The sequence below is a fragment of the Ursus arctos genome, unplaced genomic scaffold (genome assembly GCF_023065955.2).
Source record: "Ursus arctos isolate Adak ecotype North America unplaced genomic scaffold, UrsArc2.0 scaffold_14, whole genome shotgun sequence".
Taxonomy (NCBI): domain Eukaryota; kingdom Metazoa; phylum Chordata; class Mammalia; order Carnivora; family Ursidae; genus Ursus; species Ursus arctos.
In genome coordinates this window covers 3741368-3813456 of record NW_026622808.1, presented here as the reverse complement: position 1 = coordinate 3813456, position 72089 = coordinate 3741368, and the positions used below count along the sequence as shown (strand labels likewise).

At 42.0% G+C, this 72089-nt stretch overlaps 1 protein-coding gene, 1 long non-coding RNA gene and 1 pseudogene across 2 annotated transcripts in view; 1 reads left to right on the top strand and 2 right to left on the bottom strand.

Moving 5' to 3' along the window:
• The window catches only part of LOC130543664 (uncharacterized), a 3966-nt gene extending 2474 nt beyond the window's left edge, over window positions 1-1492 (top strand). Inside the window, exon 2 of the long non-coding RNA XR_008959164.1 lies at window positions 1-1492. This exon is cut by the window's left edge and continues 715 nt beyond it. This is a non-coding gene — a long non-coding RNA (uncharacterized LOC130543664).
• Window positions 1493-25915: 24423 nt separating this feature from the next.
• Window positions 25916-54984, bottom strand: TEKT3 (tektin 3). Its single transcript, XM_026521035.4, has 7 exons — window positions 54406-54984; window positions 51622-51705; window positions 43985-44055; window positions 40170-40313; window positions 37429-37651; window positions 34283-34437; window positions 25916-26249 (listed from the first exon to the last, which is right to left on the bottom strand). Exons 1-7 carry the CDS (start codon window positions 54982-54984, stop codon window positions 26033-26035), a joined length of 1473 nt encoding a protein of 490 aa, XP_026376820.1. The 3' UTR covers window positions 25916-26032.
• On the bottom strand, window positions 38511-38608 carry LOC113271360 (U6 spliceosomal RNA; annotated as a pseudogene).
• Window positions 54985-72089: the final 17105 nt, after the last annotated feature.

Genomic DNA, 72089 nt, shown 5'->3' with positions numbered 1-72089 from the left:
GAAGAGACCTCGGAGGTCAGAAAATGAGCAACCAATAGGCTGAAGTCAGCCCACTGACGTTTGGTCTACACACCATAGGGCCATGATGTTTTCAGTTTGAACTCACTGCCAGCTCTTCCAACCTGGAGTCACGTGAAAATCTCTATTTCAGGCTGGCCTTGAAAAACTGGGACACTTGGCAACACCAAGCCCGCATTACTGCACGGCAGCAACCACTCAGAGCTGAGTTAGTGGCTCAAATTTAAATAATGCATTAAGGAAGATAGAATAGCAAATAAAATCCCAAATCTTAATAGCTTAACCCAACAAAGATTGTTATTCACTCAGACTCCAGCTGGGGTCGGTGAGGGCTCGAGTCCCAGAGACGACTCAAGGATCCAGGACTTCTGCTTCTTCTTATGAGATATCTTATGACTAAGTAGCACCGAGATCACTGTGGGAAGGCAGGAGAAGTGGGAAGAGGCATGCTGGCTCTGAACCACGTAGCTGACATTTTTCTCCAGCATCCATTGGCCAAAACGAATTGAATGAACCCAACTGAGCTGTAAAGAAGACTCGGTGTCAGAGATTACTCAGTGTCTGGTAAGCATTCTCTCCACCACACACAGAGGAGCTCTGTTTTGCCAAATATTCACAAACTCTATTACCTCCCAGACGCTGTCCTTAATTATCTTGCACCAACATGGGATGTTGGCTCATCCGGTTACCTTGGGTTCAAAGGAACTGTATCAAATCGGAAAGTCTCCTCCGGGTCTGTAAGGATACCCTAGTTCTTCCTTCAGGACGCAAGTAGCCAAGAGCCTTGGACCAAGAAGTAGCCAGGAGCCTTGGACAAGCGTCCCCAGGGCGGAAAAAGCCCTCAAGCTCCTGGACAAACCCTCCATCCACTGACCAAAACACACCTGTTGCAGAGACAGAAGTGACTCCCAGCTGTCCCCAGAGGCCGGACCTGTCACCCACACCTCTCTGTTTCTATTTCAACAGACATCTGGCAGCTGGTAAAAGGACTTTTTGAACAAACATGGTGTCTTTTCTCTACCCGTCACCCCGCATCGCTCCCAGGGCAACAATGTATATGATGGTGACTGTCTGACCAAATGAGGCCACACGGAATGTAGTTGAAATTCACCCCCATGGGGCTGGGACAGGTGCTTGGGGGGTAGCTGGGAATGAAACTCCCAACCGATGCTATGGGAAAGACATTTCAAGGGCAGGCCACCAACTTATGAATATTTCTTGCTATTACCACTTTATAAACTAGAATTTACCTGTATGGAACAATCTGAAAGTGGCTCATTAAGGGTCCGTTTCACCCCCCAACCCCCACCCTCTGCCCAGTGCTCTGTGTTAAAATGAGACGTTCCCTTACCCTCAGGATAAGAAAAGCCTTCAGGAGCAACTAAAGAATCATGGAACTTTTCATCAAAAATCAGGGATGTACTGTATGGTGACTAACATAATATAATAAAAAATATTATTATATTAAAAAAAAGATGGAAAAGCCATTCACTGTCTTCTGGAATTGCAAAAAAAAAATCCTCTAGATCAGTACTGTCTAGCTTATTTCTATCAGTTCCAAATACTATTTCTAATTTCCTTTTTAATTTATTTCTGGACCTACAGGTGGTTAGAGGTATGTCATTTCGTTCACAAATATGTGAGGACTTTTTCCGGATTGGAAGACTAATTTTTTATTTAATTCAATTGTAGTAAGAGGACATACTCTGTCTGATGTTAATCATTTTAAATTCATTGAGACTTTTTTATGGTCCTCCTATGGCTTATTTTGATTAATGTGCTATGTGCACTTGAAAAGCATGTCTTTTGCTGTTTCTGGATGGAGAAATATTAATCATAAATGTTCATTAGATCTCTTGGTTGATAGTTGCTTCAAGTGTTCTGTATGTATCCTCCTGATTCCCTATTTTTTAAAAGATTTTATGTATTGGGGCGCCTGGGTAGCGCAGTCGTTAGGCGGCTGCCTTTGGCTCAGGGCGTGATCCTGGCGTTCCAGGATCGAGTCCCACATCGGGCTCCTCCGCTAGGAGCCTGCTTCTTCCTCTCCCACTCCCCCTGCTTGTGTTCCCTCTCTCGCTGGCTGTCTCTCTCTGTCAAAATAAATAAATAAAATCTTTAAAAAAAAAGATTTTATGTATTTATTTGAGAGAGAGAGAGAGATGGAGAGGCAGAAGCAGGCTCCCAGGGAGCCCTACTTGGGACTCGATCCCAGGACCCTGAGATCCTGACCTGAGCCAAAGGCAGACGCTTAACTGACTGAGCCACCCAGGCGCCCCTCTGTTTTTTCTTCTATCAAATATTGAAAAAGGGTGTTGTAACATCCTACTCGTACTGGTGGCTGTGGTTATTTCTTTTTGCAGTCTCATAAGTTTTTGCTTAATTTATTCTGGAGTTCTGTTACGTGCATAAACATTTGGGATTGTTGTGTCCTCTTGTTGGATTGATCCTTTTATTTTTATAAAATTGATCTCTTTGCTCTGAAGTCTGATAGTAACCGTCCGATATTAACTGAATCACTTCAGCTTTTTTTTTTAATGATTTTTTATTATATTATGTTAGTCACCATACAGTACATCCCCGGTTTCCGATATAAGGCTCAATGATTCATTAGTTGCGTATAACACCCAGTGCACCATGCAATACGTGCCCTCCTTACTACCCATCACCGGTCTATCCCATTCCCCCACCCCCCTCCCCTCTGAGGCCCTCAGTTTGTTTCTCATAGTCCATAGTCTCTCATGTTTCATTCCCCCTTCTGATTACCCCCCCCCTTTCTTTATCCCTTTCCTCCCCTACCGATCATCCTAGTTCTTATGTTCCATAGATGAGAGAAATCATACCAGAAACGTAAAGGACCTATATTCTAGAAACTATAAATCACTCTTGAAAGACATTTAGGAACACTTCAGCTTTTTAAAAATTAGTCTTAGTATATCACATCTTTCCCCCTTCTTTTCCTTCCTATTTATGTCTGTCTATATACAGGGACTTTCTGGGACCCATGTTCTTTGCTGCCTGATATCCAGTGTCCAGTTTCTATAGATTTTATCTGTTTGGGGTTTTTTTTTTTTCTTTTTTGGTTATTCCTAGTCAGAGGGTAAATCCAGTCCCTAACACTCCTTCTTGTTCAGAAATTAAAGTTCTTTTGTTTGATTTTTTTTTAATCAGTATTTTCCAAACAGGCATGGGTCCTTCTCATCCCTGGTCAGAACATAACTTATCTACCAAGAATCTGCTCCAAGATCACCTCCTTCATGAAGCTTCCCCTGGTTTTTCCCTCCCACCTCTGCACCCTTTGTAGAGAATAGAGCTTTTCTATTCATGGGAATACACTCTGAGCACCTCATGAGTTCCTGCGGTGGGGTCTACCAATATAGCCTACCTGTTGCCTCTAAATGCTTTTTTCTAGATAAAAACAACTTCTTCCCTAGACATCTTTATTTCTTGTTTCCATCATTGTCACCAGCAGCTGGTTTGTGTCTCAAGATTGTTTCCCTCAACATTACCAAGATAGGATTTTTTTACACTGTGAAGATATTAATGCCGGGGCCCCTTCCCACAAACCCCACCCCCACCCCTGCCATAGAGAACCAAGCCTTTCTGGCACATTGGATAATGGGCGATCAGCTGGTCTCTTCACTAGTTTGGTGACTTGTTCCTGCCCATACATTTCACATGGCGCCCTGAGCAAAATTAAGATCACTGCATGTCTAAAGAAGTTGTGATGTATCTAGACGATGGAATGTTATTCAGCACAAGAAGAAAATGAGCTATCAAGCCACGAAATGACATGGATGAAACTTACCTGCGTATCATTAAGTGAAAGAAGCCAGGCTGGAAAGACTGCATAATGTATGATGCCAACCACAGGAGATTCTGGAAAAAGCAAAAGTATGGAGATGATAAAAGGATCCGTGGTTGCCAGGGGTTTGGGGACATGTGAGGAATGAATAAAAGATTTTTAAGGCAGCGAAATTACTCTGCATGATACTATAATGATGGATTCATGTCATTACACATCTGTCCAAACCCATAGAGTGTTCAACACTGAGTGAACCCTAAGAGTAAACTCCAAGCTTCAGGTGATGATGACGTGTCAATGTAGGCTCATTACATTGGGAGATGTTGATAATGGGAGAGATGGTGTATATGTGGGGAAATTACTGTACCTTCTCGATTTTTCTATAAACTAAAATTTCTCTTAAAAAATTAAGTCTTATAAGAATCATGTCACAAATCTGTGTGACCACTCACAGGATGCTGACTCCATGAATTCCACATCCGGTTGCTAAAATCTAATTATACTTTGTTGCATTATTTGTTCATCTATTTCTTTACCATATTCCTCCTTCAGTCTATAACCCTTGGAAGGCTGGGACTTGTCTTGCTGTTTTCTGATTCCTATGCCTAATTGTAGTCCCTGGCATAAAATAAGCACTTTACCAATATTTGTTGAATGAATGAATAAATGAGAGTATAGTTAGAAAAACGTACGAATCTCCAAACCTCCATGTATTTCTAGAATGCCTGCCCTGTGGTGACCCCGTGTTTATACGCACCACACCTGTTGGCTGCTAACCATCGTTTTGAGCAACTCGTTTATTTACATTACTTCAAACATCTTAAATTTCCAACCTAATGATTCACCTAGGATCCATTCTGTCACTTGGGCTTGAAGACTGGTTTAAAAATAGAAAAACAGGGGCGCCTGGGTGGCTCAGTCGTTAAGCATCTGCCTTCAGCTCAGGGCGTGATCCTGGCGTTCTGGGATCGAGCCCCACGTCAGGCTCTTCCACTGGGAGCCTGCTTCTTCCTCTCCCACTCCCCCTGCTTGTGTTCCCTCTCTTGCTGGCTGTCTCTATCTCTGTCAAATAAATAAATAAATAAAATCTTTAAAAAATAAAAAATACAAGAATAAAAATACAAAAACAAAAAGCAAAAACAAGAGCGGAGAATAGCAGAATCATAGGATATCTCAAGAATGCCTCGTGCAGTGACAGCCACAGCGAAGAGGGCCAGCATAACATTATCCTTCCACCATCTTTCTTTTTTTTTTTTTCCACCATCTTCTGAGCTGCTTCCTGAGCACCTGTTGTATGCACGGACTTTGCGAGCTTTCCTATGGCAAAGTCGACCCCTTTTCGCTTTTCAATCGGATTAAACATGTAGGAGCCAGGCATATAAAGACACGTTCTTATTATTATTCCTATTTTACACATGAGGAAAATGAAGTTCAGGGTACAGACACTTCCCAAGTCCATCAGCCAGAAGATCAGAATTGGACCCTCCCATGTAAGCATGATACCCCTGCCACTAGCTCAGCCTAAAGTTTTCACTTTCTCACGGGTTCACTTTATCTCAAAAAGGATGAACCCTTGATGGTGTTGGGTCCCCAGAACAGTGGATCTGATAACTCTTGACCAAGCCACGGCTTGGAACAGGATCAGGATTTTATGTGAACTATTTGAAGACCTCTGATGAAAGGCTGTTCAGTGAGAACATTCAGTCATGCTCAAAACATCTGAGGGACTGAACTATGTTTATCCAGACCTGGCAATTCCTGTGTTCAAAACTATTTTCCTGGAGCACTCTAGAGGGCTTAGTCCTTGCCAGGGAATGTTCCTATAATGTTTCTCTCGGGTCAGAGGGAATCACCACCCCTGCTCTGTACGTGCGGGGATGGCAGCTGCCGGTCCTGCCGCCTTTCCAGGCAGGCTCGCAGGGCTGTAGGAACACGCAGTTTTCATCAAAGCTTATAAACACCTCGTGCATGGTGCAGCCCTTCCAGCAAGGGCTTGGGGACACCTTGGCCACACCGATCCCCAGGATGTCCAGACCAGTTTGTGGACAAACCTGGAGGCTGCGATTCCGGATTCTATTGCTCTTTCCTTGGTCGCACACCCCAGCCTTAGGCCACCTGTGGTCTGAGTCTTAGCCCCTCTTCCAGCACATGTGAGCACGTGGCTCCGTGACAAAATGGCAGAGCTGTATTGTGGGGGCTCCCCCTCTGAATACAAGAGGCAGCAACGGGATCCAAAGGCATGCATCCCTGGACGCGTCCTTTTACGAATGGGATGGGTTGCTAGAGTCTCAGAAAGGCAGCCATTTCTCACAAGCTCGATTGCCTAGTTTCATCTTTGTTTGTGGGTTTGCGTCCCCTTTGCTGCCTCCCAAACTTTACAAAAGGCTACTTTAAATGTCTTCTCTCAGCTGTCCTACAAAACATCAAGGGGAACCACTTTCTGTACACACTAGGGCTGCCATAACGAAGTGCCACAGGTTGGTTGGTTTGGACAACAGAAACTAATTTTCTCATGGTTCTGGAAGTCTGAAATCAAGGTGCCTCTTCTGAGACCTCTCCTTGACTTGTGGGTGGCCCTCTTTTCCTCTGTCTTCACATGGTCTTTCCTCTGCGCGTGTCTGCATCTAAATTCCCTCCTTTTATAAGGACGTTGGTCGTATTGAATGAGGGCCCGCCCTCATGACCACATCTTCACCTAATTGTCTCTTTAGGGACCTTTTCTCTGAACACGTCACATTCTGAGGTGCTGGGGTTTAGGACTTGAAGGTATGAATTTTAGGGGGACACAGTTCAGCCCATAACACACCCCAACACAGAACAGTGTGGTGGGGCCTTGGGAATTAATGAGGGCTCTCCAAAGGGAAGAGAAATTTGAGAGGAGAGCATGGCAGCTTCAAGTCCAGCCACCCCCTCCTCCAAAAGAGATTCTCCTTCCAGAGCAATCTTGGAGTTTCTGGGTTTCTTTCTTTCAGTGAAAATTACATTCTTTACAGTCCATCTCTTAGCCAAACTCACTTTCGGCCAAACCTTATCCCACCCACCGCTAACTCTGCCACTGCCCAACCCTCCTTTCTTCCACAGTCCCCACGACTACGGCCAATGCATCTTCCCAAAGCACGGCTCAAACCCTAAGGTCTCCTCATGGACGAGTCAGTAAAGTTCAAATCACTCTCCCAAAGGCCCCGTTATATCTTCCCAGGCATGTCCTCCACCACTCCCCTCAGAGAACACTTTTCTCCAGCCAACTAGAAAGCACACCCTCTTTCTATACCTTCATTCATACTATCCCCTTGACACTTTGTCTGTCACAATTCGTCCAATTAATCTGTCTCCACCTTTAAATCCCGCCTCCTGTATTAAGCTTTTCCAGATCCAAAAAACAAGAGCTCCCCCACTTCCATCCTTACCTGCTAACACCACTTATTTTGTCTCTCTTGAATGGCACTTGTCCTACTTCATCTGGTACCTCTGTAGGAACTACCTCCCATGACCCCTTGAGCATGATGTCAGCCCTGTTTCCTCTTCACATCACTATGAAGTGCCCAGTACAGGACCTGGCCCATAAGGATCCAACACAAGTTCAAGTGCATAGAGTTGCCGCCCTTTCTATGGGAGCCTTACCAACACGTTCAAGTTCTTTACTGCTACTGCTATTATCTGAGACAATGCCTTATGTAAAATATCACAGACTGGGAGCTAATGAACAACAGAGACTTATTTCTCAAGTTCTAGAGGTTGGAAGTCCAAGATTAAGGTGCCAGTAGATTTCCTGTCTGGTAAGAACCTGCTTTCTGGTTCACAGACCACCATCTTCTTGCTGGGTCCTCACATGCTGAAAGAGACAGGGGAGCTCTCTAGGGCCACTTTTATAAAGACCCTGATCCCACTTGGGAAGGTTCTACCTCCCAAAGGCTCCACCTCCTAATACCACCACCTGGGAGGTTAGGTTTCAACATATAAATCTGGGGGGGGGGGGACACAAACCTTCATATCAGAGCAGACAATAAACACTAGTGCCTGACAGAAGGAATTACAGTTTTCTCCACTTTTTCTTATTTTGGTTCATGGAAGAGGGACCTTGCTTTCTTCTCCCTATGGATGAGTGTTGAAGAGAACACAACTGGCCTTTCTCTACCCCCTTCCAGGGTCCTTCCTCAGGGAGGAATGGCGATCATGGATTCATCATGATTCATCATGTTATTAGTTATAAAGCTAAAGGGGGATCAATTAAAAAATTGGGGTGTCTCTTACAATAAAGGCCAAACAACACCCCAAAACCAGTTGGGGTATTTAGAAAGACATTGTTGGATAGAATGGAGAAGAGGAATCACATTCTCTGAGATCACAAGCTTTGACCTTTTCAGATTGTTTGCCATTTTCTGAAAATGAAAGAGGTAGGATTTTCTACTTTTATCTGTCTCTGGGGATACAGAATTCTGCTTATATTGTTTTCACAGGTCACCCAAATATAGGCTCTCCAGGGCACATGAGTTATCCCTCATCTAAATACCTTACTCAGAAATACTCTAAACTTAATTTAAAAACTTAAACTTAACTTGCTGGAAAATTATCTTCCCGACCCAAACACCCAATGGGAGAACATTTCCTGCTGAAGATTGTAGAAAGTGAGATATACTTTAAAGTCAACTTGTACTGAGTATGTCCATCCCATACAATGAGGTCTACCTAATTCATGTAAACACCGCATTTTATTTTCTCTGCACATTACCTTTTATTTTAATCTTTTTGTTGTTGTTATTGCCCACCTTCTGTTTTAAATCCCCAGTTCACAAAAAAGAATCAATGACTCAAAAGTGGTTTGTTAAATAGGAGTGCAATGAAAATAGTAATATAAATACTATAGCTCAAAATAAAATCATAAATATAAACAGGAAAGAGGATTCCAGCCTAACTTAAATATAGACTGCGAAGCTGCATGTGCTAGAAAAAGTGATAGGCTAGTAGATCTCTCACAAACAACCCCCAACTAAAGCCTGGAAGAGGAACCCTGACAATGAATTTCAATATTGAATTTCACTGGGGGCACCCCGCTGGCTCAGTCGGTAGAGTACGCAACTCTTGATCTTTGAGTCATGAGTTCGAGCCCCATGTTAGGTGTAGAGATTACTTAGAAATATAAAACAATAAATTAAAATTGGATTTCACTGGACCAAGGGACTTACTTATTTCTACTCTGCAGTGATTTGCCTGTTTAGGAATTTTATTAAATAGGGGACGAAGATGTTGCATCATTTTCCAACAGTGACCTTTTTCACAAACCTATTGGGAGATTTTTTTTTCTAGAACAAACACAAGATATTGCTTTCCAGTTGTAAATTGAATATTATTTTTTTATCTAAGGAGCTTAAAACTTCAAAGCCACCATTGAAAGCCTTCTCCAAAGCATAAACAGGTTTGAGTCAAAATATTTTCCCAAAGTTTGGGAAACCAATTTCACAGCTTTTGACACATTTATGCTTAGCAAGGAAGTCAAATAAGCATGTGGAAGTCATTAGTACTGATCACTACCTATTTCCAGGTCTTCGTCGTTTGTGAGCATGACAGCACTGCATCTTCCCGCTGCCTTTGAAGCTAGGCATGGCTGTGTGACCTGCTTTAGTCAGAGAAATGAGAGTGGAAAAATAACTTTAAAAGCCAGTGTGTGATTCGCCATGTTCTCTCTCCCCCTACCGCCATGACACCTCGTCCATGTTCTAGGAATGGCTGTCCCACCAGCCTGGATCCCATGGAGCACCGCCTTCAACGGACACACACCAGACATGAACTTTGCCGGGTGAGATTTGGGGGTCTTTTGTTGCCGCAGTATAACTTAGCCCATCTCAAGTGACACATAGAGCCAGAATTCTTTAATCAGTGGATGCAAGTTGAGTGAAGCAGAGTATTAACAGCATATAGTATGGAAGAACAACGTCATGAGGGGTGGTAGTAAGACTTGTGTTTATTTTTGATTCGTGGTTGGATTAAACCACCAATGTACCAGCATTTGAACTCACTCTTGAAATATGAGTGACGTATTCAAGGAAGCAGAGGCTGGTGACGTGGTTCTGTTGGAAACTATGGTACAGGAGAAGAGGTGTTTATTTTAGTTAACAATTATTTTGTGAGTCATGGCAGGATTGGAAAATGTGCGTCGGGGCCAGGTACGTGGAACACTCGCTAAGCAGGCATCAAGGAAGGGAGTTGCCATCAAAATAAAAGAAGTTGCTTCTAAATGTCAGTCTTCTCAGTATTATGCTTACTAAACATCACGCAATAACACAGGAAATGCACTCACGTTGGAAACTCAGATCGAGTGGTGCCCATTTGAAATATGTTTTCTCAGCACGTGGTCTGAAAGGATTGGCAGGGATTTTAAGATTTTTTTTTTCAAATTTTCCACACAGACTGTATTGGATTAAAGGCACTCAAATGAGTATTTGAAATTAGGACTAAGTTGTGTGGATTTGTCTTTTTAAGCATTACTTCATGGCACTGCTAATGTCATTTAAGGGCATTTCAGTGATGTCAAGTGATTTGCCTATGTGACATGTGGCATACCTTACCTATATATTTGGCAATCTTGAGAACTCTTAAAGGGATGGACACTTGGTGCAAATAACTTAATTGAAAAGAATTTGACTCCTTCCGGATGTTTGATGATTTTCTCCAATTATTAGAGGAAGAGATAGATGATGTTATTGAGTAGATGATATTTTAAAACTGTAACCAAGTGATGCCACAGATTTTGAAAAATTCCAAAGCCCGAGTCCACCAAAAAATGCAATAGGGACCACACTCACTGCTACCTCCCAGCTTCTGAGATTAATATACTCTTATCATACTTATGGATGTTTGAATAGGTTCAGAGAGGATGGAAGGGTTTCTTACCACAGCTATTTAGCTCTGCATCAGATTATTTCTAGGAAACCCTTAGCTTCATTGGTCTATAGCTTTGAGTTTTATGCTTCTGATACGCTTAGATTACTATTACATTTATGTACATTTCTTTTAGTACTTTCATGATTTTTATTTATTTTATTTATTTTTTAAGATTTTATTTATTTGAGAGAGAGAGACTGTGTGCATGCAAGAGGAGGGAGAAGCAGAGGGAGATGGACAAGCAGACTCCATGCTGAGCATGGAGCCCAATGTGGGGCTCAATCTCATGACCCTGGGATGGCGACCTGAGCTGAAATCAAGAGTCGGTGGCTTAACCAGCCGAACCACCTAGGTGCCTCTGTATTTTTATGGATTTTAAAACTCCATAACGAGCTAGAATTTGTCAGTACATCACATGAAATCACAACCTAATTTTTTTTTTTGCAAGTAACTGGTTCTTGAATAATCCATTTTTTTCTCCCAATATTGTGAAATATAGATTTTGTTAGATCTACATATATATCTAGGGCTATTTTGGACTTTCTGTTTCATTGATCTGTCGGCCTATCTCACTTTCAATTCCTATAGCTTAAAAATACTGCTTCAGGATGGGGCGCCTGGGTGGCTCAGTAGGTTAAGTATCTGACTCTTGATTTCAGCTCTGGTCATGATCTCAAGATCATGGGATAGAGCCCCACAATGGGCTCTGCACTCAGGGTAGAGTTTGCTTGAGATTCTCAGATTCTCTCCCTTTCCCCCCCAACCCCTCCTTCTCCCACTCTCTCTCTCTCTAAAATAAATATATAAATCTTGAAAAAATACTGCTTCAGGAATAATAAATAAGTAAGAATGGCTGAAAGATGTTTTTTAAACCATATTGAGAGAAGTACGTGCAGTATGATTCTTTCAATATGTTTAATTTCTCACTCTCTCCGCTGGCTTCTTTCCCTTTGCCTACAAATATGAACATGCTCTTTTCTATCTTGAAGAGACTTGCATTGACTTCATTGTGTTTTTCTGTTGTTGCTTTTCTGTCCTTCCGTTCACTGCCTGTCAACCCCTGCTACCCACAGAACATAGTCCTCTTTCCCTTGAATTCCTGTGTTATCTGGCCACACTGTGCTCCCCAAAGAGGACTATTAAAAGTTATCAGCGACCTCCCTCATGTCCTTCAAGTCTATTTCTGATCTTCACCCTCCTGCAACCCCTTACATAATGTTACACCAGTCAACACAACCTGGACTCTCCTTTCTCCTCTCTCACCACTGCCCCATTCTGGACCTCCTCTGTCCCTTCTGAGATGACTCCCTTGCCTCTTCGCTCTTACTGTACTTTCTGTACACACTTCTCTTCCAAGACTGGCTGGTGGCCTTGTTCAAGTTACTTAACTTCACCCTCCCTCGATTCCAGAGAGCATGGGGTGGTTTGCTCTGTGTTCATCAGGCACCAGCTGGACCTTCCCGCTGGACCTTCCCGCAGCTCAGTCCATGATCAATTAACATCTTCTGAACCTAAAAATGAGCTTCTGAGCTTCCAGTTGATTCCCAAAACAGTTCTGGTCCTTGATGTTCCAATGCTACCAGATGTCCTCTAAGACATCTTCTGGATGTGAGAGAAAGCAGCCCCTAAGGCACAAAACCTTGATACATGGTTTTTCTTGAAGACCTCCCATCTGTCCCCTCTACACCACTATTGGCTTATTCTTCCTACTTTTTCAGTAGCTTCCACTGAGAAGTTCATTAAAAGATTCTCTGGAGGGAGCCCAGGTGGCTCAGTCGGTTAAGTGTCTGCCTTCGGCTCAGGTAATGATCCCAGGGTCCTGGAATCGAGTCCCACATCGGGCACCCTCCTCCACGGGGAGCCTGCTTCTCCCTCCTCTGCCTCTCTCTCTCTGTGTCTCTCATGAATAAACAAATTAAATCTTTAAAAAAAAAAAAAGATTCTCTGGATGACTGCTTCCAATGGATCAAATCCAAATTTCTTAGCCTGACACTCAAGACCACCAGAGTCAGTGCACAAACTATGTTTGCAACATCTGTACCCTCCGCTATCCTAATTAATACTGGGGTCAAAAGGATCTAGATTTCAATCCGGACTCAGTCTTTTAGTAGCTGTGTGGGCTTGGGCAGATTACTTAGCCTCACTGTCACCAAACCTGAAGACCTTGGAGTGGCATAGCAGATGAGAATGACCACCTGTAGTTTGTGTGTGTCAAGCACTAAAGAACTTTCAGTGATCAAGAGACTTGTCTGTAGAGCACAGAGGCAGAACTCGCCCCATCTTGTGCAACAGTCATAGTAACACCTCTGGACTCCCGAAGGTGAACACAGGGACTGTCCCTCTTCTTCTTTGCTCTTAGAGGTCAACAAAGTGATTCTCTCTCCTTATTGCTAACCCCCTTTTGACCAATGGAGCTATCTTATTTCTTTGCATCCCCCAAATACTTAATACACTTAATAGATGTCTAATAAAACTTTGCAAATAAATGCTTGTTGAGACCACTGGTATAAAGAAAAGATCACCAAGAGACAGAAGGCCCAGGTTTATGTCTGGAGTTACACTATGCTGGTTCTGTGATATGAAACAGCTAAAATAGCATTCCTGAGCTTTGGTGGCCTAAATTTTCATGTCGAACTCTAATCAGTGTTCAATAGCCATATGTGGTTTGTTGCTACCATTTTGGACAGAGAAGATACAGACTATTTCCATCATTGAAGAAAGTGCTATTGAACAGAGCTGATAGATAAAACATCACAAGAGGGATGGTGTGGCTGGCAATAATGTCATAAAATAGTATTTATGGACAATGCCTAGAACAGAAGCTTCACTGACAGCAGAAACACAGCTGCATTAAGCGGAAGAGATAGCCAACTGTCTCTGGGATGGACTCCCATGTATCTGAGGAATTAGATTAGTGGAGATTCAGATGAACAACTGAAAAACCTCATCATAATCCTCTGGGAGTTATCCGGACTCACCGAATGATAGGAAGGAAGAAGGGAAAGAAGCCTCACCTTATACGGGAGTCTCTAGGATTAAGCTGAAGATATGGGGCAATTCCAAAAGCTACTGTAAGGCTTCAAATGGGAAATGGTGGGTTTTCAGATCTTTAAGCTTCTTGACTAAGAAATCTAAGCAATTCCAAAAGCTACTGTAAGGCTTCAAATGGGAAATGGTGGGTTTTCAGATCTTTAAGCTTCTTGACTAAGAAATCTAGCCTTGAGTTGAAGAGCCAAAAAAGTACCGGATGGTATTTGGCTCAGAGAAGAGAAGATTGGGAGAAGCCATGTAGGAGATTATAGCTTTTCCCAATCAAGAGACTTTATTAGATGACCTTCCTCCCAATTTCCCAGGATCCACTTCAATATATTTCTGTAACATATGACTTTTAATTATAACTCTTAGCCAAATTTGGTTTTACCAGCGATACTGTAAGTTACTAAAGGGTGATAATAGTGCCCACCCTTCCATTCTTCATATCACAACCAGAGTGGTCTTTCAGGAATCAAGATATGTCTCTCCTTGTCTAAAACCCTCCCATGGCTACGTATGACAAGTGAAATCAAGATCAAACTCCCACAGCCAGGACTGCCTACATACTTCATGGGCCCCAGTGAAAAATGAAAATGCAGGGCTCCCCGTTCAAAACTTATTAAGAATTTCAAAATCATGACAGTAGAGCATAAACCAAGCATGAGCCCTTCCTGAGCTCAGGGCCCTGAGTGGCTGACAGATTTCATGCCCATGAAGCCAGTCCTGCTGGTATCTAACACCTGTAGATAGCCCCCTCAAGCTTCCAGGGTCTTTTAAAAGGTGATTCTCTCTACCTAGAAAACACCTGGGAGGCATATTGATTTCTTACCTTCCAGATTGCTGCTTAAATGTCACAACTTCAAGAAAACCTACCAAGGTCTAATTCCTCTTATAAATTCTCATAACTAACTTATTCTTTGTATGATTATCTGATTGTCAGTCTAATCCACTGGTCTGTAAGCTCCACGACCTCAGAGACCATGTCTGTCTTGCTCATCGTATTATCTCCAGAGTCAGGTAAGGCCCTAGCACATGGAATGTACTCAGCAAAAATCCATGTATTGAGTGAATGAATAGACTGAATTGCAAATTTCCCACATACTATTTCTTCAAAGAATTGGTCGGTGAGGAAAAGAGGAAGAGGACTCTGCGGGAAAGCATATCAGAGTTCCCAGTCTATATTCCAGTTCCTAGCTTAGCTTCCTTCCATACGCCTTGCTCTGCTCTCTGCTGAGGAATCAACCAGCCAGTGGGCGGGGGCTCGGAATAAAGACACGGTTCCAATTACTTGTTATTGAACCATCTTGCCATTCCTATTGGGTCTCAGCATCTTCTCACTTGCCATTGGATTGGACTTATATTTTGTTTAGGGATTTTTATTGATTACATAAAATACACAATTAGCATATTTCTTTTTTAAATTTAAATTCAATTAATTAACATATAGGATATTATTAGTTTCAGAGGGAGAGTTAATTAGCATATTTCTTAAGATACTATGGAGTTTTTTAAAAAAGTCCTATGGGGTTTTAACCCCTGCACTGAAGGAACATAGAAATGGTTTCAAAAGATCCAAACTAAGTAGTCTTTACAATTAAAATCATGACACTATCTCACCCAACCAATCGCAGTACTTGCCTCTAAAGAGAGAGAAGGTGGGACTAGAGGTGGTGGTCAAAGGAGAATTTAGCCTCATCTGTAATGCTTCATTATTTTAAAAGAATAACATATTTCTATGTTATCATACAATAGTGAATAAAATTAAAAGATAAAATATAAATTCTATGCTGCATTGCCCTGGCGGTACAAAATTTAGAACTTAAATCCTTAAAAACTAGGATGTCCTGGGACGCCTGGGTAGCGCAGTCTTTAAGCATCTGCCTTCAGCTCACGGCGTGATCCCGGCGTTCCGGGATCAAGTCCCACATCGGGCTCCTCTGCTGGGAGCCTGCTTCTTCCTCTCCCACTCCCCCTGCTTGTGTTCCCTCTCTCGCTGGCTGTCTCTCTGTCACATAAATAAATAAAATCTTTTAAAAAAAAATCTTAAAAAAAAAAACTAGGATGTCCTAGCCAAAATAAAAATAAATTAATTAATTAAAATAATAAATAAATAAACACATTTATATAATAAAAATATAATATAAATATATCTATAAAACTATATATAAATATATATAGTTGTATAACATATAAATATATATAGTTGTATAAATATATATTGTTATATACAGTTTAAATGTTAAAAATAAACAGCTGTCTTGGCATGGTATCAGTCATAACTGACTTTACCTAGCTTTTCATCGTTGGATTGATTTTGTTGACTAGTTTAATTTCTATGGCCATGCAAGAATATCTGCCGCCAGATCCTTCAAAATGATCAGGTTGGAACTTGTACAAAGTTCTTCAACTATGTGTAGCCCATATATGCCTCTCCCTCTGGTTGCCCTGTTGCCACCTCAAACTTAACACTAGAGAATGTCAAGCTCCTTTTGTTTTTCATAAATGGAATTAAACTATATACTATCTTACCGCTTGTGCAGACATGGAGGTAAGTGTGTTTGCATATTCTACTCCGAGTTAGGTCATGTCTCTTGATTTATCATAGCTATGTACTCTTGAAGTTATTTTCTAGGTCTCAGTTCTCCTAAATGGTCTTCAACGCCATGTCCTATTTTTCCATTGGACTGTATACTGGTACAATAACCTAAAACTACAAGATGTTGCCTGTCCCCTCTGGTGCATTCTTGCATTTCAAGGCTTTGGTTCATCTCGCTGTGGTCATCAGCACTGTAATTTACAGTGTGAATATAATAAACTTAAGCTCCAGCTCTAAATCAGAGTTCCCACCCCACGCCCACAACTTATTGTTAGGTTGCTTTGTAAAATTAGCATCTGACGATATAGTATTATTGTGGGCTGGCCCTCTCTCATCTCTCCAAGCTAAATCCTCCTGACTCTTGCTAGGGTTTGAATCACTACACCAGAAAGGTACAAAAGGTCCAGCTCCACAAAGCCAGCCTCCTGCATGGCAATAACAAGGCAGAGCAGAACAGTGGCTCCCTCTTGTAGACTCAGCATGCACTCTACAGTTTATTCCAGGCTAACTCTCCAGTTCCAGGCTAGTTCTGTGTTGTTTCCCCAACACAGAACCTCTATCTTAGCCTGATTCTTGCTAGAATTCTTTCTTATGGAAACTAACCATCTGTCTGTCTTCAGAACACTCTTCGCGTAGGTAGACTATAAAACAAGTCAGATAGCTATTTGACAGACAGCTCAGAGGCATGCCCCTGGTGGGTGGCTAGTCCTTGGTATTTTCTTCTATAAAGCAGGGACACAACTCCCACCAGTAATCACTTTATAATGTGAAGACTCTCAAATGAGTGTAATATGCAAGTTTTAAGTGAAAAACAAGCCAAAATAGTCTCTCCGATATGTCTAACCATACCTTCAGCAAGTCCTCTCCTTTCTCTTTTTCTTTAACAATTACATTCCTTCAAAACCACTATACCTTTGAATGAATTTATAATTTTTAATATTTGAATATAAGCTCTCTTCAAAACCAAGGCCAATCCTAATCAGAGTCAGTTGGTTCAGGTCAAACAATCTCTTGCCATCCTTGCACAATTTTAGTTGGGATGGTGGGTTTGGCTCCCTTGATATCTACTCAAACCTTCTGAAAATATGCCTTACTCTACTGTAGAGGCTAAAGCCTTAAAACACACACACACACACACACCCTCCATTTCCCAGGCTGTCTTATAGCTCAGGCTCTGGATGTGATTCAGGTTGCACTGATCGGGCTGTGCTTCTGTAAGGCTTGCCTTTGGAATTCAGCTCCACGGGAAGAGTGTAAGGATGCGAGGCATGAGTTTTGCTCCTGTGGATGACAGAGGTCATGTTGCTGGAGTTGGTAGCTGTGTCTACCACTTCCTGATTTAGCAGGGGCGGCCTTCTGATCCCAACAGAAATAGTGCTGGATGCGATAGATGTTAGTGGTAGCTTCTCAGCTCAATGGGAGTTTCCCCAGCCCGTAACAGGCATCTTCTTTGGTGGCCTAGTTTAGTGACGTGGTTTGGGAGTAACTGAGGAAGCCAGCCAAGAGTCTGTTTCTTTAGCTTTGCCAGTGACCCTAGAAAACATTCAGTACTCTATACAGATGGTCCCCTACTTAAGATGGTTTGACTTATGATTTTCCAACTTTACGACGGTGTGAAAGTCATAAGCATTCAGTAAAAATCATATTTCAGACTCTGAATTTGGATCTTTTCCCAAGCTAGTGGCATACGGTATGATCTTCTCTCGTGATGCCTGCAGGTCTCAGTCAGACAGGGATCATGAGGGTAAATGACCGACACTTACAGCCACTCTCAACGCCTGTATCCATTCTGTGTTTCACTTCCAGTAGAGTATTCAATTAATTCCATGAGATATTCAACACTTTATTACAAAATAGGCTTTGCATTAGATGATTTTGCCCAACTCTAAGCTAACGTAAGTGTTCTAAACACATTTAAGGTAAGCTAGGCTAAGCTATGATGCTTGCTAGGTTAGGCGTATTAAATGCATTTTCTGATGACATTTTCAACTTATGATGGGTTTATCAGGATATAACCCCAACATAAGTCCAGAAAGATCTGTGTCTCTTTCTGTCTAATGTAGCCAGAGGAGATCATCCTATCACAAAACTGCCCAACAGGGATAGTCATTGTTTCACCAGTCATAGATCTGTCTCATTCCCAAGTCTTTGAGCTTTCTCCTCCTCAAGAGATAAATATTATCCTTGTCTTCTTGAAGGATGAAAATAAATATCTCAAAACTTCTACCCTCTATGTAGACAGTTACTCATCCTGAGTACAAATTAACCAGAACAGGGATGATTCTGGAAATCTCACTAGATAGCTCTGTGCTTGTAGATTTTGACTTTTCATTGATTACTCTCTATATTTCATAATTAGACTCCTTTCTACATTCCCTAACACTATCACACCATAATACTCCATACTCATTTTATTAATATACGTTTCTGTGTCTCCTGAGCTCATATGAGTAAAGAAATATGTTGTGAACTAAGATGGGATGAAGAGAGTCCACACCAACATAGCAGATGGCGAGATCTAGTTCTGAATTCTCTTTTCTCTCTAGAGGAAGTTAGGGAGCTATTTTTGTAACTATAACTCCACCTCAGATGAAAACATAAAATGCACGCATATGGGAAAGAACTTATTTTAGCTAACCAGCACCAAAATCCTGCTGTATGTGGTCACTAAACATGATCACTTCCCATCGGGGACCGAACGTTCTTTAAGAAAAATATGCTGGCAAGACCCAGTACATGGAGGGCAATCCTACAATCCATCAGTGTCTATGGTTATCACCGACAGGATTCCAGAAGAGGTTGAGCGAAGGAGAATTTGATTTCTAGAACTGAGTACCTTCTGTTAAATGGTCAGGGATTTTTTTCTTCCATCTTAAAAAACAGAGTATACACCCAGTTATTATCTTTAAATTCTACTTAAGGATAAAATCAGGGAAGTTTCGAGCTAAGACTTTCAAATACTCTGGTAAAAATAATTTACTGTGTTTATGAGACTGCTCAAAATATTATATCCTCATGAACATCTTTCAGGAAAAATAGCACATTGGTTGTAAAATAGTTTTTTTAAAAAAAAAACCCACAACTTTGAGAATGTCTTAATTCATTCTAAAGAGTTTAGAAAGAGGCAATGCAGTTATGTATCAGTGAAAAAAACTTTTTAACTTTTTATTTAAATTCAATTTAGTGAACATATAGTGTATTGCTAGTTTCGTGGGTAGAATTTAGTAATTCATCAGTTGCATATAACACCCAGGGCTCATTATATCAAGTGCCCTCCTTAATGCCCATCACCCAGTTACCCCATTCCCCCCCCCTCCCCTCCAGCAACCCTCAGTTTCTTTCCTATAATTGAGTCTCTTACGGTTTGTCTCCCTCTCTGTTTTCATCTTATTTTATTTTTCCTTCCCTTCCCCTATGTTCATCTGTTTTGTTTCTTAAATTCCACATATGAGTGAAATCATATATTTATCATTCTCTGACTGACTTATTTCACTTAGCATAATATTCTCTAATTCCTTCCACATCATTGTGAATGGCAAAATTTCGTTCCTTCTGATGGCTGAATAACATTCCATTATATATATATCGCCACATCTTCTTTAGCCATTTATCTGTCGATGGACATCTGGGCTCTTTCCATATTTTGGCTATTGTGGACATTGCTGCTGTAAACATTGGGGTGTATGTGCCCTTTTGAATCACTATGTTTGTATCCTTTGGATAAATACCTAGCAGTGCAATTGCTGGGTCATAGGGTAGCTCTATTTTTAACTTTTTGAGGAAACTCCATACTGGTTTCCAGAGTGGCTGCACCAGCTTGCATTCCCACCAACAGTGTAAGGGGGTTCCCCTTTCTCCCCATCCTCACCAATATCTGTTGTTTCCTGAGTTGTCTATTTTAGCCATTCTGACCGATGTGAAGTGGTATCTCATTGTGCTTTGATTTGTATTTCCCTGATGCCGAGTGACGTTTGGAAACAAACATATCTGAGTTCAGCTCCTGACTCTGAAACTCACTAGTGTCTTGATTCTGGATTATTCTACTTCCCTCAGTCTCAATTTCCTCATTTTTTCAATGTGAATAAGTTAGATGTGTGCCTCTTGGAGAACAGCTGTGATTGTGAAATAATATTTATAAAGTTCCTCTACTCAGCACCAGTTGGCTATCACTGTTATCATTACATGTGTCACTATCAAGAGATGATCATCGACCCAGAGGCTGGGTGCCTCTCATGCTTTAATTCTATGCACAGTTCCCAAAATTAGAGCTTCTTCAATGCCTCTGTCCTCAATTCTAAATCTAACAGTGCCATCATTTTACACACTTTTTTGTTGTTATTGCTAAGATCTATCTGGAGACTCTCTAACTATATAAAACAAGTAGTTAAGAGCTCATATTCCAATGTCAGATAAGGGGGTTGAACACTCAATCCAGCATTTCTATCTGAGTAACCTCAGACTAGTTGCTTAGAAACTGTGGGATTACACAATCTCTCTGAGTCTCAGTTTCCCCATTTGCAGAGTGGTAATAAGAACTGTCTCATGAGATTGTTGTGGTTATGATGAGAACATAGTAATGAGCAACTCAAGAAACTTGTTTGGGCTGCCTGTTGTGGCATAAAAAATTATCCAAGAACTTAGTAGTTTAAGACAACAGTTTATTATTTGTTATGATTCTGTAGGTTGGATGGGCAGTTCTGCCTCCCATGGTGTCAGCAGAGGCACTGGGAAGGCAGGAAGATTCCAGCTGGCCTCATTCACATGCCTGGCAGGTGGTGCTGGCCTCCCTATGAGCCCATCTGCAGCTATTGGCTGACGTTTTGTTCCACATGAGCCTCTCCGTGTGGCTGTTTGGGCTCCTTCACAGCATGGTGATCTCAGGGCAGTCACACTTCTTACATGGCAGCTAGATCTCAAAAGCATAAAAGCAGAAGCCTCCAGGCCTTCTCAAGGCCTCGGCCTGGAATTGGCACAGTATTACACTGCAGTCTGTTGAGTCAAGTGATCAGAAAGTCAGCCCATAGTCAAGGAGAGGAGAGGACTTTGCAAAGACGTGAATACTTGGAGGTGTGGTTATTTTCCCCCCAGACCGTGAGAAACATTTACTATGTCTTCCTTTTAGGAAACTGAGAACGTTGGTTGCCCCAGCATGATTTTAAAGCGTCCATGCTTTGGGGTGCCTGGGTGGCACGGTCAGCGGAGCGTCTGACTCTTAGTTTCAGCTCTGGTCATGATCTATGATCTCAGGGTCCTGGGACAGAGCCCCAAGTTGGGCTCTGCACTCAGTGGGGAGTCTGCTTGAGGATTTCTCTCTCTGCCCCTCCCCCTGCTCCTGGGCATGTCCTCTCTGTCTCTCTCAAACAAATAAATAAACCTAAACAAATAAAGTTTCAATGCTTTAATCTTTCATTCTGTGGTGTGGGTGGTGTTCTTACGTCTTGTCTGTGGCCCTGGCTTATTATTTTCTCAGGTTGCCTGGCCTCATCTCTCTTAAAGAGCCTCTATCTTTACTACATATATCAAGTGGCCTGGGGTTGAAAGGTGAAACCGGTCAGCTTGTTGCAAAACAATGGATACCTCCCAATACATATAACAATTTTTGTTATCAGTAAATGCATATGTTTCCATAAAGAGCAGGTTCTCAGGCAAGCAGAGCACCATTTGGTGGGGAGTGGGGGAGTAGGAAAAGCATCCTTACGTCTGAGTGACTGAAGAGCTAAAATATACCCAAGACGAGAACCTTGAAATTTGGTCCAAAGCTATCACTTCACCTTACAGGGAGGAGGAAAAAGTAATTGAGAAAGATAAGCAATTTTTATGGTTCCTGCAGCCCCATCCATCCATACACAATGGGGTACCATTTAGAGCAGCAGTTAAAGTCCCCCAACAAGCTCCCTCCTCGCTGTGCCATGATGCCACCAGAGTTCCTTTTTGGTTCTGGTGAGCTCTTTAGAAGGTCCTTTTGCTAAAAGGAAAAAGTTGGCAGCAGAAATGGTCTCCTATTAACTCCCAGAAAAATTAGCAAATAGCAGGGTCCGGAGGGAATGAGCCCTAGCTCACAAAACAGAACCTTTTTGATGTTGACAGAGAAAGATCTGTGCTGAGGAGGATTCGGAATGACTTAGGGCAGGGCTAACTGTATTTGTGCTGCCTCTTCTCTGCTCTGGAAGCCCTGCAGGCAACACTATCCTGGGGCACATTTAGATTCTTACCTGTCCGAGCTCACACGGGGCCTCAGAATCCTTCTCAACTCAACACTCCATAAATACGCACTACCATGGTCTAGCGTTGGTCCTGCAGGGTGAAATCGCTTGTCCAGCTCTGGTGAAGAGATTAAATATTGTCTCTTTTCCCCATGAAGGCACGAATATATAGGGTTCCAAAAATACCATCAGAGCACTCTGCCCTGAAGCCTGGTCTTGGCAACGACGCCAAGGATGAACCCAGTGCTGCTGGGAACAGTTGAAGGAAGGGTCAGGGCTAGCAGAGTGGACACTGACAGGGGAGCCTGGGGACATGACAACGAGCAGCCAGTCCGCCTCTTCCTGTGTGCCTGGGGTCAGCCCTGCGTACAAAGGGAAGGACTCCATTCCTGCTTTCAGAGCAAAACAAAAATTATAACCTCAAACCAGACCCCAGCTCAGCTATTTACAGCATGAACTCAGGACTCAAAAGTGCCAGGTGAGGTGTTTATGACAACACTTCCCTAGAGGCATAAATGGAAATTACTAAAATTATAGGTGACTTGGCTATTTAGGGACAGTTACGCACATTTCCAAATCCGAATGATGCTTGGGGAGGTGGAAGCCTTGGACATTCTAGGAGCCCTTCTTAAGCCCACATACTATTACAGATACTTGGGGCCTGAATATATAAAGCCACATCCCCTGTTGATATTTGCAGGCCTATGATTCTCAAACAGGATCACACTTTGTGATTCTTAGCTGTTCGTGGATTTCGGCATTAGAATATTTACCCTCGTGAAGTGGCCACAACATTTAAGACTAGTAACCGAATGTTTATTTGTGGAACTTAGCCTTGCCCACAGTTTACCAAAATAACAAGAAAACTGGCCTTTTTCTGTGTCTGAACTACGTTTTCTTCCCATCACATTCTTGCAATGCCTGCAACATATGTTTAAGGAAAAAAACTCCACGGGCATATAGTCCTTAAAAAAGGTAGCAATTCATGGAGAAAGTCGGCAAGATTTTCCCCGAAACATGTGACAACTTAGAGACATGTGGAATTTACGTTTATTCTTACTGTCTTCTAAAAGCGATGACTATCAACACTTGATTGCCCTCATCGCCTAAGTGTTTGACAGGGACTTCTAGGTCTTTGTTTCCATTAGAAGCAAAGGGACAAGGACAAAAACCTACAATTTGATTTCTAAAATGATATACTGAGACCACAAAAATATCCCTGGTCCAAGCTTACCATGTTTATGTCAACTCTACTAGCATTTCGAGATGTTTCATGAAGTTGACGAACCAAGGTCTGAGAAACTTCTAAGAAACAGAAAGAGAGAGAGAGAGAAAGAGAGACGGGGCTTGGGGTTAATCGACAGTGGTTAGATGGGAGCAGAGAGGACAGACAGAGAGATGCTAGCTAGCTAGTCCCATCTCAGGACTTCTGCGTCAAAGGATTCAAAGCCAGAATGCTGGCGACATCCTATCAGGTTCAATTCCAGATGGTTAAATGTAAGTTCAGAAAACACTAGAGGAAGTAAAAGAAATTACAAGTAAATAATCTTGAGATGAGGAAGAGCTTTCCTGGTGTAACTCCAAAGGCATAAATAAATCATAATGGAAACGTGTACGTTTCACCCTCTATATGTTAAAAACCATAAACAAAATATAAAGGCGAGTGCCATATCAAGAATCCATGTTCGGTACCTATGGCGAAAGTGACCTGTGGTTGATATACAGGGAACTCTCAAAAATAAATGGAAAAAAAAAAAAAGATAAATACTCAGGGGAAATAGGCAAATAACAAAAACAAGCAATTAACAGAAAAAACTCAAGGGCCCAGGGAACAATGCTCTATCTACATCACTAGTGTCCAAAGAACAAGATGTTAAAGCAATTAAGACCATTTTTATGCTATTAAATGGTAAAAACGAAAAAAAATCACAAAGTATCAAAGATGCAGAAAGACTCGCCCTCCCATAGACTGCTGTCAGGAAGGCAATATGACAACACACCGTAAAAAAGCCTTTTTTCAAAAAATTGGTTATAGAACATTCTAGAACATCCATGCAACGGTACATCAAAAAACCATTAAAATGAAGTTGTGAAAAGGTGTTTAATGACATGGAAAGTGTACATATGATGAAGTGGAGGAAGCATAAATGGGTTGAGGTGAATGAGGCACTGAGAATAGTATCGGACACATAGTAGGTGCTTTAAAAGTGCTACCTACTTTATTCGAAATGATTCCGATTTTGAGAGGAACACCAGTGTATAAATACAGAAACAAAAATCTATGCCTATCAAAATACCTCGTTTAGAAATATAGTAGACATTTATTTTCTTCTTTTGTTGTCCGTATTTTCTCAAGTTCCCATGAGCAATATGTATTGATTCTTGGAGGTAGAAAGGAAAGGTTTTCAAAAATGATGCTGTGGCTGAACGGCCAGGGACGTATGTGTATATGTAAATAGCCATAACCATTACATATTACCCACACGTGTAGATAAATATTATATACACATGGAGTCAAAGCCAAGGGATTGAGAGCCCAGAAAATAAAATGCTGACAAACCTCAGTGATCATTTCTGGGTGTTATGGTCACGTGTGTGTTTTAGGAGTTGGTGTGTGGGTGTTCTCCATTTCCAAAATATGTCATGCAAATGTTTTTCATTTATAATCAAGAAAAAGTTACTGTAAACAATAACCCCTGGGATACCACAGGAGCTCCTGGAATTTAAGCAATGCCCCATTTTGCAACCCATCTAGGGTCAACGCCTCTGTCGTCCTGGACCCTTTGCGCTCAGTTCCCATGGAAAGAGTTACCAAGTCCTGTTGATTGGTTAGAGTGTGTTTTGCATTTCTCCTTCCTTTGGTTCTACTGCCGTCACTCTGATGTCATTTCTCCATGGCAATTTCATAAGGCCATTTCCCTGCTCGGAGATGCCTGTCAGCTCCCCGCCCCCCCCCCCCAACTCCTTGACCTGGAGGTGAAGGTCTCCCCACGTTATATACCCTGCATTGTGATTCACAGTCAAACTGGTCTCCTTACCATTGCTCCAAATACTGTGTAGTTTTCCACCCTTGTTTTTGCTCAGACTACCCCCAACCACCACACACCCAAGGGCCCTTCTCCTTCCCTTGGGTTTCCTTTGCGGCAGAGCTGAAAATCCACCCTATTTGTGATTCCTGCCCCCCATCGCCTCCGAGGAAATACATGTCTCCTCTCCAGCCCATTCGTGTTACACAGACAACAACAAGAATAAGACAAATAATCTTTCTTTTTTTTTTCCTTCTCTATTAGATGGATTCTATTTCTTTATATCCTTCCCACAGCTCAGAAGCCTAGTCAATCGTAGAAAATGAAGGTTTGGATGGAAACAAAAGACTCTCCAAGACAGGATGCTGGTACGTGTCTATCAACACAATCCTTTAATACGTGAATATAGTAGCACTCTGCTTAAATGAGCCTCCACAGGGCTTTGGTTCCACGCTTCCAGCTCCTCGCGGGGTCCCTAACAGAAGCCCACCAGCCGGAGGGTGTTGGGGAAGGTCTTGCGCATGCTCATGCATTTTTCCTGGTCGATGTACAGGGAGTTGGCTTTGACGGCCAGGTCATGCTCCAGGGTGGCCTTGGTGTGGACCAGTGACTGCAAGGTGTCCTCCGCGTCCCTCAGGCGCTGCTGCAAGGTCTGGATGGTGTCGTCCACCTCGTACACCTCATTCACAAGGCTGCGTGAGGACAGAAGCGCAGGGTTAGGTTAGCGGAAGTCACAGTCCCGAGGCTGGATATGTGCTGAATTAAGAGCCTGCAGGGATATTGAATTCCTACTGGAAGGGAGCAGCTGGGCTGAGTGCACTCGGAGCCCCCATTAGCACACAGGTCATCCCTATGTCAGAACAAACGTGCGGAGGAAGCAATCCTTGGGCTTCCCTGTGGTTCTAGAATCAGGCCAGCGCCACTCCCATTTACAAAGCCCAGAAGCCAAAAGGCAAACGAAGCATATTTTAGGGAAGCCATCAAATGTTCATACACACACACATATTAAATTATTATATTTTTAAAAAGAGAGGAACTTGTAAACATGTGACTTTCTTTAAATAGGAAAAATGGGACAAATCAAAGCTTAGCTGGGCTAACTTACGTTGGTATTTTAGCATAGAAATTATTTTCATTGTTAGGAAGAGGGGGACTCCCAACCTCACAGGGTGGCTAGAATTCAGCACAATGGCGGTGGGAGGGGTTAGTTAACGGGGCATTCCTGACATTATAATGCTCCTGCCCCCCAGCAACGTCCCAAGGCAACGCCTCAAGTTCCCAGACTAAACGTATTTGCAATTGTCAAAAACGTAATCAGGGAAATTCAAATCAAAACCACATTGAGATACCACCCTACGCCAGTTAGAATGGCAAAAATTGACAAGGCAAGAAACAACAAATGTTGGAGAGAATGTGGAGAAGGGGGATCCCTCTTACACTGTTGGTGGGAATGCAAGTTGGTACAGCCACTTTGGAAAACAGTGTGGAGGTCCCTTAAAAAGTTAAAAATTGAGCTACCCTATGACCCAGCAATTGCACTACTGGGTATTTACCCCAAAGATACAGACGTAGTGAAGAGAAGGGCCATATGCACCCCAGTGTTCATAGCAGCATTGTCCACAATAGCTAAATCGTGGAAGGAGCCAAGATGCCCTTCAACAGATGACTGGATTAAGAAGATGTGGTTCATATATACAATAGAATATTACTCAGCCATCAGAAAGATCGATTACTCAACATTTGCAGCAACGTGGACGGAACTGGAGGAGATTATGCTAAGTGAAATAAGTCAAGCAGAGAAAGACAGTTATCATATGGTTTCACTCATTTATGGAACATAAGAAATAGCAGGAAGATCAGTAGGAGAAGGAAGGGAATAATGAATGGGGGGTAAACAGAAGGGGGAATGAACCACGAGAGACTATGGACTCTGGGAAACAAACTGAGGGCTTCAGAGGGGAGGGGGTTGGGGGGCTGGGATAGGCCGGTGATGGGTACTAAGGAGGGCACGTATTGCATGGAGCACGGGGTGTTATATGCAAATAATGAATCATGGGACACTACATCAAAAACTAAGGATATGCTGTATGGTGACTAACATAACATAATAAAAAATTATTATTAAAAAATAAATAAATTAAATTTTAAAAAAACGTTAATAGCACAGGATAAGGCTTGAAATCAGCTATATAAACAGTGAAACAGGTTGTAGTTCTAATTACTTTGTGATTTAAAAAATGACACATTTTTCATTAAGACAAAAAAGGAAAAATTCATTTCATGGAAAAACCTATAGCATCTCCTCAAATTATATTAGTCAATATTGTATCAATTTTCATTTCTCTGATTATTAGCAAACCTTCCCTAAGTGTCTACTGGCCTTGTTGCTTGTTGCATTTTTTTCTGTGAACTGCTTCTCTCCTTTGCTCCCTTTCTACTGAACTGTTACTATTTCTCTTACTCATTTGCAAAGAACTCTTTCCATATTAGGCATATCGATTCTTTTTTTTTTTTTTTTTTTTTGGTCTGCTTTGCTTCTGGCAAATATTTTCTCTAATTTGTTTTTTTGCCTTTTTAAATTTTGCTTACGATGTTTTTATTGTATGTCAGATTTCAATTTTTTACAGTCAGCCAAATCTTTCTCTTTCTTTGTGATTTCTTCTATTGTGTTTATATTTAGAAAGTCTTTCTCTTCCTGGGGAGCAATTAAGCAGGGGCAACTTTACCCACTGATGTGACCAATTATATTGAGGAGAAATGACTATGAGGTTACTTAAGAAAAAAATTAGGGGACAGTTTATAAAAAGACAATAATAATAATGATAGCAACACATTTATTAAGTATTTTATCATATATATATACACTATACATGATATATAGATATCTACCCTAAGTACTTTACAGGATCAGACAATCTAATCCTCAACGCCATGAAGTAGATACCATGATTATCTCCATTTTACAGATGACAAAACTGAGGTATAAGGAATTCAGATAACTCTCCTTACAGTTTTGCACAGAACTACCCATCGGCTGCTTTTAGTTACCATGCTGCTCCCTTGCCTAACTCCGGTCAGCTGAAAACACAAGTCCAGATTTATCATATTGTAACTAGTGACTCAATTTTAAGGTTTTCTTCCTTTGGGAATTCATTTATCAGCAGACTGGAGGTGCATGGAATTAATTAAAATATACAGTAATACAGGAGCGCCTGGCCAGCTCATTAGGTAAAGCATGAGACTCTCGATCTAGGGTCATGAGTTCAAGCCCCACGTGGGACGTGGAGCCTACATAAAAAAAAATTTTTAATTAAAAAATTAAAACATACAGTAATGTAAAGAGAACAGCAGCGATGACCAATAAAGATATGTGTGTCCCTAGGGATAGAAAGGGATTTCACCATCATAGAAAAATATCCAGGCCATGCTAAAATCATTATTATAGCAAGGCAACAGTCTAGCGTCCCAGAACTCAGCAGCTGGAAGATAAATGTGAGAGGTCATCAAGCCCAGCTTCCTTGTTTCACAGACAAGGAAACTGAGCTGGGGGACTGATGAACAGCCCTTTCCACAGGCACGAGGCCCACATGTGTTTATAAGCTTTGCACGGTTATCCAGGAAACCAAGAAGGAAATAAGGAGTCTCACTGGCCGTAATAAGGAACCGGGTCCCATTTCCTGCCCCGACTGGCTCAGCTCCCTGCAAGCAAAGGGCAGAAGCAGAGACCCGGGATATTGGTTTCAGCATCCAGGACCCCCGTGGGTAAGACCATTTCTATTTATAATCCGCACCGTGTAGGGTGGCCAGGTTAATACACAGGATGCCCAGGGAAGTCTGAATTTCAAATACATGTGCAATTGTTTTAGTGTAAGTATTATTTTTAATCGTGATCAAATACACACAACAGAGAATTTATCGTCTTAACCATTTTTAGGCGAACGGTTCAGCTGCATTCCCTGCGTTCACACTGACGTGCAAACATCACTACGGTCCAGCCACGGAGCTCTTTATCTTGCAAAACGGAAACTTGGTCCTCATGACACCCGGACTCCCCGTCTCCCTGAGCCCCTGTCAATCACCATTCGACTTTCCGTCTCTCTGAATATTTGGGACATATTTATACTGAAAACCATTCATTGTTTATCTGAAACTCAAATTGTACTGGCCATCCCGGGTTTTTGATTTGCAAAATCGGGCAACCCCACCACAGGGGCCTAGAAAGTGCCTGGCCCAGAATATTAAGACGGCACTAATGTAACAATTTTTTCTACCCCAAACCCTCCACGCTTTCTTCTTCCTAAAGGCACATTTTGAAGGAGATGCGCCAAATCGGAAGCCGCTGTCAGGCAGAGTGGAGGGGAGACAAGAGGGCAGAGAAGGGGGTTCTCATTTTGGACTCCATAGAGATCTGTATTCCTTGAATTCATTTTAACATCAGAATGCCTCGCGAGCTTACTTGTGAAATTGAACAAGAAAACTTGCAGGGAAAAATACGGTGACAACGTTTGACATAAAAGAACAAAGGAATCATTTCTTTGCAGTGATATCTTCTGTTGAGTAGTAGTATGAGAAAACAAGAGGAAACAGCATTCGTACCTAATGATCACCCATGCTCTAGCCACATGATGGAAGCAATGCCAGCAACACTTGGGGAAAAAAAGAATTTGTACTTGCTGTGGGTAAAGAAACTCACAATATGATGCTGATTGAAAAAGTCCAGGTAGGGGCGCCTGGGTGGCGCAGTCAGTTAAGTGTCTGACTTCGGCTCAGGGCATGATCTCAGGGTCCTGGGATCCAGGGGAATCAGGCTCCAGGCTCAGCAGGAATCTGCTTGTCCCTCTGCCCCTCCCCTCCCCTCCCCTCCCCTGCTTATGCGCAGGGGCTCTCTTTTTCTCAAATAAATAATCTTAAAAAAAAGAAGAAGAAGAAGAAAGAAAAAGTCAGGATAGAAAACCCCATAGGCAGCGCGATCACAATTGGATCACAATAAGGACCGCTTATCCATGTTCACGAGTCGGGTGGCAAATATCACAAAATGCTAACCTCCGATAGCAACCCTCGATGGCACAAAGAATCCAAGATGGGTTTTATTTTTTTACTTCCTTTTTCTGATTTTTTTTTTCCATCATGAACACATGGTACTTTTAAAGCCAGGAAGAATGCGGTAAGTATTTTACAAAAAAGGAAACACAAATTTGAGGGACTTAAACTCTCTTTGACCTTTAGAGACCAACACCGCAACAGGGCAACGGGGCAAACTTATCTCGCCGGGACAGCACAGCAATCGGACTGCGATGGTCTAGAAACGCGTCCTTGGGAAATACACCAGCCCGGAGGGGTCCACTCTCAAGACACCTGCAGGCAGCCCGAAAGCCGCAAGGTGCTCACAAAAGGCCCACAGAAGCAACAACAGGCTAGGAAAACACCCCCGCACAGCGCCTCTCCCCGCACTGTTGAGAAAACAAAGACTTTCGGGGGGGGGGGGGGGGGGGAGGAACTGAAACCAAAGTGCCTAAAGTTTCCTTTGGTCTCCGATTGGTAAACACAAAATCTGCTGTTGCTTCGATCAAGGTGGGTTAAAAAGAGAGTCTCTTGGAAGATCCCAGGGTATAAAATACCACTAGGAAAGCAACAGGTGTTTGGGGAGGTTGCGGCAACAGTGCCACTGATGGGGTTTATGGCCCCAGGTTCTGGATAATTGCACCGGGCCCCCGCCTCTCACCTTCCCCGGAGCTATTCCGCGGGCTTTAAAAGGAACCCAAACCCAGAGGCAGGAAACGGAGCACAATGATCTATGAGTCCTTAGTTCTAGCTGACAAACACTAGTCTAGTGGAAAATTTATCCCGGGAGGGAACTTTTGGAAATACAGATGTTGAAAGATCAATGATTTATTTTTTTTTTTTTGTAATTTTTAATTTTTGGAAAGGGAATTCAAGATCCACAAAATGCGGGGGGCTAGCAAACACCCTTGCCGCCCGCTGCTGCGGGATGAGGGCTGGGAGGTCCTGTAATTCCCTCCCCTTGTGCCCTTAGAAACACATTCTCACCCATCTTTCAAGGCCACATCTCTGCCTCGGCTTCCTTGTTCTGGGGAGATCACAGAGAGCTGTTCTGCTGAAACCGCTCATTTTGGGGGGAAATTACAGAACTGAAAAACATTTTGCATACAAATACAAATAAAGCTACGGTCCTTTTTCTTTCCCCCCTAAATGTACCAAGATTATTGAAGCAAAGCAGAACCTGGTCTGGCCTGCCTCCAAAGATGCCAAAAATGTTTAGAATTACTTTTGAAAGAACCCATTCAGAACATTGTAAATGAAAATAAAAGTCTCGAAATGAAAACTGCCGTTTTTCTCTGTCCTCGCTCCCCTGAGTCCGTGGTCTTTTTGGCAACGATACTTAGACAAGAAATCCTGATGGAAACAAAAGTAGGTTTTGTCCTAAAGTCAATAAAGGAGCAGAGGAAATGGACATAGCATGGATTCTATAGGAAGCAACGGGAAAGTAAATTCCGCTAACTGTGAAGGGGGATAAAAGTAAAAACTCAGCTTCTGAGCAGCAGCCTTCAATGGCTCATTGTCTGTAACTCCAATTAGACCACTGCTCAAAACCCTTTGAAAAAGCAGCCCCGGGCTTGTCCGATGGCAGGCTGAACAACTGAGAGATCCCCATCTTGACTTAAGGTGACTCTGCAGAAATTTTCAGAGAATGAAACTTTGCTCAGCTTCCCCTACTAAGATTTGCAGAAAGCCACAATGCATGATCTAATCCTAACTGGCCAGATGGCCGTGGACTCGCTGCCACCCTTTTCGGAAGCATGTGGACACCGCGGCCAGGCCGTGGGGCACCTGCTTGACCTCCGGAGTGGAGGACCGCTTATCCTAAATAATGAACGGGCTGTGTGGGAAGAGGGGTTCTCTGGAAGCCACTTGGGGAAACGTGTGGCCAGCCTGGGTGCACAGCCTATGGCTCAGGCCCAGACAACAACAGCTCCACGAGGAGAAATGCAGCTAATCCACGGGCATATATTCTAGAGTGTTCTTCTTAGCACCCAACACGGACAACATGCATGCTATACGGGTAGGGTGTTTTGCTGTAAGGATCTCCTCTGTGACCCTCAGTTTCATCCTCTGTGAGAGAGAGATGGGGGTACCGTACCTGCTTGGTCAACCCGCTCCATAAAGGCGCTGAGAAGGTCAGATGGGATTGGGCGTATGATAGGACTATGACAAAAGCACCATATATGCAAAGGGGGGATGGGGGGAAGCAGAAGCAAACAGTTGGTTTGGTTGAATAGGGCTCTGCAGTGAGGCCAGCAGGGACTCAAACTGTACCTCTACTTAGCACGTCACGCAACCCACTTCTGCCTCAGTTTCCTTATTTGTGAGATGCAGATAATGAATGAGGTTGTGTAAGGGGCTGAGGATGGGACTCAGCACAAAATGAGATCCATACACGGCGCCCGACTCTCCTGCCATTTTACCATCTTTCTTGTCTTCCTCGTTGTTGGCCTCACAACGATCTCCCTTACCCTCCGGGAAACCCACACTCGCTTCCTTGGCAAGGCTTAAAGCTGTTTTATCCCTAGGATCAATCCTTTGGGACGATAAGGGAATCCCATCATGGAACCAGATTGGAGACGAGACTAATGGCATTTCCCCAGGGCACCAGAAAAGAATTTGGAGTTCAAGTGCGGCCCCTTTGTTCCTCCAGTTGCTATAAATTTGATTTGCTTCTGCATAAAGCATTTCCTGACCTGAGAAGAGCCATGAAGAAATCCAGAAAGAAAAGGCAAGCTGGCCGATATTGGGAAAAGGGAAATGAAGCCAAGACATCAGGGGGAGAAAAGCTTTGCCCAGTTCCTAAGGAGCCCATCCTAAAAGGAATGTTCAAAGTTAAAATCATCATAATAAAAGGCGCCTAGGGTTGGGTAGATAAATGGCGGCATGAGAGTCTTGTGGCCGCGTCTATGGGAGCTGTGCTTGATGAAGGCCAGCTGTTTTCGATTTCCACTGAGAACACAACAAACTGAAGTGACCCTGAAGGGGTCCTAGGGGACCACAAGGATCGTCTTAATGAGGAGAGTAGATATTAAATGCCAGAAGAGGCCAGTGAGGACAAATGGGTGAGAACAAATAGAAAGGGGTCAATGGAACTGGCACCACGAGTCCCTTTTCTGATGAGTCCCAGGCCCTGAAAACCACACAGCAAGCGATGCACTCTGCTGCTTATAAGAGAGGTGTTCTGGAAACTCCAGACCCCAGGGAAGCACAGAGGAACCCAGAGGACACATTGGTCCCACTGAATGAGGCTTCGGGTTTATTATCACTTTTTTTTTTTTTTTTGCATAGAGTGTTGATATAATTTCCTTTTTCTTAAATTGTGATAAAATGTACATAACATAAAAAATTTACCGTCTCAACTATTTTTAAGTGCACAGCTCGGTGGCATTAAGTACTTTCACACTGTGGTGTGCCAATCACCACCATTCATCTCTAGAACTTATTCATCCTCCCCAACCGAAACTCCACGCTCCTTATTAATAATTATTAACACTTCCGAAGAAGGCTCCTGCACAATGACCACTACCGGACTCTTCCATGTGGCCGGTGTGAACGCGGAAAGCGCCTTCATAAAGAGTATGGAGCCACCATGGGGCTGGTGGGTTGCCCCAAGGAGCACCCCAAGCTTGGCCCTCCCACCGAGGGACCACTCCTGCCTCACCGTAGCTGAGCCATGTCCCTGCAGAGCTCTATGTTGGGTCTCCTCGTGCGCTCGTCCAGTCTGGTCTGAGCCACCTTCAGGAAGGCTGACTTGTCCTTGATGGCCTTCTTGATGGATTCCATGGTCATTTCAGTCTGGAAGATCTCCTGCAGGGTCTGTGTGAAGAGAAGCAAATGCTTGATAAGGTCTGAGGCCTGCCTTGGCCTCTCCAGTGGGGAAGTGGGTTCTCTGAGGGCCTTGCTCCCTCCCAGCCCCCTCCCCGGGGATTGCTGGAGAGCTGACTGTGTATGTCTCTTCCCAACTCCAGGTGCAGTCTGCCAGGCGGGGAGTATCTACACCACAGAAATGAGCAAATACGACAAATTGGAGCCTCCTCCCCCACCCCCAGATCACTGATTGTTAAATATTTACAGCACACATGGGTGCGCGACTCTGTAAAAAGGTGAGGCCATGAGGTGTGCGTGGCCCTTACATCCCTCCTCACATCGGTATGTCCTGCCTCTTTTGTCTTCTCACTAGTGTCTTAGAGATGTTGTCCTGCTAGTGGAAGATTTGCCTTGTGGCAAGTCAAGTTCAAGTTTCTGAGTGTCTCCCTTGCAAGAGAGGGGCACTGGCAGTTTGGGAGTCCTGATTTTATATTCTTTTTTCTTAAAGGAGGGTCCCCCAAACTGCATAAACCCAGATCCCTCCCTGGTCTCCTCTCCTATGCTCGGACAACTCTTCTTTCTTCTACGACCTTGACCTCTGCACTCGCAACTCTCCACATCCGCCCACCACTCCCCCCTTCCTCAGCCACTTTCCTGTGGCCTGAAGACACACCCCAGTGTCACCCAAATTCTTGTAACACCTCATGTCTTGACCACCAGGCTCTCACCCAGTCCCACATGGGCATTCTCCAGTTGGTCCCCTCCCACCCCCGCTCATAACCCCTGCTCCATGCATTCCACAACCATCTTGCTCACTCCCTCCACTTCGACCAGCTCATCTCGAGGTGGCCCCTGGATTCCTGGACCCAGTGGCCCTCGTGAAACTGTACTCTCAAAGTCGACAATAACCCTCCCCGATGTCTCCCTCTCCTTGAAACCTGTGTGTCTTCTCTGGCCAGCCGCTGTCTTGATTCCTTGCCTCTCTCTATCTGTTCCTCACTACCTCCAGGACAAGACTCTGTCCTGAGCCACTTCTCTGCTCCGTCCTTTCTCCCCCTGCAGAGCTCTCATGTAACCTCACGGATCTGACACTTGCATAATCCAGGAGCCCTGAAATCTGTCACTTAAGCTTTGACCTCCCTCCCAAGCTTTCAACAACCTGCTGAAAATCATTGCACTGTTCCTATCACCAAAGCCAGCCTCGGGGGCTCCCTGCCCCCTGAAGCCATCCCTGTCTCTCACCAGTGGAAATAACTCTTCCTTCTGCTAAACTTAATGTTTTATCTGCAGCTCTGAGGAGTTCTTTCTGCACCTTTCTGCTCTTTTCTACTTTCAGGTCTCGTCTCGCTCTAAGATACAAGATGGCAGGGCCAGTGTGTTGCTCTTGGTGCGTACCCCAAAGCACCCAGCACAGTACTTCGAATGGAGCTGTGCTGGCCTGAATGCTATCCTCCTCCCCACCCCCAGAAAAGTGCCTGTGTTGAAGTCCTAACCCCCAGTATCTCAGAATATGATTGTATTTGGAGATGGAGCCTTTGAAAGAGGTAATTATGTTAAAATGAGGTCATTAGGCTCGGTCCTAGTGCAATACGACTGGTGTCCTTATAAGAAGGGGAGATTAGGAGACAGGCATGCGTGGACAGAAGGGCAAGTAAAGACAGAGGGAGAAGACGGCCATCTCAAGCCAAGGAGAGAGACCTCAGAAGAGACCAACCCTGCTGACACCTTGATCTTGGACTTCTAGCTTCCAGAATTGTGAAAAATAAAAAATGACAAAATGACTGCTGTTGTTGAAGCCACCCAGTCTGTAGTGCTTTGTGGGGACAGCCCGGGGAACTCATGCAGAAGTAAATACAAATTTGTTGAACGAAGGGACTGCATCAGGTCAGGCTTCTAGAGGCCTTTAGAATAGCTCCGTACTGCCCAGTGACCATCTTCCCGTCGATGTTCTCTACAACATGGCTCTGGCTGCCTTTGCAAGCTTCTCTCCCAGATCCAAACTCAGCCTCCAACGGGCTACCTCCCGAGGCTTCGTTCGAGACGTCGCCCACCTGAATGTTCACCTCTTTCTCCGAACCCCAACAATGCTTTCTGCGTCTGTTATCTGGCAAGCGCCATTTGTAATTTTCTATCGTTACTAATTGTTCATGAGCTCTTCCTAAGTAGGCACATCTTCACAGATACACGCTTCCTGGGACCCAAACTGCATATTAGGCTTCTCGCTGCCCTTCACAGAAGGGAGCACACCGTCTGGCCCCATCAATATTTGTTGTCCAAAGAAGACACCACGAGAAGGGAAAACTTAAATTGCTGCCGTCTGAGAAAACATGTGCCCTCAGTTGGGTAATCCCGTCTTCCAGCACACATGGCCGACTGTGTCAGGTTCTTAAAATAAGAAACGAAAACCTATAGGCAGCCTAACCCACAGAAATAGTAAGAGCTCCAAGACCAATGCTAAAGAAAGAAAGAGCTCCTTGTTTATCCTGAAACACTCAAATTCTGTTTAAATCCTTCATGTTATTGTCCCTGTAAAATGCTTAGGCTTAGAGCGCTTTAAAAAGTTCAATATCAGAAACACTTTGAAGCACCTAACAGTTTCCTGTATTTGGTTTGTATTCCAGAGAAAGGGCCTGAAATAATTTAACAGAAAACATTCCTACCATATGTTCTAATAATAAATTCACTTCCTAGTTACATACAGTGGTTCATTAAACTTTAATCATAATATTTTTGTTTCTATTAAATACTAGGAACCTTTCAGTGCATAGTGCATTCTTTGTATTCCAAAAACCAGTGGATTCCAATTTCATTTTGACACCTGGCTACCTGGCTAAAATAAATGGTGTGCTTTGTACTGTTTTTAATTTTTCTTCGTCCGTATGGCCAGGAGGTCATGCGCCTTACGGCATCTCTCCGGGAGTGGTGAGAGATTTGTGGTCCCAGAGCCCCCTGCTCTATCTCTCCAGGTCAGCTAAGGGGTACCACTGGCCCTTGATTTACCTTCGCTAAGTGAATCTGAATCTTATTTTTAGCATCTGCAGTCTCAGCAATGCGATTGGTGAAAGCCAAGTTCACTTTGTTGAATTGATTCCACATCTCGTTGGCAGTCACGACCAAGAGGTTTTGAATGTCGTCTCTTAGCTTGGCAGAGCCTGCTCGTTCACTTTGGGAACGGAGAATATTGTCATCTGTAAATTTGGCCCAGGACTCGGGCACTGAGACCCTGGAAAAAAAAGTAGAACCATACAATGGTAACGATGAATCGGCCTAGACCGTCTGTAGGCGATCATTCATTTTGTGAAAGGGGAAACCCTCTATCAATGAATCCTGGTTTATTGCATCAAACGTAAACATCAGAGGAAAGCTTATTTAAAACTTTTCTTAATTGTTCCTTGTTTTTCTGCTTAGTTTCTGTAAATCCAAAGCATACACTCAGTCCTCTGCCAATCAGCAGGGAGGGGGCTAGAAGGGGGGAATGGGTGAAGAATATGGGTATTTTGGCTTGTAAGAAATGTCTCTCACTGGCTCTATAAGCATGTGAGAAAATATCCAACTTCAGGACTAATCAAAGGAGTCCTAACGAGAACAGCAACATACTAATAACCCTTCCACAGAACAGCAAAGACTGAAGAGAATGATAATTATCTGGTGAGCATGTTTTTAAAAGGTTTCTCTCATATCCTGCAGGCAGGAATGTTGGATTGGTAGAACCATGCTAGAGGACAACATACAGCAAGATGCTATCAAATGTGTATAACCCAGAAATTCCATTTATGGAAAATTTCTACTGAGATACACTTGGCATATAACATTGCATTAGTTTCAGGTAGGTGCGCAACATAATAATTTGATACACATCTACGTTGCCAATTGACTATCACAACAAATTTCATTAAGATCCATCACCATACATAGTTACAACTATTTTTTCTCCGGATGAAAACTGTTACGTTCTAATCACTGAATAACTTTCAAATACACGACATGGGATTGTTAACGTTCTACTCTCTGAATAACTTTCAAATACACAACATGGCATCGTTAACTACAGTCACGGAGCTCTACTTTACATCTCTAGGGCTAAAAATAAGGAGTGCTTCGTGAATGTGTGACATCCTTGCCCAAGACCCATGCTCATCTTTGCACCATTCCAATGTCAGTATATGTGCTACCAAAGCAAGCAATGTACAGATTTATCGTAAGGAAATAATGCACCCCAAAATGTATATGTGAGGACATTAATTTTCAGCAATATTTATGACTATCCTTGAAAAGCTGAAAAGAGTCTCAGTGTCCAAAAGGGAAGTTGAGTAACTTATGGTACATTTAAATAAGTAATCCATATAACATGCAAACTTATACCATAGAATATTCTCACAGTGTTTTTGATATATCGTGAAATGAAAAGTCAGACGGAGTATAGAAATAGTATGCGTGTAATGCCGTTCTTTAAACATATAAATCTCTTTCTACATGTGTGGAACAATTTTGGAAGGACTAACAGTTACCGTTAGGCATGGGGGCTTACAGGTGGCATTTCTTTGTTGAAATAATGGGATATCAAATAAGACTCTCACTGTTGACTAGAGGTGTTAGCTTGGGCCACAGTGACCCAAAATAACCCCCTACATGCTCCGTACCCTGACATTCCATGAAGGATGGCTAAAAATTCATGCTGGAAATAGAGGAGGCCCTTGGTGGAGGGCAAGGTGCTCAGAGTATGTGGTTTGATCACAGCACATCCCCTGCCCCAGAAGGAGAAGAGGAAGATGATTCTTGCTCACCTTAAGCCAAGTAAGGGGCATTTCAAGGGGACCACTTAGGACATAGGGTCTGAATCTGATTCACACTGAAGAATTTAAAAATCAAAGTTGACATATGCTGCTCCTATTTACAGGAGTGCTAAGAGACGGTGCTGCTTTGGGGGTGACCAGCCCCACAAAAGAGAATCCATGTGGGGGTCACTTTAAACGGGGGAGGGGCGTGAGCATGGGACGGAGAACAAGGGAACTCTCTGAGGTGACAAAAACATTCTTCATCTCGACCATGGTCATGGTTACACAGGCATAGAAAGTGTCAAAACTCACCAAAATGTACGCTCAGACCAAACACATTTTAGTGTAAGTGAATTTCACCTCAATCGATCAAGTTGATTTTTTTTAAGGGGACGGGCTGGAAAAAGACTGTGAACCCAAGACTGCATCCAGAGCCCTGGCAAAGAAACCATTGGTAGAACCAGTTTAACAAGCAGCTTGTACCCCACGGAATCCAGGGCATCCAACACACTGACAACACTTTATTTTCTTTACGCTTTTTCTGTGTTTTCTAGGTTTTCTGCTTCGAGTTGCTGTTATTTTCACAGCTAGAAATTCAAACAACAAATATTCTCTTTTTTTGAGCTTTTTAAAATATTTATTATTGAGGTACGGTTGACTTACAATGTCCTAGTACTTTCAGGTGTACAACACAGTGATCTGAAAATTCTCTATGTCACTCAGTGCTCACCACAATAAGTGTAAATGACAAATATTCTTTTACAAAACAATAGAGGAGGCAAGTGTCAAGGCCTGACTGAGGAATATGCATGCTTACTGAAAACTTGTCCAAAGCAGGGTGTGTCTTTTATCTTCCCCACATCTTCCCATGTTTTCCGTTTTAACCTGTAAGCTGCGTCATTTTGAAGGGGGAGAGAATGAACTAAATGACATCGAAATCATAGAAGTGGTTCGTGCCTGACTTACGTCGCATCAACCCTCTCCACTCCGCGAAAGTAGCTGACACCATCCGATGTGTTTCGTAGGTGGTGGCATTTATCGTCGATTCGGTAAGCCGCCTGTTTATCACTCAGGTCCTTCTCCAGCTCATGCTGGGAAGCTCGGTTAGCTCTGTAACACAGTGGGAAAATGGAGTTTCAGGTTTAGGAAACAATTTGATATGAGGAAGAGAAATTGCCCTTCTGTGCTAGGACCCACCCACTACTGCTGTCTGTGTCTCTCCTCTTTCACACAATGTCCAGTTTCCCAATTAAAAGGAGCCTCTGCTGGAGATGTCCATACATACGAGTAATTAGAAACCTGTCCACAATGCCCCTCCCATGGTATGTGGTAGAGCTTGGAGGAGAAGAGGTGTAGATAAACAGAAGGTGGATATCTGGAGCCCCGGGGCTGGGACCCATCTTCCTAACACAAACACTGTTCCAGAAGGGACACTGGTTTAAAGTAATCTGTCCACATCTGTGCCTCTCTTTCCTTCTTCTTTTTCCTCTTCTATACCCTAATTCCCCCATTCTTTGAGTGCAATTCCCCCAAGAAATTCTGAGACATTTATAGCCAGCCTCCCTTCAAATATGGATGAAGGGCCACAGGTGGTCACGTGGGGCCTAAGAAGTTTGCCAGAAGATAGAAACCAGTGTCAATATTGAGCTCTGGGGCAGGAGACAGAGTGCTTGAAAGGAGATCAGGAATCAGGGGCCCCCAGGCTCATCTGCCCCAATAGCCACCCTCCTAGGAAGGAAGAGGCTCTGAGATGCATGCTGTTCCCTGCCCTGCCAAACAGAGGGACACCTGTCAGCTCACTACCAAAAAGATAGGCCCATGGAGTAAGCATGGGTGACAGGCGAGCCACGTCTTTACTCATGCAGTAGCTGATTCAACAAATAATTACTGAGTGTCTACTACCTGTTAGGCACTGTTCAAGCCTGAATGCATCAATGGACAAAGCAAATATCTCTTCTCTAAAGAAGCTTCCACTCTACAGGAAGGACACAGGCAATACCCCTAATGAATAAGCAAATCGTGTGGTTTGTTAGCAGAACAATGCAGAAAACAAGGCAGGAAAAAGGAAACAAGAGTGTGAGTGATGATTTAAATAAGATGGCCAGAGTAGGACTCCTTGAGGAGGCAATGTTTGAAAAAAGACTTGCAGGAAGAAGAAGTTGATCATGCAGGACCTTGTTGGAGGACATTGGAAGGAGTCAAGTTTTCCTCTGAGTGAAGTGAGAGACCACTGACTTATAATTTTAAAGGATCATTTGGTGCCGGGTTTAGAACAGATTGCAGGGGACAGGGAGACCCGTTAGTGGGTAGGTACAATTAGCCAGGTGAGAGGTAGATAGTAGTGGCTTGGATCGAGAGGGTAGCAGTGAGGGAGGGGACAAGTGTTCAGATTCTCAGTATGTTTTAAAGAGAGCCAAGAGACTCCCCTAGGAGATTAAACATTAGTTGGGGAGGAGAGGTGAAGCTGAGTAATTGGAACAGAATTCCATCAACAGAGGTGTGCAGGTAGGCTGGGAGAAGACAGAAGTTCAGGCAACACACTGAGCTTGAGCATGCATTAAACAGCCAAGTGCAGATACCAAAGAGGTCGCTGGAATTTGGGAGAGAGGTCTGGGATGGAAATAAAAATGGGGCAATCATTAGCACTTAGATAGTATTTGAAAAAGCAGGACAACAAGATGATCATCATTTCAGTGTTTCTGGCACCCAAAATGGTCTTGGCATCCAGGAACCACTTGCTAAAGCCTACATTGAATTGAATAGATTAATTCCAGCTGCAGCTTCCCCTTAGCTTAGCTCATACCTAAGTCACTTGACCTATCAGAGCTCATCTCTTTGTGTGAAACAGAAATGACGGTAGCAACACGCCAGTAGCCTGCATTTTGTGAATCCTGAAACACTTCTGTGAATTCTAAAACATGTGCAAGAGAGGAAAGATGAGAAAGCTGCCTCCCCTTGTTATTTTTGTGTTCAATCTCCCATCTCAATGTTATTGTGTTGAAACTCTGGGATTAAAGGCCTTTCTCATTTGTGGTCTGGGACCAAGATGCCCCATAGTCTTCCTCTCTTGGGCTGACACACCCTTGACTTCCTCTGACCTTACTTCAGAACCTCCTTAAGGAAAGCGCTTGAGGCAGCACCCCCTCCACCTGTCTTACAGCCCAAGATGGGAAAAATCTTGGTTGCCATGTTGATGCCTAACGACATTCCATTTTCAACTGAGGTCCAAACTGAGGCCTTCATTGGGTGTTCCAAAGCACATAGAGTTGAAAAGCCCTCCTCCCATCGCCTTCCCTGGACCAAGCCCAATGACCTCGGTAAGGACCCCATAAATCCTGGAGAATCCATCCCAGGAAATGAGGTAGGCATTTTATCCACTGCATATTAAATTAAAACCAAGGTCTTTAAAGGATCACCATTGAAGATTCCACACAAGTGCAGACATGGAGCTGGAACTTTCTGCAAAGACCTGAACAGGTCCGGGAATGAGGTGGTTTGTAACAGAGACTGATATGAAGATGTGGTGTTCCAGAGTAGAACAATCTGAGCAAGAAGAATGAAGAACATGGAGGAGGAGCCGCAGATTTTAGTTATAAAACAAAATAGGAATAGGAACTGGACCCAAAGAAAACAGAACAGACCCCATTCTGTGAACCACACTAAGCTGTGGTTCTGTGATTTCTAGGGAGCAGAAGCCAAAAAGTAGTATCAGAACTGTACTGTCTTGTATTTATAGCTCATGTAAACTGTACAGTTAACCAAACCATGGGTAGTCAGTCTTCCTTAACTAATCTTCTACCTATCCTTAACACTGCTATTGACCCCCTCCAAACACAGCGAGAGAGATCCCAGCCATCTAAACCTCGGTGACCTGCAGAGTATCAACCCTGATGGGTACAGTGGGCAAACAAAGCAAGCAGAACTGATACCTCTCTAACACTTACTCCTTTTGGGGTCTCACACGTTATCCTTGACAATGTCAGCAGAAGCAGAAGCATCCTTTCCTTTGGGTGACATATTTGATGCTGCTTTCCATGGCCATAGCCAGATGAACATTCATCTTTCTAGTAATGTTAGGAAAGACACTCAGCCAATGTGTCTTCTATGCTGACAGCTGTTCTCATTGCTTAAGACCTTCCTTTGATTATTATTCTCCCCTGCCCCAATCCCTACCGTAAATATTAAGTACCTACTATCTACTGTTGTTAAGAAAAGCGGGATTTGTATTCTGGGAGAGAGTAGGATGGGTGAACGATTACAGGGCTGCCATGGTGTGACCAGAGCACCAGGGAGCAGGTACCAGGGTCCCTGGGAAATCAGAGAAGGCTGAGTCTTAGAGGAGTTATGGAAATAATCATCACAATGAGCCACAGTTCATTACTCTTCCAGCTGTCGGGCTGAATACATACAAGTCAATCTCTCCTCAAAGAAAGAAAGTCTTTTGAGTTAAAAGAAAGCTTAGCCATGCTCCAACTGAGGGCAGAAATCCTTTCTGTAGCATCTCAAAATTATCTTTTTAAGATTTTATTTGTATATTTGAAGGGCGCCTGGGTGGCACAGCGGTTAAGCGTCTGCCTTCGGCTCCGGGAGTGATCCCGGCGTTACGGGATCAAGCCCCACATCAGGCTCCTCCACTATGAGCCTGCTTCTTCCTCTCCCACTCTCCCTGCTTGTGTTCCCTCTCTCGCTGGCTGTCTCTATCTCTGTCGAATAAATAAATAAAATCTTTAAAAAAAAGAGAGAGAAAGATCTTAAGTTGTATATAGAGTTAAAGGTCTTACGCAAGTTGAGCAATGGCCTTATCCAAATGCAGCTTCATCCTTTCTTGACAACACAGAATAATATCAACTTCCTACTCAATTGAGAAAAAAAACACATTAATGTTTTCATCATCGGATATAACATCCAAAGTCAACAGCGTAAGAAAACATCGACAAAGAAAACCGTTCCTGGAAAAATCGTCGAGTAAAACAAGAAAACAATTTTTACACACACTTATTTACCTCTCTGCCCTCACGGTACTGCAATCTAAACATTAGACTGAGTTTCCCCCCCTTTATAGGGCTACTGGAAAATTATATTATGGGACAAGTTGAGAAAGGAGTAGAACTGAGGATTTGTCTTTTTTTTTTTATCTCTGTCCCTTAACTAAAACAATATAACAATAAGTTAATAAATAAATTCTGGTGATGTGTAGGGTTGAACTTAATGCAGGCTTCTTTTATATTAACTATTCTTCCAAGACAAAGTAAACTGGGGAGGGAAAGGGGCAAAAAAGGACTTCCCTCTGGCAGTGCATATATCCTCAATAGATCCAGCTCTTGGGTCCAAATGGAAACTTGACTTCCACACGGGAAGGCCAGCCCTCCCTCTGTTGCCTGTGCCCCGCAGCTTAGCTCCTACACTCATACAAACACGTTTGTACGCTGCTCTACTTGACCCCACGCATGGCATTCTGATGCCTCGAGGATATATACACTATGACATAGCATGCATTGTATCAGAGATGTTTGAAGTAAACATTTTTTTGCTCCCCTCTGTAATTCATATTCACATTAGAAAGTCTAGAAATCCAAAATAGCACCAAGAAGACATTGAAAAATACACATGGTCACTGTTTTCACTTTTCAAGCACAGAATGATCACACTATAGGTATTGTTTTGTGGCCCGCCTTTCCATTTTATTTATTTATTTATTTTTTTAAGATTTTATTTATTTTTTCAGAGAGAGCAGGGGCAGAGGGAAAGGGAGAAAGAGAATCTCAAGCAGACTCCCTGTTGAGTGCAAGCCCATGCCGGCCTCGATCTCATGACCCTGAGATCATGACCTGAGCTGAGATCAAGAGGGGGATGGCCGGGGCGCCTGGGTAGCACAGTCGTTAAGCGTCAGCCTTCAGCTCAGGGCGTGATCCCGGCGTTCCACGATCGAGTCCCACATCGGGCTCCTCCGCTATGAGCCTGCTTCTTCCTCTCCCACTCCCCTGCTGTGTTCCCTCTCTCGCTGGCTGTCTCTCTGTCATATAAATAAATAAAATCTTTAAAAAAAAAAAAAAAAGAGTGGGACGTTTAACTGACCGAGCCACCTCGGGTGACCCTCACCTTTTCATTTTAAACCCGAACATCTTCCCATGACATTAAACTCTACCATGATGAACAACCTCAGTAAATGTTTACACACCACCAAAGGGTGTGATTTTCCCCAGGTTTTGACAAATACAGCCAATTGCCTTCAGAGAAGTCGTACCCATTTACAACAATAAATGAGAGTACGCTTCCTCACCTCACCTACTAAGAGGTCATTACCAAATCCTCTCCATTTTTGCCAGTGTGATAGGACCCCTCCCCCAAACAATAAACTTCGTGAAATTTGCAGGTTAATATTTTAACTATATATTTGCTCATCATTCAACTTTCTTCTTTTGCGAATTACCTGCTTCTGCACTTTTTCTGGTTTTTTCTTATTACTTTATAAGGATTCTTTTTTTTTTAAAGATTTTATTTATTTATTTGACAGAGATAGAGACAGCCAGCGAGAGAGGGAACACGAGCAGGGGGAGTGGGAGAGGAAGAAGCAGGCTCATAGCAGAGGAGCCTGATGGGGGGCTCGATCCCACAACGCCGGGATCACGCCCTGAGCCGAAGGCAGACGCTTAACCACTGTGCCACCCAGGCACCCCAAGGATTCTTATATTTAAAATTCAATCATTTCCTATCATAGATGTCATAAATATATACATAAATATATATAATATAAAAATATATGTACATTGTAAACCAGTTTGCCCCTTGCCTATTTTTGCATAGCGAGTTTGACATGTAGACATTCATGATTTCTATGATGTCAAGTTTATTAAATATCCTCTTTTGGTCTCCACTTTTGTTCATTTGATTATAAAGGTCTTCCCCACTCCAATGTCAATTACTACTCAACTATATAGTCTTATTCTTTCTTTGCTTCACATGAAAATATTAAATATGCCTGGAATTCATTTCAGTGATAACCCTACCAACTCATCCTTTGATCCTCTGAATTAATGGAATAAGTGAAATACTACATTCCCACCTCATGTTGTCATCAAGGCTCCCCCTGTCCTTACAGGTAGCAAAGCTTTCTTGCACATTCTCACCATGGGGAGTCTTTGTTTTTGGTGTTGTTCATCCTCAACTTTCTCTATGGCTTGGTGTGTGTGTGTGTGTGTGTGTGTGTGTGTGTGTAGCTATTTCACTAAGGTGTTGGCAAAGGCATACTGCTTCGAAAATACTACTCAACACCCAAAATCCTAGTGAGCTTTTATACTATGAATACACAATGCCTGTAGTGGGAATTTCTGGGACTTTAATGGGAAAAAATGCATTTAATGAAACCCTTGCTATAAAAAATATTCAACAATAATTTCTATATTTGAATTTAAATAACATCATATGATAAATGTCAGATGGTTGGGGCAGAAGGGTTCATGGAAATAGGGAATGCCTACAACCAAAGACCTTTGGAACTGTCTCCAGTGTTAATTTATCTATTAATCTGTACTCAAGGTTCATCTGGCTTTAAAAAGTTCAAGGAGTTAGCCTGGTCTGGGAGGACCAAAAAGATGGTACCCTGATCAATCCCCCAAGGGAAGCCATTCTGTATGAATTTGGTGAATATCACTGATTGAATGTAAAAGTCAACAGAACTCATGAGAAAATATTTCAATGCTGCCACCTTCTTCAAAAGCAGGCCTTTTACGGCTACTTCTTTTCTTTGCCAAAGTTTATTTAGTTTATTCCAAAAAATTAGACCAGTGTTGGTTAAAAGAAAAGATATGCTAATATCACTACTGTGAGTGACCTAAGGATACACTCATTACTTGAATTAGTTGGCAATGATCAAGGCACCCCTCAATTGACGAATCATTACTTGAAGTGCAGATTTAGGTATTTTGAGATAAAGTAACCTCTGCTACTGGTCTAAAAACTATTAAACCTCTAGGGGCGCCTGGGTGGCTCAGTCGTTAAGCATCTGCCTTCGGCTCAGGGCGTGATCCCGGAGTCCTGGGATCAAGCCCTACATTGGGCTCCTCCACTGGGAACCTGCTTCTTCCTCTCCCACTCCCCCTGCCTGTGTTCCCTCTCTTGCTGGCTGTCTCTCTCTCTGTCAAATAAATAAATAAAATCTTTTAAAAAAATTAAAATTAAAAATAAAAATATTAAGCCTCTAAAGCAGTGGTGGTGGTTGTTTAAAAAATAGATTTATTGAGCTATAATCATGTACAATAGAACTCATGTATTTGTATCATTCAATGGTTTTTAGTATATTCAGAGTTATATAACCATCACCAGAACCAATTGTAGAATATCCTCATTACCCCCCAAAGAAACAACATACCCCTTCCCTGTTACTCCCAATTTATAACCTCCTGAGCCTGCTTCTCCTAGGCTACCACTAATCTACTATAATCATGGTGGAAGAGTGGAAATAATGTCTATAGATTTCCCTAATCTGGCCACTTCGTAGAAATGGAATCCTACAATGTGCAGTCCTTTGTGACTGACTTCTTCACTTAGCATAAATTTCCAAGGATCATCCATGTAGTAGAATGTCTCAGCACTTTTTATGGCTAAATAACATTCTATTGACGGTTACACCACATTTTATATATCACTCATCAGCTGACGGACATTTGTGTTGTTTCTAAATGGCTGTTATGAATAGTGTTGCTATGAACATTCGTGTACAAGTTCTTGTGCGGGCGTGAACTTTTTTTTTCTCTTGGTCAGATACATAGGAGTGGAACTACGAATCATATGGCAACTCTATGTTTAACTGTTTTCCAAAGCAGGTGCATCCTTTTACACATTCTCACCAACACTTGCTATGAACTATGTTTCTGAGCATAGACATCCGATGGGCTGTGAGGTGGTAGTCCATTGTGGTTTTGTTTGCATTCCTTGATGAACTAATGATGAGCATTTCTACTGTCCTTATCAGCCATGTGTGTATTCACTTTGGAGAACTCTCTGTTCAAATCCTTTGCCTATTTTAAGTTGGGTTATTTGGGTATTTTTCGCTTTAGTTTTAAGAGTTCTTTATATATTATAGATACAAGTCCCTTATCAGATATATGATTTGAGAAGATTTTCTTCCATTCCATGGATTGTCTTTTCACTTTGCTGATGATGTTCTTTGAAGTACCCAAGTTTGTCATTTCAATGATGATCAATTTCTCGCTTTTTTCTTACATTGTATTTGCTTTGTGCTTTTGGTAGCAGATTTAAGAAATGATTGCCTACTCCAGTGTCACAAATATTTATGCCTATGTCTTCTTCTAAGAGTTTTACAATTACAGCTCTTACACTTATGTCTTTGACCCACTTTTATTCAATTTTTATATATGGTGTGACGTCGAAGTCCAACTTCAGTCTTTGGCACACAGACATCCAACCGTCCAATCACCATTTGTTGAGAGTATTCCTTTCCCATTGAATCGTCTTGGCAACCCTTGTTGAAGATGAATTGACTGTAAAAGGGAGGGTTTATTTCTGGATTCTCAAATTCTATTCCATTGATCTATATGTCTATCTTTATTGCCAGCACTACTGTCTGGGTACTGTAGCTTTGTAGTAAGTTTTTAAATCAAGAAGTGTGGGTGCTCTTTCTTCTTTTTCAATATTAATTTGGCTATTCTGAGTCCCTTGAATTTCCATGTGAATTTCAGGATCAGCTTGTCAATTTTTACAAAGAAGTCAGCTAGGATTTTGATGAGGATTCTGTTGAATCTGTGGTCCATGTTGGGACGTACGGCCACCTTAACATTATTTAAGTCTTCTAGTACATTCACATGATATGTCCACTTATTGAGATCTTCATTAACTTCTATCAGCAATATCTGGTAGTGTTTCTGAACTCTGGCTCTTCATTAAAATTAAATGGGGAATATTTTTAATACCAATGCCTTGCTCCCACTCCAGACTTGAATCACAATCTCTGGGTGTGGGACCCAGTCATTGATGTTTTTAAAACCTTCCTCAAGTGATTCTAAGGTTCAGCCAGGTTTGAGAGCTAGATTAATACACTAGAAGTAGTAAAGTCAAAAAAAAAAAAAAAGAAAGAAAAAGTCTTTTAAATACCAAGAGATATTCTCATGAAGTTAAGAATTGTTAGAACCAATGTATCATTTACTTGATACAAAACATCTCAGGATCGGTGAGAACAATAGGCCAGGGGATATTTGCCGGTAAATTCTTCCCCCTTTAGAATGACTGAGTAGATAAGAGATTATTTCAAGATGGGAGATTCATCAGAGGCAGGGAAGGAAGAAACAGCAGATTATCGACCCATCCCCATAAAGCTACTTGATTCAGGATCTTGTTCCTAATCACTCATGTGCAGCAACAGGCACTGTAGCTTTTACAAAATAGATTGCATAGCCTGTTGTGTAGTGGCCAAAACTTTCCTGAATTTATTATTTCCACTCAAATTTCTTTCGGAGAACCACACAGTAGAGGAAAGCAAAAAGCAAAGAAAAAGAACTTCTACTTATCATGCATAATGCAATAGGTCACTAAAAATAATTTAATGCAACGTTAAAAGGGACCCTGATGACTTATGAGGATAATATTACTGATGACCAACTTGCTGGCTCATAATATTTACTTTCTTACCAAGGATTCTTCTTCTTTTTTTTTTTTTTAACCAAGGACCAATCACAGAAAGGCAAACGGGTGAGACCCAGCCATGCTGGTTCAGGGATAGTGAGTTGATTTCCTGCTGCAGAAATTCAGCAAGTCAGAGTAGGAAATGGGACTGAGAAGGAGTGAGAGGCAGTCAATGGAAGGTCATAGACATTTCGGAGTCAAGGAAGAGTTTCTAGCGGCTGGAACCACTGGTGATCATGGTAGTACAGATGCAAGTGAAGGGGAAGATATTTGGGGATTTCACATTAACCAGCACTGAAGGAGGAAAGGATGGTTTTGAATAATGGTTCGAGACAACAGAATGGAAAGGAGAGGAACAATCTATAGGAACCGGAAACTGATTACAAAAAGGTGGAGAGAGTCAGCAAGCCATGCCACAAGTGATTAGAGAACTTTGGTACCATCAGTAGGAAGGGGAAGGCAGATAGCATGGGGGTAGAAGGAAAGTACACTTTTAGGCTTCATGAATATGAACCAAAAAGGGGAGGGAGGGGTAGCAGGCTTACCAACACAAATACGTTTGACAGGGACTTAGGGACAAAGAACTGATGCATAGTAGAGTGTCTGGCCTGAAAAACAGATTAGGAAGGGCTGAGGCACGTAGTGGCTGAAATCCTAAGGAATGGCACAGATCTTGTGGGAATAAGTCTGGCAAATGAAGGCCAGAGAACTTAGACCTAAGTCACACTTAATTGGTGGAGGTGGAAGAGAGCTTAGCGGGAGAATCAGCACAGTAGTGCACATATCACTGTCGGCTTCTGGATGACAATTTGGCTATAGAGCAAAACCTCCCAAAAGCATCTGCCTTTTGACACATCCATTACATTCCTTGAAAAGTATTCTAAGGAAATAATCAGAAATACATAGTTATCAATAATAATATTTTTGTACACCGCCGTGTTATTAAAATAACAAGAAAACAACAGGTGGACTGAGATAGGGAAACTATTCAAAAAGAGAGGATTGATTTTTTTTTTTAAATAGTAGCACTTTCACATTGTGGAACACAGCATAAGCATTAAAATCATGCATATTGTGTGTATATATATATATACATAATGCTATAGGAAAATTACCCCAACACAATTCTTAAATGAATAAATGCTTCTAGAAGATGAATGGGCAGAGTACACAGGATTCTTAGGGAAGTGAAACTACTCTGTATACTACAATGATGGGTATGTCATTATACCTTTGTCCAAACCCATGGAATCTACACCACCAAGGGTATACCAGACTTTGGATGACAATGATATATCAATGTAGGTTCATCAATGGTGACAAATGTACCACTCTGGTGGGGGATGTTGGTAATGGGGGAGGCTGTGCCCTAGCAGGGGCTATATGGAAAACCTTTAGGCCTTACCCTCAATTTTGTGGTGAACCTAAAACTGTTCTAAAAAAAAAAAAATTAAGTCTTTAAAAAGAACAGTGCTGCCTTCCCTACAACCATATTTAAGAATACACATCATTGAGCATTTATCCAACCAAAAAAGGCACAGTTTTTCCCTTTCTTTAACCTAGTCTGTATCTTTTGAATTCTATGAACATCTATTCAATGAATATCAATGAACACCTATTACTTTCATAATAAAAGAAAATCTTTTCTAAATGCTATAAACATTTGATACTATAACCTCTTACTTAAAATGGCTTCATATAACATAATTTTTTTTTTGGTCTCTTTCTACACATTAAGCACATGTCTGCAGCTACATTTCTTGTTATTGACCACACTTACCGTCAAGAGTTCGGCTTCCACTTCGTCGTGAACTAGATCGATCCCCATTCTCTTCTCTCGATGAAATAGACATTCTCGGGCTACCTACAGATACACGAATAATGGAAAAACACTAATACAAAGTAACTGAAATCATTGACGAGCAGCTCTAAGGATCTGGTTCTAAAACAAGTCAACAGATACTCCCAATACCGACTTACCAACTCTTCGAGCCATTTTGTCGAAAATCCGCCATGAGACCCACCATAACAACTAAATAAATCCTTATTGCTAGTTAAAAGGTAAGCATTTGTTCTTCAAAGTGGTTTGGAAAAAAAATTCTAATCTGGAAAAGTGACACAATCAAGCATATGGCATTTACTAGATTCCTACAAATTGGCATCTGAGAAAATTACTTAGCATTAATTTCTTCTACAGAAATAAGAACCTGAAACATAGTTTTCAAGATATTATTTCCAAATATTTTCTACTGAGATGAGTGAGGAAGAAACAAATTATTATCTTTAAAGATGCCAAAATATTTGTGCTTCCAAAAATCCACGTGATTACTTTTTTTTTTAAAGATTTTATTTATTTATTCGACAGAGAGAGACAGCCAGCGAGAGAGGGAACACAAGCAGGGGGAGTGGGAGAGGAAGAAGCAGGCTCATAGAGGAAGAGCCTGACATGGGGCTCGATCCCAGAACTCTGGGATCACGCCCTGAGCCAAAGGCAGACGCTTAACCGCTGTGCCACCCAGGCGCCCCCCACGTGATTACTTTTAAGTACCATTTAATGTTTTCCTAATTACAAAAGTAGGGTGCCTTACCCATTAAAGAGAAAAAATATAGAAAAGTAGAAAATGATTTAGTCATACTCCTATCACTGTTTTGTTTGCTGTTTATAACAAAACAGAGGTTGTAATGTCCTTACAGTTTTATATTATGCCTTTTTAGGATTGACATTAAATGGTAGGCTCCGATCATAAAATATTCTTTGAGACAAAGTGTGCTAATGACTCCAGTGGAAAACAGCTTGGATTGCTAACAATAAATTATGTATGAAAGAACATTATGCAAATGTTAAAATGCTTTTTTCAAAAACTATTTCATGACATGGAATGATGGTATAATGTTAATTTTTTCAGCACAACATAAAATAGTACATACACTGTAATCTGGACAACATATTGTTGAACAAAATCTTTGAGTGAATGTATATTTTTTAATAGTAAAACTCATTTACTAGAAGACGAATTGATGAGTTGAAGGGAACTCTGATAATTTTCATGTATATTACTAAACTGCTTTTTGTAAGTTTCTACTAACCTACTGTCTACTAGGCTTCTACGCATCTTACCAGCTACAGAGAAAGGTATCCATCTTTTTCACTTTGGCCAACTCTAGATGTCATCAGTTTCCACTGTCGCAAGTATGATACACCAAAGATGGATCCCTCATTGATTTAATTTACTTTTTTTTATTAGGGAATTTTAACTTTTTTTCTTATGTTAGTTGATCACCTGGATTTTCCCTTTTGAGATGTATCTGTTTATGTGACTAATTCTAATTTTAATCAGGACCTTCGTACACTGTGCTGGTAGTAAATACTCGAACACAGAACATTTGGACACGAAATGCAGAAAAAAATAGAAATTAGACCTGTCTCACTGAAAGGAAGAAACTGGATGTCCTCCAGAAATTCAGAGGGTAAGCGGCTATCATTTTAAGGATACTCTAAAGTGAAGTGGGTAAGGTGGGGTGCAGAATAGACCAGGAATCCTCAAAATGAGCCAGAGCACGAAGGGCTTCTGAACCTGAAAATCATCTCATGATGAGTTAATTTAAAAGAACGTCATTCGAGAAATCCTTTCTTGGGATTTCTGGTGGTTGTGTGTATTTGTGTGTGCTTGTGTTTGGTGGGGGACAGGGCGAAGGGTGCGGAATAAGAAGTAACAATGTTCAGGGGTCTCCAACAAACTCTTCTACCCACTAGACTTCTAGCTCCTTAATTCTCTGAACTCTTCTGCTACAGATGCCATAATAAAGACCACGGCAAATGCTTATCCTATGGGAAATAGGTCATACAAACACGAAGAAAAATGGTGTTTGCTTCATCAATATATATACACCTTCTGAAATACTTTCTGTAACTTGTGCATCTTCAAATACAGAATGTCTTCTTTCAATGGTGGTGGGTTGAATGGGGTTGGAGTCCCCCCCAGTCACACACTCAGTGGGGAGAGCGGTAGCCAGAGGCCAGCAACAAACTAAAATGCTGCCTCCATGACCTTAACGACTGGCTTAACCTCAGGCCCATTTCCCTATTCAATCAAACTCGCCCCATTTCCAAAGATGGTCTCACTGATCATTTCACTGTGCCTTAAAAAGGAATCATAATATATGCACAGGAGGCATTTCATGACACAGATTAAAAGAATAGTACTTTTCCCCCTCAAATATTATATACGGTAATCCAGGGACAGCAATGCCCAGGCAGCCTTTTTAATAAATGGGAAGATGGCATTCTCAACATAAAACACTGTGGACCCTAAGGGTGTCTCTCTAATTAACCTCCTTTGCTTTGCATTCAGATTCTTTCTACTTAAATGATTGTTCTGCAGAATGTGTAAAACAGGTCATGGTTTTACAAATTACTGAAAGTAGTTACAGATGTACAAATAGGAGGTTGGCTTCTATAAGTAAAATGAAACATAATTCGACAGATAATAACCACAGTAATTCAACCAGTGGATTATAATCATACAAATATGTAGTGTCTTTTATCATAAGGTCTTATATTTACCTGAAGAGGGGCTTCTGTCTCCATCAAAGCCCTGTCCAATTTTTTCTTAACATCAGTGAGTTCATTTGTCTCTCCAATCATTGCATCCAACTCATGAGTGATTTCAGATTTCCAAAATCCTATGTCATTGACTCGTTCTCCCAAATTCTGGGTGGAGTCTGCTTGAGTTTTTCTTGTTTGCTGATATTTGTCTTGAATCAGGCGAGATGTGTCTACCCTTAGTCTCTCTGAATTATGTCGGGAAGTGTTGGATTCTAGATAGTTGGTTAAATTGGACCTGTACCAATCATCAGCAGTGTACCTCGTGAAAAGAGTGGTTCTATTGGAAACAAAGGGAAGCATGGTGCTCTCGCACACCTTCTGGGATCTGGTGCAGTACGGACCCAAGGTCGGCAAGTTGGAGGCTACCTTGTAGTATGTGCTTGGTCTCCAAGGAAGGCTTAAGGTATGGGTTAAATTGTCGTGGGGGAAGCGGTCCCTATAGCTTGATGCCATAGTACTGATGGCTGGTAGAAAGTTGGTTGGTGTTGGTCTAGGGTGGGCATAAGTTGCTGTTAACGTAGAACCTAAAGGCTCCATGATGCTCAAATACTATTTGTAAATCTCTCCTGTTTAAAAGAGGGGGGTGTAAAAACAGACAGTCACATAAATTAACCTTTGGTGAAAATTTACAAATAAAAGCTACATTTGATTTTTAGTAGCGGTATTCCCTAACATAGTAGGTATTTGTTCTAATTTGATATCCACCTTTACCAGTGATAATATGTCCCAAGAATATTTTTTTCCACCTCTGTTTCTAGAATATACTAAAAATTATATTTTTTTAGACTGGCAACTTGAATTTCTGAAATTCTTTAAAATTACGATTTAAATTTACGTTATTATTATCTTGTAACAAATCTAAATTAAGAGCCTAAACTATGCATTTTAACAGGGACTCAAATCTTGGCTCTGCTGTTTACTAGCTGGGAGGCATTGGGCAAACTACTTAACCTATCTGTGCCTCAGTTACCTCATCTCTAAATTGGGAATAATAGTAGTAGTTACTTCTCTGGGTTATTATGAGAGGTATTAACAGCAAGGTATTACTTGGCAGTATTTCCCCTACCAAGTCATCCTAAATGAGCACAAAACCTGTATAACAACAGTGTGCTTGGTAAGCAAACATCGCTCAAGGCAAATACCTGGCTCCCTTCTCTTGGCAACTTGCCATCTCTGGGCACCTCCAATATAGACATTCTAGGGCAGTTATAAGGGCTAAGTAAGACAATGCTAAGTATTTGGAATACTTATCACAGTTCTGGCCTCAAAATAAATGTCCAATAAATGTGAGCTTTTTAAACTACTAATCCACAAGACTATATAAAGTAAAAGATAAATATGCATCCTGCCCCCAAAAGTGAACACTTTGAACATTGAATAGTTCATCAATAGCTGTTTCTTTCCAGATTTTTCCTATTATATGCCAACATATGTATCGTTTTTAAAGCTACCTTAAAAATGCATCTACTTATATGCCACTTATACATATAAACAGAGCCTTTTAAATACAAATATATGATTATCTTAATCATTATATGTATTATTTAGAACACACATTTTTAAATATATATATATTTCTTTTTTTTTAAGGTTTTATTTATTTATTTGACAGAGAAAGACACACAGCGAGAGAGGGAACACAAGCAGGGGGAGTGGGAGAGGAAGAAGAAGGCTTCCCAGCGGAGCAGGGAGTCCGATGCGGGGCTCGATCCCAGGACCCTCGGATCACACCCTGAGCCGAAGGCAGACGCTTAACGACTGAGCCACCAAGCACCCCATTAAAAATATATATTTCTGCCCTCTCCCCCTGTTAGAACTTATAGATGTACTTCATCCTTTTTACTGGTTGAAAAACATTCTATTGTCTAGAACTTTTGGTTATTGTTAGCCCAGAAAGTCAAGATGCCACAGCTTATGACATACTTTTCAGCATGTAAACATCATTCTGTTTGGGGGTTAATATTTATGGACCCATTTACTGAAAAGGAAAAATAAATCAGATCCAATTCTATAACCATCTCAGAAAAAAAAAAAATCATTCGATGAGTATTTAAATAGCTATGTCTAGAGGCCTTTGGTCCCCAAACCACAAAATAATCTATTTGTAGACTTGTGGTCAAATTGAAACACACTCATTCCACATGTGGTGGAACAGCTGCCCGCTGCCATGGTGGTGGCCCACACAACCCTAGCTCCCTGACCTTTTCCTAATTCTTCCCTTCCTCAGTCCCCAGATACCTTGTACTGGCCAAGCTTAGGAGTGTGGTGGTGAAAAAGAAACCTTAATAATCACTTGCTGTTCTTCCCCTCAGTTTGAAAGTTAAACACTGTTTTTCAAAAATGCAAATTCAAAGCAACTTGAGACCTTAGGATTCTCATGGCTACTTTCAGTTCTAACCTCTTCTCCAGTCAAATCTAGAAATAATCTTGTCAGTTTTCTTTCAGCAAGAAACTTCAAGTGGGCTTTGGGCCACTCTTACTTGGATTTTCTTAATTCTTGACAATAAAAGCTAGAGACTCACTTGGTCCTTCAACCAAGGAATTCCAAGTGTAGAATTACCACATATATTTACCCAACACCTATTATGTTGAAGTCTTGAGGCATCTAAACCCATGTTTGTCAAACCATGAGTCACCTACCATGAGTGGTGATTTGTGAAATGCAAAGGTTCATAAGCCAGAGGAGACATATGGATTGAGAAATTCAATACGGTTTACAAAAGTTTCCAGTGATATATTTTTTAATTAGGGATGGGATATAATTTAAAATCTGGAATCTGAAGCATAAAGCTCCATTGTTTAAAGTTCACAGATGTAGAGCTCCTCGTGTGCGGCAGTAAGTTTCACATGGAGACACAATATTCTACACAAGAAACAACGTTCTATACAATTACACAATGAAAGTTCTAGCTCCAGCCAGCCATATTATAAGTCATTCAGGAAGACTGATTAAAAGGCAATAGCATGGCAACATGTTATATTTTGAGTCATTATTGGTCAAGGAAACTGAGAGTGTCATGGCCTAAAAAATACTTGAAAATTCAAAATAGACTTCTGACTCCAACCATGATAGAGTAATAGAAACTAGACTTCGCCTCTTACATCTAAAACACTAGACAAAATATATGAAACACCTGTTTTGGACAATAGACAGCACAAGACTCTGATCTCCGAGAAAAGAGAAACAAATAAGGCAAGCCTTCTGATTGTCCTGGCATTCTGCCTGGAGGCAATTTCCAGATTACGGGAAAAACAGATGAAAACTGAACAGATCCTGGCAACTTTGTGAGTTGAGGAGGAGATCAGAATTTTGGGAAGCTGAGACAGCTGAAGTTGTGAAGCAGGAGAAAGCAAGCTATGTTGAAAAAGAGCTCTACATAGGGCTCTATATAGGCCCCTATATAGGGGTCCACTTGCGTCTTTGCTGAGCAATAGGCTACACATGCATCAAGGGACACTGCATGAACTTTGGCAAAGAATGACGGCAGCATTGTCAGCTGAACAATTTCTAGAGCTCACAGAGGGTGGAGAGACATTTTGAACTCAGACCAGTCAGAGTGGAGAGTCGTCAGTGATCACCTACAGCATTCCATGGAGACCCCAGAGGAGTCACACATTAGAGACAGGCTGACCTATCTCTGAAGTAAAAGTACTAAAGATTCATTCTAGCAAAGCTTAAAAAGAGGCCTCAGAGAGATCAAATTAATCCACAAGTGATTTAATTGCCTGACAACATCAAGACATTCAAATAGGTAATATCACAATGTGCAGCATTCAATCAAAATTACCAGACCTGCCAAGCAGCAGAAAAAAATTGACACGTGATTAGGAAAAAATCAGTCAACAGGAAAGATTTGATAGAACATGCAAATGATGTACAGGTATTTAAAGGAAAACAAGAACATAATGAACATAAAAAAAGAACAGAATCTTTAAAAGAGAACCAAATGTAACTTGAGGAATAAAACATACAACATATACATATACAGTATATACCTGAACAATTTCACTAGATGGGATTAACAGCAGAGTAGACACTGGAGAAATAAAGATTAGTGAGTTCAAATCTAACCAAAGCACAGACTTTTTCTAACTGAAAAAGAGAGACAGAGAGAGAGAGAGAGAGAAAATCCTCAGTAATATAGGCACAATATCAAGTAACTAACATCATGTATTTGGAGTGTCATATAGAAAGGGGAGGGACACAAAAATATTTGAAGAAATAATGGCTGTGTATTTCCAAATTTGATGAAAACTATAAATCCCCAGGTCTAAGAAGCTCCAAACACTCCAAGAGGATAAGCACACACCCATACACTCACGCATGCACACACTAGTACCCCAATCCTCAGCACCACCACCATCACCTCAAGGATCATCATAATCAAATTGCTGGAAATCAGCAATAAAGAGAAAAACTTAAAAGCAGAGCAAAAAGACACATTACATAGAAAGGAACAAAGGTAAGAATTAGTGCAGAATTCTTGTCAAAAACTATGCAAGCCAGAAGACAATCAAACAACATCTTTAAATGGCTGGGGGGTGGGGGGAAAATGTAAACCTAGAATTGTATATCCAGTGAAAGTATCCTTCGAAGATGAAGGTGGAATAAAATTTTTTCATGAAAATAAAAGCCGAGATCATTCATCAGCAGCAGAACTGCACAAAAAGAATTGTTAAAAGAAATTCTTCAGGCAAAAGGAAATTATACCAGATGGAGACTTGGATCTACACAAAGAAATAAAGTGCCAGAAATGGTATGTGTACTAATATAAAAAAAACATTTTTTTCTAACGTTAAAATTTCCTTACAAGATGATTGTGTAAAGTGAAATAATAAAAAATTATTGTGGCATTTATAGTAAAAATAGATGTAAATTACATGGTCATAATAGCACAAATGATGGGGAGCTGAAGTGGAAATGTATTATTCTAAGGGTCATAACTAAAATGGAATAATATTGTTTTAACATATACTGCAATAAGTTTAAAAACGCATACTGTAAACTTTACAGCATCAGTTTTCAAGATAGGACCCAGAACCTATGGACTTGTCCGAAACCTTCTCAGGGGTGACAAGGTTAACATTATTTTCAGGGTAAATGCTCAGGTGATATTTTCCTTTTTCACTCTCATTCTCTCACAAATTCACAATGGAGTTTTCCAGAGGTGACATGATATGTGATATCACAATAGACTAAATACAGTAGATAGGAGAACCCAGCTGCTAAGACAGAAATCAAAGAACTTTAACACATGTAAAATGATGCTACTCTTCTCACTAGATATTCTCTGTTTCAGAAACATAGCTTTTTAATAAAACATTTTATTTATGTTACTTTATAATGGGTTGTAATGCTAATTTTTCAAAGAATTCATATTTTTAACTGTTCAATTTTAATTTCTAATATAATAAATATCAATAGATGCAATCCACAAAACTAAAGATCTTTGAGATCCTCAACATGAGATTGTTTAAGTACAAAGAGCTCCTGGGACCAAAAAGATTTTGAACCACTGAGCTGGAACATCTTCTAAGAAAGAAATAAAACAGAATTAAAACCAATCAGCTAAGTGGGGAGGGGGAAAATAGAAGACTGACAAAGACATATAATTAATCCAAGAGAAAAGAGACAAAAGTAAGACAGAGGAAACAAGTAGCAAGATGGTAGACACAAACCAAATCACATTGATAATTACATTTATAATAAATGGTTTAAACAATAAAATTAAAAGGCATAGATTCTTAAGCTGGTTTTTATAAAGCAATATTGAACTATATGCTGTGGATTTAAAAAATCCATTTTAAATATAAAACACAAATAAGTTAAAAATAAAAGTATGGAAAAAGGTACACCATGTAAATACAAATCAAAAGAATACTGAAGTGGCTATATTAATAACAAAGCAAGCAGACTTCAGGACAATAAATACTATCACAAATAAAGAGAGAAATAAGGATAAAAGGATTAATCAAGGAGATATAATGATCTTCAACATCTATGTAACCACCAATAGAATTTTAAATACATAAAGCAAAAACTGGCAGAACTAAAATGAGAAATAGATCCACAGCTATAGCAGATATTTCAATACTCCTCTGTCAGTAATTGTTAGAACAAACATAAAATTGGTTAATAAATAAGCTATTTGAACAATACAGGACCTAATTTACATCTATAGAACAGGCCACTCAACACAGCAGATACTTTTGTATCTATATGAGATGACAAACGTTAACTAAACTTATTGTGATGGTCATTTCACAATATATGTAAGACATCATGCTGTATACCTTAAATTTATACAGTATTATATGTCAATTTACCTCAATAAAAAATGAAAGAAAAATATTTTTAAACAACAATTATATACAATTTCCAACTACACAGAGAATATTCACTGAGATAGACCATATACTGACAATTAAACAAGTTCTCTATAAACATAAAATACTGAAATGATACAGAATATGTTCCCTGACCATATAGAACTAAATTAGAAATCAATAATAGAAAGATATTTGGAAAATTCTCAAATAGTAGGAAATTAAACCACACACTTTTTTTTCTAAGTAGGCTCCACACCCAGCATGGAACCCAATGTAGGGCTTTAACTCATGACTCTGATATCAAGACATGAGCTGACATCAAGAGTAGAATGCTCAACCGACTGAACCACCCAGGCACCCCTAAACAACACACTTCTAAATATCCTCTAGGTCAATGAAGAAATCACATGGGAAATTAGAAAATATTTGGAACTGAATGAGAATAAAAACAGAGCATATCAAAATTGTGAGATGCAGCTAAAATAGTGTTTAGGCAGAAGTGTATAGCTTTCAGTGCTTATACTAGAAAATAAAAATTAGTTAAAATCAATGATCTCAGGGCACCTGGGTGGCTCAGTTGGTTAAGCATCTGCCTTCAGCTCAGGTCATGATCCCAGGGTCCTGGGATTGAGCCCCACATCAGGCTCCCTGCTTGGCGGGGAGCCTGCTTCTCCATCTCCCTCTGCCCCTCCAATCCCACTCATGCTCTCTCTCTCAAATAAATAAATAAAATCTTTTTAAAAATTTAAAAATAAAATAAAATCAATGATCTCCACTTTATTCTTTTTTTTTTTAAAGATTTTATTTATTTATTTGACAGAGAGAGAGACAGCCAGCGAGAGAGAGAACACAAGCAGGGGGAGTGGGAGAGGAAGAAGCAGGCTCATAGCGGAGGAGCCTGATGTGGGGCTCGATCCCATAACACCAGGATCACGCCCTGAGCCGAAGGCAGACGCTTAACCGCTGTGCCACCCAGGCGCCCCTCCACTTTATTCTTAATGGCTGGGGGGGGGGGGCAGCAAAGTAAGGCCAAAGTAGAAGGAAATAAATAATAAAAAGAGAAAAGTCAATGAAATAGAAAATGAACAAACGGGGGGGGGGGAAGCAGTGAAACTCTAACAATAAAATTGATAGACCTCTCACCAGACTGATCAAGATAAAAAGAGAGGAGACAAATTACTAATATCAGGAATGAAAAAGAGATATTGCTACAGACCCTGAAAGCATTAGAAGACAGTTAATAAAGCAATGTTACTAACAACTTTATGCCAAGAAATCTGCCAACAGAGATGAAATGTACAAAATGCTTTTAAAACACAAATACCCAAAACTGACTAAAGAAGAAATTGATCACTTGAGTAGCCCTATGGTAGTTAAAGGAATTGAATCTGTAGTTTAAAATCTTTCCTCAAAGAAAACTTCATGCCTAAATGGGTCTGTTGGTGAATTCTACCAAACTTTTAAGGAGGAGTTTTTTTAAAGCCTATGGCTTACTTTGATGATGTGCCCTTTACAACATTTAAATCATTTTCTAAATTCTAACTCAGTCACATCTTAAGAGGGCTCGTGCAGCACATACTAAGATCATTAACTGATGCTATAAACATCTCCTATTTGCAAGCGAACTGAACAAATTCTTTGGAAAAATGACTGAAAATAGCTGTGGAAAAATTCATACCCTAAGTTATGCAATTGTTTTTTATTATACTTTTAGGCATGACCAAAAAACATTTTAAGAAATGAAGTCAAATACAGCGTTTGCCTGTATTTATTTAATGTGGGGTCAATAGTTATTTACCTACTGGAAAAAATGCTATAATTGTCTTCCATAAATATTAACGTGTTAAAAATATAATCAATAACACAAAGACTGTAGGTACTGGGAAGTTCCACTTATAATCCAAAAGATGTGACCTCAAATTGGATAAACATATTTTATTAGCATATTTAGGCAAGGCTTTAAAATCATAAATATTTTAAGGTATAAAAACCTGTGTGGCTCATTTTCTGCAGAAGACATGACAAGTACAGATTCCCACGAATTTCACCACACTCTGCCTCAGACCGATGACCAGGATAGGCTTGAAATGATCACAGACAACCCTTCTTGGCTCCTTTGGCCATATCCATCTAATTATTCACAGTTTCAAACTGAGCCAAAAATAAAACACTGCTCCCACTACATTAATGAGCAGCAGGTTTTTAAAAGTTCTATCAGATGTCAACATTTAAGCCATTTCTCTTTATGCAGAGTAAATAATCTCTTTCTTTCAAAAAAAAAAGTTTAATGCGGAAGTCTCTTCACTGAGAGTGGAAATATAAATTAATATACCTTGGAGATCTATGCGGCAGTATCTAGCAAAGTTGAAAAAGCCCGTTTGCCATGACTCAGCAATTCAACTTTTTGATAAACCTAGAGAAACTCAAGTATGTACCCAAGAATGTAGACGAATGTACAAGAACGTTTCTAACAATCTTTGAAAAGGAAACAGTCTAAGAGTCTATCAACGGGGTAGGCATACAAGTTCATACGAGTATTATCACACAGCAGTTAAAATGAATGACCTAGAGCACAATACCATCATATAAACTTTAAAAATAACACTGTATATTCGTTTTGGAACAAATACATAAGTAGAAAAGGTATACGAATATACAGAATGTAAGTAAGCACTGAATTCTGGTAAGTAGGTACAGCTGGGAAAGGAGAACGGGGAATGGGATTCGCAAGGGGTACATAGGAGGGAGGTCTCATCCGCGACTGTAACGTTGTTATTAGCTTGTTTGTCTTAAATGAGGCATGAGCGCATGGATGCTTGAACGCTCCACTTATCGCGTAAAATATTTCACTTTAAAAAGAAGAGAGTAGAATAGTTTATCAGAAACCTCGGAACACTTTGCCTATTACTGAAACAATTTGCTTGCTTTTTTTCACACTGGCCAAACCACTAATATTACCTATTTCTAAAATATCTACACCATCGTAAGCATCCTGGGAGAAAACATAAAGGGGCTTGGTCTAAAAGGTCAAAACAAGTAAGAGGTTCAGGATCCGAGCGGAACAGAAATGGCCGGAGGCCAGGGAGAGAAGACCTGCGCTGATCGGAATCTCAGGAACTCTATCTGAACAGCCAGGTGGTTCGACCGCCCTCCCCTTGGCAGCATTTGGAAAACCTGGCAGATGAAGCCGGACGGACGCGGCGCTACGGTGGAAAAGCACAGCAGTGCTAACTGGTGTAAGAAATTACACGAGTGCGCACAGGGTCGGGGGGTCGGACGCCCCTTTGCTGGTTCCGCATTTAGAGATTACTTCTCAATCCTTGAAAAGCATCAGAATGTCAGTTACAAAGGCATGGGGTGGGGGATTGGGTAGCGGGTACCAGTGCGTCTGTATGGTGTCTATTTTGAAAGGTGGGAGCAGGGAAGTGCAGATTAGGGAGAGGAATTGCAGGGTTTCCACGACTTCACCCCGAATTCTGAGGTCAGACGTTGGGGCCTCACTGGGGAAGGGGACGCTGTCGGGGTCGTCCCAGCGGCAGGCAGGAGCCCACCAGACCACTCACCTGTCGGCGGAGGAGGGCAAGGGGCGGGGAAGGGGCGGTGAGCCGGAAGGGTGGCAGCCCCCCACCTACCGCCCTTGATCGCTGGGACCAGGACCCGGCCGGCTCTGGCCCCGCCTCCCCTACCTGTGACGTCAGGGCCCGCGGACCACTCAACGGCCGCCCCTGCCGGCTCGCCGGGAGCCGATTGGCCGGTGGGAGGAAACGCGGGAGCGGGAGGAACTGAGGGAAACCCTGAGGCAGGCGGTTGCCATGGACGCTCTCGCGCCTAGTAACCATGGCTCCGGCGGAGACCTGCTCGGTCGCAAAGGTGACGGGGTGAAGCGCAGCCCAAGGGAGAGGTTGCGATGATACCCCCGCCGCTCCTGCGGCACCTAAATGGGAACTCCTCAGCGGCAGAGCTTGGTGGCCCATACTGGGTGCAGGACGCGGGCAGGCCTCCACATTTACACCTGTCTTCTGCCCAGCCGGCCGGGCTTCTCCCGTGGTGGCATTCTCTAGTGACCTTCCCCTCCTGCCTCACTCTAAGGGAAAAATTTGGGGTTTCTCTCTCTCTCTCTTTAGCAAATATTTCCGTAAACAGTAGCCTCCGCCAGTTCATCCAGGGGCTGGGTCACCAGTCTCCCATACATCGCTGTTCACCCTTGCAACTTCCTTACAATCCTGTGGTGGGAATTTTCGTTTTACATGGAAAAAAATGCCAGTTTGGAGACGTTAACTGACATAGGCAAGGTCACCCAAATGGTAAGTGGCAGAACTACTACTAAAACTCAGATCTCTCTGGCTTCAAGGCACTCTTTCCACAAGACAACAGTCTTAATGGGTGAACAGTGAGGCCATGGAGTTACTCTTAGTGCTAAAGAAAATACAGCCCTCAGTTTATCAGTCTTGGTTGGTCTGGGAACCCCTGTATAACACTTCACCAAAGGGTGACAGTGGGGGACTTGCTGCCAGGATAAGGTACCATCAGGCTGGCCCCTAACAGACCTTAATGAGATGACTCAAGTTTAGGGACCTCAGCTTTGCCAATACAGAAAAGTGGTTCTGTTTCCTTTCCAAGTTTATTAGAGGCTAACTCACATTAACTGAACTCATAGGAGCCTGAACTAGAAAAACAGGGATGGGGGTGCCACCACAAGGGTTTATATTAAGCAACAGGGCACTTCCAACAATGGAGACAAGCCCAGAATATTTTGCCCAAGCAGGAAAACCACAGACAACATCTGATGATCAGAGGCTTCTCATTAGCCTGGCCACAGGACTAAACAGGCCAAGTCTAGGCTCCCGGATCCCACCAGGGCACCAGGGCTCCCCCAACCCTGTCCTCCTGTTTTCCTATGTTCCTGACCAACAACTCTTTCTATTTCTGGCCTCACCAACATTTTACCTTCAGATACCTTTTTTAAAATTACTTTTTCTCATGCATAGTGTATACTTTGCATTAATTCTCAGAATTCTGGATGGGCCTGTAGGCTGTAGACATGGTAAATGCTACCATGGGTCTAGAATGGTACCGGTTCATTTGTTTTGGTTTTTAGATTTCACATGTAAGTGAAATCATATGGCATTTGTCTTTCTCTGTCTGACTTATTTCCAAACAAACAAAAACAGAAACAGACTCATAAATGCAGAGAACGGACTGGTGGTTGCCAGACGAGAGGGGGTAGGGAAATGGGCAAAATAGGTGAAAGGGATTTAGAGGCACAGTCTTTCGGATCCAAAATAAATAAGTCGCAGGAATGAAAAGTACAGCATAGGGAAGATATATGCTATATATCATCGTAAGTTGGTGGGATGACAGATGGTACCTACACTTCTCATGATGAGTATTGCATAACACATAGAATATATAGAATTGTCCATTTGCTATGTTGTACACCTGAAACTGAAACTAGGCTTCATTTGGGGAGGGGGGCACCCTACCTATAAATACTACCGGCCAAAAGGCTGCAACAGTCCTAGAACAGATGTAACTGTCTGTTAAATGTAACACACGGTCTTTGTGGTTGGCACGCATCAAAATGCCTAATATCACAGCTAATTGAATATCAAATTCATTCCATGCATATTCATTCAGTGTTTGATCTAAACATAAACAGGTGAAATTATAGCGGAATTTGGTCCTTTGAATGCTACGTGGAGCCAGTGAAATTTTAAAACCTTCTGATCAAAATTTCCGGGTACATTGGGCAGCTCTGGTCTCCACAGACAGAACTGCATGATTTTTTAAAAAATAATCCAGACACCCTCCCCCTAAAATTGTTATGTGGTTATCGAGTCTTTGACAGAATGAAGGGGTTGTCTCCCGCCTCCGCTTTATTTTACAATGGAGAGCTCCTACCATGCTCGTTTGTCCCTGTTTACAAAGAGAATATAGCAAAACAATGTATATTCAGCTAATTAACGTGATGTTTGTCAGCGGCTTCACGAGTTCAGGGACAAGTGTGTTTCTGTCCATCTCTGTATCTGCCGGACCTGGCTTGGTACCTGCTACAAAGCAGGTGTGTGATCGATGTTTGTTAAATGAAGGAGTGAACCTGTGATGATTGGCGGGATAGAAGATCATCAAATGTACGGACGTGGAGAAGGAATAAAGCAGTTTGCTTCTTTTATAATCTTGCCTCAGGGCTTCTTTCCCCGCTAACTTCCATACATTTGTACGGACTATATTTTCATTCCCCTGCCCTATATCACCAAACCTCCTCTCCGGGCTCGCTGGGGCTTCCATCACTCCTTATCCAGGATGCTATCAGCCTCTTCCCAGCTCGGCTTCCTCGTGAGAAACCAGGGTGGCCCTATCCATCTTCGGCCCCCGGCCCCCACCCACCAGCTCCACCTGCAGGGCTGACTCGTGAGCACAGCCTGCTTCCTCTGGGCCTCCTCCCGGACTAGAAGTTGTGCCAGCGTTTAGCAGATGTTGCTCATGACACGGCAATGCCACTCACGTTCAGTCTAAGCGTTGATGCTACTCCTCAGAAATCTTTTTGCTGAGCTCTGTGCATCTCCTTAGTTTACAAAGGACCATTCCCCTAAAACTCCCATTTCATCCCTAGATGCCCAAGACGCATGGTGAGGGGAAAACTTAGCCTCCAACTATAGGAAAGCCAAGTCATCACCCTCCACAGCTGACTGCCTTGTGTCCCCTCTATACCCGACCACCCTGTCTCCCCTTCCACACCTGACCACCCCGTCTCCCTTCCAAGCCTGACCACCCGGTCTTCCCCTCCACACCTCACTGCCCTGTCTCCCCCTGCACACCCTTACCCTGTCTCTCCTCCACACCTGACTACCTCTCATGTCATCTCTCACTCATGTCTTCATCCTTAGACAAAGGGGACTTTCTCATTACTGCTCACTCAGAACCACAATGCATCCCGCCATTCAGATATCTGAAATATTTCCTTTACTCTCCAGCATTTTTCACTTCTCTTACTCCCCAGAGAACTTCCCCTCCATCTCCCAACATACTCCAACCATTGCTGTTATTGAATTAAGAGAGTAGGCTTTCCCGTGTCATCAAGTCATTGCCCTATACCTCTCTTCCTTTCCCTGTCAAGTCCCTGGTAAATGTTATACGACCATGACCTCTACATAGATTCTTGCCCTGTGGAGTCCAAGGAGTCAAGTTCTGTATCTATGTTGTTAGCTCCCATGTCTACATCTCCAACCCAGTGTTCCAGTCTGGTTTGACGTGCTCTGAGCTGGACAGACAGTTGCCACCGCCTTCCACTGTGAGCTCTTTGGGCTTGACAAATGCCTCATCCATCCAAATTACGGCCCATTATGTTTAGCCAAATCTCTTTCCGTGAAGCAGGGACCCAAGGTTCAAAGTAAAATATTGAAGCCCCTTTGTCCCTCTGCTTTCCAGTTTCCAGCTAAGATAAAAGCACAGGCTAGAAATCTCTCATTCATTCATTCGACCATTACTTAGTGCCTGCTACCATGTGCCAGGCCCTGAAGAGCAGAGAACTAAGAACACAAGGTCCCGGGGCGCCTGGGTGGCACAGCGGTTAAGCGTCTGCCTTCGGCTCAGGGCGTGATCCCGGCGTTCTGGGATCGAGCCCTACATCAGGCTCCTCTGCTATGAGCCTGCTTCTTCCTCTCCCACTCCCCCTGCTTGTGTTCCCTCTCTCGCTGGCTGTCTCTGTCTCTGTCAAATAAATAAATAAAATCTTTGAAAAAAAAAAAAAAAAAAAGAACACAAGGTCCCTGCCCTAAAGCAGTCCAAGTTGGGAAAGGTGGAATATGGGTGAGCTCTCCAACCTTCCCTCCCCACTCCATGACCCCAAACATAGGTGAACATGCAGCCTCTGCCCCAGCTTCCCATTCTCCAAGTGGGCCCCCCCAATTTTTCTGCATCCATGATTTGCTCGGACTGTCCCCTCAACCTGGAGCTCCCTTCCTCCCATCTTTGCCTATATAAACACTACTCGTTGTTTGAGGCTAAGGACAAATGCTCCAAAACATCATATATTTTGCTCATCAAAACTAATCTATTCTTCCCTATCCTGTTAGTTTGTATGGAAAGTATGGTATAATCCACTTGATGCTATTTTTTTTTAAGATTTTATTTATTTATTTGACAGAGAGAGATAGCGAGAGACGGAACACAAGCAGGGGGAGTGGGAGAGGAAGAAGCAGGCCTCCCGCTAAGCAGGGAGCCCAATGCAGGGCTCGATCCCACGACCCTGGGATCATGACCTGAGCCGAAGGCAGACGCTTAATGATTGAGCCACCCAGGCGCCCTCATGCTATATTTATTTACTAATGCTTTGGCCTCACTCCGTAGATAGTACGCCTTGGATCTGCACACGCACACACACACACACACACACACACACCCCACCATTGGACTGCAATAATAATCGTAGTTAATGTTTAATGAACCCTCACTCTGCCATATACCATATCTTATACTAAGGCTTTAGATGCATAATCTCATTCATTTCTCCTACTAGCAGTAGGGAACAGATTATTATTACTTCTGTTTTCTAGATGAGGCAATGCAGGGTTGGAGATGTTGGGTGGCTTGCCCGAGACCACACAGACAGTGAGAGGGAGAGCCGTGCTCTGAGTCCAGGTCTGTCTGGTTTTAACTTCTATGCTCTTTGTCTCTATACGATAAACAAATAAGCTTGAAATAAGTCATATATCAGAAACACAATACCAAGCACAAAGAAGTAGCTTTAAAGGATTGCACCATGCCAGGCACTAGCCTTCACATCCATGAACTTCAACTCATCAACACCCCTGGGAGAAAGGTACCACTGGCCCAGCACACATTAATACCTGCTGAAGGCCTTGTGAGTTCCCTTGTCTTTACCAACAGGTAAAGCAGGCACTGGAGCACAGGTCCCCCGTTGGGAGGCATTAAAGTCACCTTTTCTAGGATCACACCTTTAATAAGGCAGGCTAAATAATTTTGATCACCTAGAAGGGAGAATGACAGCTCCCCATGTAAGCATCCTGCCTAGGAGCGTGGGAGATGGGGAGGAGGAGTCAAAGGGTAGCTCTTGGAAAACTGATGGGAGAAGGACCGAGAGAGAAAGAGAGGTGAAAGAGGTGTATGGGGGCATGAGTGTAGGGGGAGTGAGGGAGAATGTTTAGGAAAATGAAATAGAAAAGATTGTCTTTATAGCCAGCTGTGTCTAGTCTGCCCACTCTTTCTAAATTCTTCTAATTCCATAGTTCTGTTTTATGGCTATTTATATGGGGAAACGGGAAATACTGCATTGTAAAAATGTGAGAGTCTGAATTATAGAATACTGTAAGCTCTAAATTGCAGTCTGAAATTAGAGGATAATGTAAATTCTTGAAATGTATTATCATTGGTTCTCAGAAATTACTTAGAAACAGATGCATGTCATTTTATTCAAATTTGCACCATCCATATCATCAGTACTTTTGGAAGCAGCAATGTCAACCTATGACCTGGATATGGGATCCACATTGACTTAATGTGCAGAATACAACACTCATATTTACAGAAAAGCGCTTCACTGAGGACTGATTGAGAAACTTGATTGAGTGCGTGATGCATTCGTTGAGAATTTTATCATTTACAACCACAGTAAGGCGATATCAGCTGTCACTGTTATGTTTTGCTTTCGTTACTAAGCTATTTGAAGGGGTGTGTATCACCATCAGCTTTTCTAACTGAATAGACTTTCTCATGGCACGAAATTGCGGGGCACACCTTGTCGGGAGCACCTCCAGAGATCCAAAGGTAGACACACTCGGCCAAGTTTAAATATCATCTTCTAGCTCCCTTGGTTAGCAGGTGAGGAGCTGTGATTCTAGAGGCTAAATCACATGCCCAGTGTTACATTTTTGCTCCGGCCTCCTGATCAGGTGGGAAATGATAGGCTTCCACGGGGCTCTCTTTCCCTGTGTTTCCGTCAGAGTCATTATTCCATCATCATATGTCTGTATATTTCGTCTTTCCCATGAGACTGTGAGTCCTCTGAGGACAGGAACGATGTGTTTCCAGCCCTAGTCACAAGAACCATTTTGGAAGTCACTCATGCTGTTGAGTGAAGTTCCAACACACATCTTCATTTTTGTCTTACCTGTAAACAGAAATGAGGGTATCAACCAACATTCAGGTCGGGACTCCCCTTGTTCATCAACTGCAACTAAAGGTTGGCCAGGGATAGAAGAGTTTAGCAAAAATCAATAAAATCTCCCTGTGAAAATCAATCGGCTATGTGGAACTTACAACGCAGAGTATTGTAGAGCTTATTATTATTTACAAATTGTGTGCTGTACGTCCTTTCTATCATTAAAATGTGTAATAAAGTTGTGTATGTATACATGAATACATTTTTCCCAGACAGCCAGTGGTTGAATGTTTGTATCACTCTAAGTGGGTCCCTGTGCTTATCTTTAAAGAAATTACTGTCTAGTGGGACATGGGAAAGCCATGGTGCAGGCTCCAATGTGGTGAGAGTCCCCAAAGGAGGGAACACACTGTCAGCCAAGGATTCCTAAAAGGCCAGTGTATAGGTAATATGGAATATCGTGCGGCTCTTTAAACGGAAGAGAGTTTGTGGAAATAAAAATGGAGCTGGCTGTAGACAGACGTGCTATATTTGTATCGGATATTTGAAAGGGTGTTTCTCAGTGATTAATAAGAAAGTTAATTTCTTTTTGTTGACATGGTCGAAAACAGTTCATCTCTTCTTAATACACTTGCCGGAGTCTGGCAAGTGTGAACTCTTGTCTGCTTTGTGTTGGTCTTTGTCTGATTTATGTGAGTTTCAGTTGACCGTTTCTGAAGCTGCCATTCTGTAGACACAGGTACCAGATACCTGACTGCACGTTTTATGTTCTGAAGGGAAGTTTTCAGCTCAGTTTGTTGTTGTCAGTCAGGCAATGTAGGGAAGACTTCATTCAGCTCGTGGTGTTGGCCATAGTGCCCTGGTGAAGAACACCTCTCTAGCTCATTCTTTAGGGACTCATCAGATGCTGTTAGTGCTACAATCCACATTCCCTCAGATGCTTTGACCTTTTTTTTTTTTGAAGATTTTATTTATTTATTTATTTATTTATTTATTTGAGAGAGAGAGAGTGCATGAGAGAAAGCATGAGCGTGGGGAGGCGCAGAGGGAGAGGGAGAAGCAAGCTCCCCGCTGAGCAGGGAGCCCAATGAGGGGCTCAATTCCAGGACCCTGAGATCATGAGCTGAGCTGAAGGCAGATGCTTAACCAACTGAGCCACCCAGGTGCCCCCACTTTGACCATTTCTTAAGCA

Excerpts from the sequence above, each read along its gene's own strand:
- TEKT3 (XM_026521035.4), bottom strand. The coding sequence starts at position 54,984 with ATGGAGCCTTTAGGTTCTACGTTAACAGCAACTTATGCCCACCCTAGA. Across the intron at positions 37,652-40,169 it reads GTGGAGAGGGTTGATGCGAC|GGTCTCAGTGCCCGAGTCCT; the intron begins GTAAGTCAGGCA and ends TTTTTTTTCCAG. Across the intron at positions 26,250-34,282 it reads AGGGACATGGCTCAGCTACG|CCTTGTGAATGAGGTGTACG; the intron begins GTGAGGCAGGAG and ends GTCCTCACGCAG.